This window comes from Rosa chinensis, chromosome 3, assembly GCF_002994745.2.
Source record: "Rosa chinensis cultivar Old Blush chromosome 3, RchiOBHm-V2, whole genome shotgun sequence".
Lineage (NCBI taxonomy): Eukaryota > Viridiplantae > Streptophyta > Magnoliopsida > Rosales > Rosaceae > Rosa > Rosa chinensis.
Genome location: NC_037090.1, coordinates 5,223,648 through 5,293,716, shown reverse-complemented (window position 1 = coordinate 5,293,716; position 70,069 = coordinate 5,223,648). Strand labels below are relative to the sequence as shown.

The following is a 70,069-nucleotide window of genomic DNA, read 5'->3' as shown; positions in this document are numbered from 1 at the left end:
CTAAATTTTGGGTTACGTGTCGGCTCTGGTGTTGATGGATCGATCATGGAACAACGAGGAGAATATCACCAGGAGATTGAAACCCTTCCACTATTCCCCATGCATGGTGAGGACATCTTTGGCAACATGAAGACTACTTCCGAGGGAGGTAGCGACTATGGCGGTGGCTCTCACCTTTCCCTTGAGCTCAGCCTCAACTCCTACAGAGATGCAGACATGGCTTAGTATAGAGTATTATTATTATTATTATTATATTTTTTTAAATTTTTTTTTTTTGTAAATAGCTGAATTTAATAAGACTGAATGAATGCAATTTTTTTATATATTTTTATATATAAAGGACTCAAAAATAAAAGACAAATATAAATATATATTGGACTCAAAATGAAAGAAAAAAATATAAATCTCTTCCCCCACACTTAAATATTGCATTATCTTCAATGTAATCAATTAAAAGCATGCAATGAAATAAGTAAGCATATAGGGATGAAATTTACGAAAATAACAACTAAAACAAATAAGCAAAAACGAAAAATAAAAGATAAGGATAAAGAAAGCAAATCTGATTTGCATGGGTTGCCTCCCAATTAGCGCTTGTATTTTACGTCTTGCAGCCAGACGGTACCTACATTAAATAAAGTTAGTAACTATAATTAACAAAGAAATACAAAATAAAAACAAGTATAACTATTAATTACAAACTACAAGTATAAACAAGTATATTGTACACAAGACACAAGTTAAGTACTCAAGTGAGTCTAAAACGTGAAAAGTATTTTTACAAGTATTAAAGTGTGAAACAACAAAATAATTTACACGTATAGAGTATTCACAAGTATTTCTTTTATTATAAACATTATTGATATCGAATCAAATTCCAAGCGGTAAATCAAGTGGACGTGCGGCCCAAGTATAGTCGCCTAGACACAAACTCCCTTTCAAATCGTTTGGGCAACCTTACTGAAATGGCCAGGTGGGGGAGGACGAACACGAGAGGAAAAATCCATTTTGGCATGAGCTACTCCCACATTGTGGTTTATGCCCATTTGCAAGCACTTCTGGATTCAAAAACCCGTCATGAACGTTGTCCCCTTCCTAGACACCATTCCACATAGGCTATGCTTACTAAGATGAAAAAGTTCATAAGTGTGAAGACAGTTCAACAAGTGTTAATAAAGGCCGCCCTCAACCTTAAGGGACCTGAGCTAGGTACCAATAAGGGGTTTAGGCCAATATTAACAAAAGAGACTTCACCTATTTCTCTCAATTTATAACCTACAATTAAAATTCGTGTTCAATAATATAAATAATAATTAAACTAAGTTTTAAACAAGTTTTAAACAACAAATATATACAATAAATGACACAATTTAGCAAGTGATTTTTCATTCCCCGGCAACAGCGCCAAAAATTGATGTCGCTCTTGGCAAGCGCATAATTTAACCCTGAAATATCGTTAGTAGTATAAGCAAATAGGGATCGTTCTATTCCGGGGATTGAGGGTACACCTGTCATTGTGAAACAAATAAACAATTAAAATTAAAACAAAGTATAATATTCACAAATATATTCACAACTATAAACATTATTTACGAAAAAAGGGGGGATTTTGTTTTTGGTTTTTTCGAAAATAAAACTAAGTTAACAAAATAATTAAAATGCAAAAACATAAAAATACAAATGGAGTGAGAGAACAAAGATCAAAACCACATCCATATGCAAGAAATCCAATTACAATTCCTATAGTTGATTTTAAATGTCAGGAGAGAGGAGTTGATCATGTGAAACATTCGAAAGCAAATGATTTCCCATATTTTACTTTTCAATGCTAATTAACCTAAGCGAAAGCACCTAGATTAATCCTATTAAACATGCAATCAAGCCCTAGAAAGCTAGTCAATCATGACATGTTCAACGCATTAGACATAGAGAAAGGCTATCAACTCAAGTGTACAACTTAGTATGAATAAGTTCACCTAATTGCAATCCTCTTCAATTGAATTCGATTTTTGTCCAAAACCTTTACTACTTTGATTCAAGTTTACACAAAACAAAAAGTCGATTTCATGTTCTTAAACCTAGCACCAATTACATGCAAATCCTATAAGTGTCGACCCAAATAAGATAAACATATAAAAGTTTTCTATCAAGCAAATTCAATCGAACAAACTCACATAAGCAACTTAGAATCATAATTATAGAATTCGAAAACTTTATTTAAACATAGAAATTGGGCTTAAACTTTACCCTAAACATTATTGTTAACTAGAAACAAGTTCATACGAAATCAAACAAGGAAACCAAAAAGGTTACAAGGAAAAGGAACGAATTACACCGTGAGTGGAGATGGAGATGGAGAGCTAGATGGTTGAATCTTGAATCTTGGAAGCAAGCCTTCAAGGTGGATGATGGAGGATATGATCTTCACCGCTCCTTCTTCTTCTTCCTCTCCTTGCTTGAAAACGCAGAACTTTGCAACTAGATAATGGAGAAGGAAAATGGAAAGGAAATGGAGAGACAAAGAAGATGAAATGGATGAAGGAATTGGTGACTAAGGAAAATGGAGAGGAAATGGTGAGACAAGAAGATGAAATGGATGAAGGAATGTGTTATGAAATGGTGAATTGGTCTCTATTTATAGGCTTCCAAGCAACACTATTTGGCCTTTAAACAAATCATAATGGGTTAGGTTTGAGCACTTAAACACTTGGTGGATTTGTTAGGTGAGAGCACTTAAACACTTAGTGGATTTGTTAGGTGAGATCACTTTCTCTTCCTTTATTCCTTTAATTTTTATCTCCACTAAGAACTCAGTTTTAGCCTTTGACTTCTTCATATGAAATGTTCCACTATGAGTGTAGATCATTGTGGTAAAATTTCAGAATGTATTGCCATGTGGTTGGGCCGGAAATGCTTCTGGACCTCTTACAAGTCCAGTTTTCCGGTTTTGCTTCTGTAGAAAATTGGGCTGATTGTTTGAAGGCCTTCCACTCATAGTTTGCCCTGGCACTCTTCATAAGAAATGTTCCTTTGGGTGTCTAGAATGGATCTGGAAGGTTTCAGCTCATTTGAAGTTCATTTGGTCAGGCGGCCGCTCATTCTTGTTGGCTTGGCTTGGTTTCTCCTAGCCGGAGTAGGAATGTGTGTAAAATTGATCTTTTAGTACATTTCCATTTTTCTCCATCATTTCCAGGTAATTATGGACCTAACGCTCATTTCACCTTCATCTACTCCAATGTACCTAAAAATAGAAATTGAATTAAAAATCGATTCAGTTAAGGAATTAACTAAGCAAAATGTGAGGAATTAACTATTAAAATATCACATTAAAATGCTCCTATCAATTGCTCGATGAAGGAACTCGTATGCGTGATCGCCTAAATAGTACTGTGAGTGGACATTTATTTTAAATTAATTGTGCATGCAGTATATTAGCATTTTCCGATTGAGATTTAATTTATAATTTGAATTATTGAGTTTTATGGTTTTATGAGATTTAGTCTATCGAGATTTATTTATGAATTACGAGATTAGTATTGAAATTCATTCCCGAGGGCTTTTAGTAGATTTTTGAGATAGTCATTCATGAGTTATTGAGTTGAGGAATGATTTTCGGGAAGTGACTGATTCAGAAAATATTATGAGAATTTTGGATTTCGAATATCGGTTTTTATGAGGATTCATGAGTACGAATGTTTAATCGAATATTTGAGCATGATTGATTTATAGTGATTTATTGAGCTTTGAGCTCCGTACTTATCAGCTTTGAAGTTAGATTGAGTTTTCTTTCCGAAAGCATTTATTGAATTACAGAGTATTTGATTTTATGCTTTCGAGGATGCTTTCGAGGATTTATTGAGATTTTGAGGTTATTTTTAGTTTCTTGAGGAGGCTATTCAGTTTATTAAGGAGGCCAGTTTTGGCGCATACGTATCTTACCTAGTTGGCAGTCCCTTCTAGGTAATAGTCTGGTTGGCAGTCCCTTCCAGACTACAGCCCGGTTGGCAGTCCCATCCGATGCGTCACCTGGTTGGCAGTCCCTTCCAGATGACATGAGGTAGTTAGTCGGCAGTCCCGTCTACTACCTGTGGTTAGTCGGTAGTCCCGTCTACTACTTGTAGCTAGTTGGCAGTCCCTTCTATCCACCGCCTCCTATTCCGGTTGGCAGTCCCTTCCGATGCGTCATCTGGGTGGCAGTCCCTCCTAGTTGGCATGAGATGACTAGATAGCAGTCCTTTCTAGTCATCAAACGAGCCTCATGAAAATGATGTTTTTATAAGGATTGAGGATGATTAAGAGTGTTTTCAAGATTGTTACTACATGCGAGATTTTAGAGAATAACTTGGGAAAGCATTAAGTTTTAATAATACATTTGAAAATACTTATTTTTCGTCCACTCACTCTAACGGATTTTAAATGTTTTTCCCTGGGCCCTTCGGTTTTAAATGCCCAGTTTGCAGGCCAGTTTAGCTTGAGGTCGAGCGTACTTGGGGTTGAGGCATAGCTGTCATAGGTTCCGCATTATAAAAGTATTGGTCGTTTATCTTGTATTCTACCTTCTTGTACGCCTAAGAAATAGATTGCTCTGATAACTCTTGAGATTATTATTCTTAAGTATCAGAATTGTTTGTGAAATGGGAGATGTTGTGATATAGGGAGCAGGGTGGCTCCAGGAGAATAAGGATGGATGATTTAGAAGTGTAAATGTTTTTCTACATGTTTTGGGTTGTCCATTTTTAGGGGAAGTTCTGTCAAATTTTTGGTAGAATTTCTTCTAAGGTGGGCCCCGCAGGGCCTATTCGGATTTCAGGGTGAAATCCGGGGCGGGTCCTGTCAGATTGACCCAGACAAGGACTGAATCAATCCAAAATACTAACCCTAAATTCGAGGGATGAAGAATGTGTAAAGCAATTGCTAAAATTCTTTTTTCCCAATGAACTCTTTGATTTTTTTTTTTTTGGGTGAAGTTGAAATCTCAAATTAGGAGCTGAAAACATGTAAACCACAGATAATTCTTTACTGAAAAAGGAATCCCAGATTATTTTCCTCAAAACAAAGAGAATTGAATGATCTCAAATTTTCTTCCTATCCCCTTTATTTGTCAAGTCAAGTTATAATAAACCTTTTGCAATTCGATGTTACAAATAGTGGGATCGAATTTCTTCCATGCAATTTTGGTTTGTAAGAGCAAAGAACATAAGGAAAAGAAGAACTGGAGAGAGGACGGGAAGGAAAAGAAAGCTGCAGACGAAAAGGACACGTGAGGAGTGGTAGGAGTGGCAGAGTAACTGTGGACCATTGGATTAAACAATAACACGTGTCTTCATCTGATTAAAAGGTCAGCAAGCTCAGGTGAAAACTTTGCTCAGGAGAGGATCCTTTCCCATCCATTTTATGCTGAAATATCTATTTTACTCTCAATTACTTTTTTTCTTTTAATTTTTTTTTATATCTTTCACTCTTTTTCTTTTTTTCTTTTTCCTTTTGACCTCTTCTTCTTCCATGGATCCGCAAGACCCAATGCCCCTGAAAACCCACTTCGTCTCCTCCACCGATTCTCCTGAGTTCACTCACCTAACCACCTTCTTGACTCGCTCCACCATCATTGCCCTCGATGCTGAGTGGAATCCCCTCCGCTCCCACCACCCCACTTACCCAACCGTCCCTCTCCTCCAACTTGCCTGCCAACTCGGCCCTGAACTAGCCGGTGACTCGGTCGTCGTCTTCTTCCTGTTCGACTGGACCCTCATCCAGATCAACTCGCACCTCCAATTCCTTCGACCGGTCCTTCTCCGAAGATCGCGACCCTATCTTCGAAGCCCTGAAAGCTCAAGACTTTGAGATGATCTTAAGCAGCTCAGCCGGGTTCTCCATCAATTTCGAAGCTTTGAACTTGGATTCCATGTACGATGGTGGTGGGCCCATTGATTCCTCCTCCAAGGTCACCGATTCTGGCCCGGCGTTGCATGGCTAAAGAGCTCTACTGCAAACCATAATTTCTCCTCGACAGTGACGTCGCCGCTACCGCAGACAAGTGATAGTAGTGGGTTTGATGACCTTCTCGGTGGGTTTGGCAAGGCTGAGCCGGCGTCGTCGAAAAGCTCTAGCAAGGGTGTGCCGGCGGCTTTCGATGATTTGTCAACTGGGTTTGGAGCTAGTAGCAGCCCCCAATATGAAAGGTATTGTTGCTTTCTCTCATTGCTATATTTGTTGGTTGAATTGGATTCCTTTACATGATGAATTTTCAGTTTTGGGCAGTACTAGTGTGGAGGTTGAATTGATGGTTAGTTATGTGAATGTTGCACTATATATTGTGCATCAATTTTCATGGGCTACGTGTTGATGAATATTATAGGAACATGAGTTTTGACTGATACTGTTTTGCTGTGATAATCTTGTTATTCATTGCTAGAGATTCTCAATTCTTCCTCAATTTAATGCTGAAGCAGATTATGTACCTGGATCGAAACGACTGGGATGACGTCGCCGCCACTCTCACCGCCCAATTCCCCCTCGTCTCGCCATCCAAGACCGCCAGGGAGAAGAAGATAGAGATGATGGAGATGGGTTTGTTTTTGGAAAAAGATGATGGAGATGAACAGATGAGAGAGAACCTGGAAGAAGAAGACGTAAAAACAAAAAACAGAAGAAAAAAAATTAATTTAAAAAAAAAAAAAGATAAATTTCAGTTTTGTACCCTGTGATTTGGGGGTAACATCATGTCAGTCCCTGCTCTTTCAATTTGATCAGCAACACCCATGTGCTTTCAATTTCAATCAGCCGTGCCCAAATTTTACTGTTTCGTCCAATTTAAACGTTAACTTTGACTGGATTGACAAAGTAAAATTTGGGCACGGCTAATTGAAATTGAAAGCACAGGGGTGTGCTTATCAAATTGAAAGAGCAGGGACTGACATGATGTTACCCCCAAACCACAGGGTACTAAACTGAAATTAATCTAAAAAAAAAAAAAAGAGTAAGGGAGGGTATAATAAACTTTTTAGGGGGGGAACCACCTCCACGTCAGCAAGATAACAGAGTCTCTGACTGATGCTTGACAGTAGGGACCAATTAGGAGGAAATTGGGAGTTCATAGACTTTTTAAGTGAAATTCGAAGGTCAGGGACTGAAACGATGGTACCCTATAAGTATAGGGAGTAAGCAGTATTTAATTGTAAACAAAATAACTCAAATCTTTGAAATAAGTAAAAGTAAATCGACAATCAATTCATCACTTACAATTATGTTACTTGATCGAGAGTATATAATTTAGTGTAATAATGATGAATTTTGCTTGGTTCATTTTAACTTGTACAGTCAAACACTTGACCCATGACATGGATGAGAAGAATTAGTTTTACCTTTTTAGGGCATGCCCGTAGTCTTTCTTTGGACTAGTTTTGTGAGCAGGAGAGAAATTGCAGTTTAGAAGTTGAAAGCTAAAAGAACATTCGAAAGGAATAAGTAAAATCCCCTTAATTACTTGACTGCTCAATCAGCACCTGCACATGTTTTGTTTGCATGTTATCTGAAAATTCATCAGATATTATTGGCCTTGTCGAGTTTGCATGAGAGGAACAGAGGAAGGAACCCCCAAAATCTCCTGCTTTTTTTAATAACTACAGATACGGGGAAAGGTAGTTAGAGGACTAATTTTTAACTAACTAGATTAAGGAATTTTGGTTCTGTTTGTGGAATATAGTTAAATCAAACTCTTTGGCTAAAGTATTTTCCTACTTTCTACCGAGACTCTCACTCTCTAAACTGTAGAGAGAGAAAGTAATTCTAATTTCAGCTCTTTGGACTAGTTTGGGACAGCTTAATTGATCCCCATTTAAAAAAAAAAAAAAAATTCCCAGTTTGAGTTGTGTACTCCGACCTTGGCTATGTAGGATTAGTTTTTCTTTCCTTCTTCTGGGCTTTAATGCCTCCTTTTAACCCAAAAAAAAAAAAAAATTCCCAGTTTGAGTTGTGTACTCCTCTACCTGGTTGGTTATTGGTTTTTATTGGTTAGAGCAACTCCAACAGCTTCCCTATAATTTTTATATTATAGAGAAGCAAAAGTCAAACCTTTAGCCTATTTTTCTTCTCCAACTCCAACAGATTCCCTAGTTTACAGTAATCTATAAAATCTCCATATTCTTCTTTAAAATTTTGGAGTTTGCTGTAAATATAGGGAATTTGGTTTTCTCTCTCCTCTCTTTCTCTAAAATAGAGATAGTTATAGGGAATCTGTTGGAGCAAAACAGTCTCATTTTTCCCTAAAGTAGAGAAAAATCAAAATATAGGGAATCTGTTGGAGTTGCTCTTAGAGTAAAGAAAAGGGTACAATTTATGAAATAATAAAGCATGAAACTTTTTGAACCTAGGTTACTTAATTTGGTCTCAATGGATTGTAGAGAAGAACTTTCCAATTAGGAGGCATTCAGAATAAAAATTGAGCATTATTAACTGTTAAGATTAGTGGTTCAGTTTTTTTCTGAAGAAATTTTTTTGGCTATAATTAATTTGCCAAAGTTTGTCACAAAGCAAGAGTACCATCTTTGAATGAATACTTATAATACAGGGCTTCATAATTCAGAAACCACCAGCTTCATTATATTCTAGTTTACAACTATACAACTTGAAAATTTTTGATGAATAGAATAAATTGATGGAATTATCAATGATATCAATATTACTTACACGTTACATCTATATATACCCTAAAATATCCTAAAAGGGATATGTGGTTAGGGTGGAATTAAAAGTTCTCTTTATGGAAATCAAACTTGGTCTCAGTTTTTCTGGAAAAGTCTTGAGCTAGCCTCTTTAACTCCCCAACTAATCCATGTGCACCACAATAAAACACTCCTGCATCAAAATCAAAAGTACAAGAAGTAACAACTCAGTGTACATCACACTGATCATAAAAGAAAAAAGGGTACTTCTCTGACACACAATCAATTGCGTCATTAAGTCTAGTCTTTTTTAGAGAATTTGTTGACTTTTATTTTTTACACGTAACTTTTAATCTAACCGTATCTTATAAAACCTAAATTGTACGAGTAAAATGTGCATTTCATAACTATATATATATATGTCATGTGGAATCAACAATTATCATTCGCCTTATAAAATAAAGCAAGTAAAAACAAAGATCGTAGAGAAACTACATATTGCGGGTTTAAATACCTCAAACATAGGAGCTTAGGGTATGCAGTAGTACTTACCAACTTTTTGATCAGGGTGCTTAACTGCCACATGCTTAAAAACATTACGCCAATTCGGTCTAGCAAAATGCGTCTTCACCCTCGTTCCTGAAACTACATCCACACCATTCTTGGCATGGTTTATAGACTGAAGCATAGTAATCAAAGCTGATCTAGCATCTCCTTCTTCATAAACACTGGTGCAGTAGTTGTGCAGCTCAATCACGCCGTCGAGGTCATTTTCTGCGACCTCATTCATCACACCCCTAAACCACTCAAACGAGCCTTGCTCTCTTGTGATCCAGTAGAAATAAGCTCGTTTTGTTGCAAAAGGAGACTTTCTCTTAACACCATTTTCCACCAACATTTGAGCTTCTAGTTCTTTTTGTCGCTTAATGTTGTTAAGCACATCTTTGAGTATGCTTATTAATGGAGTTGCTCCAATTCCAAGTCCAACAAGTAGAAGAACTTCGTAGTTTTTGTAGTCTTGTGCCGGTGCACCATATGGACCATCAATAAGAAGTCTTGGCATCCTGCTCATATATGCAAAGATTAGTTTCAACAACGAAAATTAGGGTTTTGTCAGTGGATGATTGTTACCTGTTGATTTGGGTGAAATTTCGCCCTGATAGACACATTCACATTCTCGTGGGCAACTGTACTTAACATGCATTTGGGTACTTGAATTTAAGTGCTACTGATAATTTTACCTGGGTTGGATATTGGATTGTTCAATATCAGCTCTTAGAAGGCCACTGTGTTCAATAGGAGGACGTTGGCAAACCTGCAGCGTTCATTATAAACCAAAACTAATTGAGGCTCAAATGCTCAAGATATTGATCAATACGATTATACAAATTAAATGAATTTAATTACCTGAGAGAAAATGTATTTGAGCTGAGATGTCCAATCACCCAATGTGCGAATATGAACGCTTAGATAGTCGTCTCCGGGAGCTGAAGTAATTGAGAATGGATGCCTATAAGACATGTTAATCGTTATAATTAAGATGATAACAAAACAGAAGTCTAAAATGATTGCACTTTAAGCAATTGACAAATCAAATACTTTTAGTTGTGATGGTACAAAATACTAATGATCAAAGTACCATTGAAACGGGGAAATAGCAGAACAATTTATGTAAATGTACTGTCCACTGATATATTTTAATCTGTGTGGTTTAGACATATGGAGTGCCAATACGTTTCCCGGGTAAACAGCAACCTGATATTATTGAAATTCAAAGAAAATAATTTCAATTACTATTTCACTTTTTGATAAAGCATATAATGGATTAGGTATTGCTGAAAAATAAATTAAACAACTTTCGAAACAGTAACTATACCTTTAAGATCTTCACTGATTCATATCCAGACCTAAAAGCCCGAAGCAAACGCTCACATGCATACATTATTACTGGGAAAGCCAAATACATCCATGTCTGCACTGACCATTAATTCATGAAAACGAGTAAGTCAAAAGTGATAAGGCAAGTAACAAAAGGCTTTGCCATTTATAAATTTTGCTTCACTGGAATAGTACAATAATTTGAAGGAGCACTTACTGTTTTCTTGTCCCAGTTCTTGGAGAGGTAGAGAAAGTATCCATGGATAATAAAGAGGATGTACACAATGGTAAAGAGGTGATGGGAGTACCAAAACGCATTGAACCCAGTAAGTTTCTTTAGGGTTTTAGGAAGGTTTCTAAGTCGATTGCGACGAAACCAAGGTTGAGCCAGTGTGTATGCAACTAGCATTAGTGCCACCATAACCACCCCGGTCCAGCCCTCGGTTCCCTTCACAAACCACCAGTAGTCCTTGGGTCGTTTTTGGCCAAAAAATGGCTTCATCTTGTCGTATTGATCATCGGTAGAGTGTAGTAGTTTAGGGAAGTCGCATGTAAGATGGGAACCGGCATGGAGACCAACCCCAACTGCAATTCCAAACGCGATCACCTAATGCACAATGTGATTAGCAAATACATTTAATAGATGCGAAGAATGCTATTTTTTTTTTGGGCTTCGGTTTGATTGTTCATAAAATATATATATATATATATATATATATATATATATATTTGGAGAAAGATTGTTGATAAAAATGATGAAATGTGGAGATCGATGTGGTTTTAAACCACTTTTCTTCACTTCAAAATAATTCCCCTAACGTTTATAATCATTTTCATGTTCTAATTTAACCATATAACTTTTTAATTGTTTCAAAGTTTTTATAACTTGATAAAAGAACATATGTGTTAGTCTAAATGGTAGATTCGACAATACATGTTTTGATCACATATGCAGAAAAATCTTTAGAGCAAGAAAAAGAAAGAAAAGAGTAGGAAACAATAGCCTAACACAAGTTTAGCACCTTACCTTATGAAAATTGATATTGTCATCAAATGGAACTACCCCTCCTAACTTGGTCTTGCTTCTTAGCCAAGTAATTGTATTTCTACATACTGGTAGAAGAATCAGGGCCATGTTAAACTTCAGGGTCTCAGCTCCACCTTTGGCAATGCATACACAATTGCCCATTACATGGAATACCTCCCTATGTCTATACTGAATGAATTTCCAAGCAAAGAGGCCCATGCAGATCAAAAGCCATAGCACAATGACCCAAATCCGCCTCCAATTATCCTCAACAAAGTAGGACAGCCGCCGGTACCACCGCCTTATAGGGTTGTGCTCTTTGGTCGGAACCAGCTTTTCACTTAGCAACCGGCTCTGAATGTGGCTGTCTGTTTCCAGGTTCGAAGATTGGGTTGGGCCCGAAAGAAGTAGCATTTCCAAGTTGTACAACTGCCGTCCAGGCCCAAATTTGGTAAAATTTTATTAAAATACCCAAAAATTGAAGATCATAAGAGAGGGAAAAATGTAAACTAACATCAATATATCCAAGGTTGTCTTGATCAAGCTCTTCCATAATCAATGCTGCATATTCCTCAGCTTGTTCTAGAATTTTCGACAGCTTATTAGCAGAGGCACTTAAGGTAATAATCTGCACAGTTAAATGAATACATATATAATTGATGTAACTTTGTTTCCCATTACAAAATTTAACCATTTTACTTTCCGAAGAATTAGTTAACTCACCTCTTTCACCTCTTCTTCAGAGATTCGACCATCTGCATTTTTATCTACCCTGTTACATATTCACCATGCATTGTACGTGTCATGCTAGAAACAAATGGAAAAAAAAAAACCAAAAAAAGGAGAAACCTAAGTTTCTAGTCAAGATTTAACTATACAATATATATATAATATGAGTCAGAGAGATGTGAGGACATAAATTCATCCAAGACTTATCCAAAAAAATAAATTCATCCAAGACCAACTATATGATTCGCTCTGTTACTATAGAGAACTTCCAACTACTGTTTAAAAAAAAAAATCAAGAACTTCCAAATAGTTTTGGCTTATCAGTGTGTATGTCGTTATTCAATTATATACTTTTGGGAATAGTATGATTACAAAAGCATATTATATATGCCAGATGCGCTGCACATGAAGTAGCAAGTAGGCACTCAATAATTCATCTCATAGTGATGTAGATCAGAGGAAAATCCAGATCAAATTGATTAAAATAAACCATAGGAAAGAATGATCTCACATGTCAAAGAAGGTTTGAAGCCTGGCATTGAAGCTGTGATCTGAAATTTGTTCCCAAAATTCTCTCAACTCTTCCTTGGTCACACAACACGATGTTATTCCTCTCCGACGAGCTAATGCATCGAATACTTCGCAAGCAAACTCACTTGACTCTTTCATCCCTAATCATAAAAACCACAAAAAAAGTCATTAATCTGTTACTCATTCATATATATATATATATATATATATATATATAGAGCTTCTACTCAGGGATCTCTTTTTTTGGTCTTTTATAGGGATAGGCATTAGTCCAACTTTTAGATCATATTTTCACATCTTAACCGTTCAGTTTTTAGGTCCTAATGTATAGATCAATGTTGCAAATTTTCAGCCAAATTGGTGATCATTAAGGCATCCAAACTGCAATTTACATGAACGGACAGAATCTGTCGAACAGGAACCGTTCGTGTTTATAATGGTAAATTGCAGTTTTGGATGCCTTAACGATTATCAAATTGGCTGAAAATTTGCAGAAGTGATCTATACATTAGGACCTAAAAACTGAACGATTAAAATGTGAAAATATGATCGAAAAGTTGGTCTAATGCCTATCCCTATCAAAGACCAAAAAAAGGGACCCCTCACTAGAAGCGTCCTGATATATATATATATATAGCGAAACATATTGTTTGACAAGAAAACATTTCCGACTAATTTATCACGCACCTATGCATTGACCGAAGACCGATTTTGGAAGAGTTCCATCGACGGCCAATTCATAAAACCTTATTTCGATCTCTGGCCAACCTTCACTGCACACATTTTTGGTCATGAGTTTGAGTCCCTTAAGGGCACGAGCAACACCGGGCTTGGTCGGCCTGTCGCCCTTCTTGAAGCTCAATGAAGATTTCATGCGCTTCAGTTCATGCGAGACTTTCTTGAGTTTAAAAGAGAGTTGAGAAGCAAGAGATGGTCTTCTCTCTAGCCTTGCTGACGTCGACTCAGGTTCAGCTCCTCTGATGTTCCGAAGCACAAAGGTATCGTCGTCGCAAACATCCAGTGTCACTTCCACATAGCACTGATCGTCTTCTTTGAACCTTGCGCTTCTGTTGCTGTTGCTCCTCATCTTGCTGCTGGTCACTAGCGGGCCGCTGTGCCCGACCCGTTTGCTCTCTTTCTCCGGCAGCGGGTTTTCTGCTTCAATCTCCATTGCTATTTGGAATAATCAGTATTCTCAAAGCAATGAAATGTACGTGCATGATTGTTTGGACTGAAAATTTGTGAGGGGAGCATGAGAGGGTTTATAGTGAGAGGGTGGATGAAACAGTGGATATTGGAGAAGTCAAAGAGAAAAACCAAGGGGCGGATGGTGGTTGATCATGGTGGAAGAAAACTATGTATATACATATAACATATGGGAGTGGTTAGGATTCAATTACAATGTTTCTTAAACATATGGCACCAAACCGAAAAACGTCAAGGCCAGAATGTGAGAATGGAAGATGAGACTTTAAACCCTAAATTTGAAGAAATAAATAAAAATAAAAAACTATATTGCAAATTCTGAATATTTAATGGTAATTGATTAATTAGTTCGTAGAGGCCGGTCAACCTCAAACAGCTTTTTTTGGCTGTTGGTACGAAGTGATTAATGCTAATCTGAAATATTGTTAACGCATTTGATTACGATTGTATAAAGAATTAAAGATCGAAATCAATGGTGTCAATGAGATAAGGTCAGTTTTAGTGCTACTATATATGTATGAAGATATGGTTTGACATCCCTTCTAATAATATGGACTTGGCCAGCTACATTTGTCAATTTTTGTTATCAAAGGGTCCTTATGGATTTGGACGATTTTTCTGTTAGATTTAGAGTAGAATAGAGACTTAGTGTGGCTAAGTAAGAATATCAATGCATAAGTGTTTGAACCAAATCACCACAGGTGGTCGAGTTGGTAAGAGCCTTCAAGTGTGGAACCCCCCACACCTGAGTTCGAATCGCACTAACGCTTGTTGGAGTTAAATTCCAATATATTCTTGGTGGCCAGGGGGGAGGAAGCATTTTGACATGATCCCCCGGCACGGATTAGTCTCTAGGCCTAGGAAGTTTTAGAGAAACTGTGTGATCTCGATAAAAAAAAAATTGTTTGAACCATATTGAACAAATAATAGTGTGTTACATGTAATTACTTTATTTTTTTATTGGAATAAAAGTCTCTTAAATTACAGAGATGGGAAACTATATCAAATCTCTTGACAACATCAACAGAAACGGAAACTAGGAAGACCCATTTTGGTCCTGATTATAAAAACTATGAATGATAGGTGAAGCCAAATTCCACCAAACTAAACTTGAGGAAATTGTTCTAAAATTTGATAATGCATCGGCGGCTTGATTCCCTTCACGAAATATATGAGTAGAACGAAATTGCATTTGAGGTTTCTCAATAAACAATTATCCCATTCTGCATGAAGTTGCCAAGGTCCAAGATGAGGAGATTGAAGAAAATTGAAAACAATTGTTGAGTCCACTTCCAACCATACGGATTTCCAACCTCGAACCCATGCTAATTCTATGCTTTAATAACCGCAATGACCTCCGCTACAACTGAACTAGCCATATCTAAATTGGAGCAAAACAACACCTTTATAGTCCCGAAACAAACCACCATAATCTGCTTTCCCCAAGTCACTTTTACATGCTCCATCTGTGTTTGATGACAACTGAAATTCATATCGAAAATACAATTTGAATAGCAATCGCGCACTTTGTACCAACTGAAACTCAGTTCAAAAATACAAATTTGGACCATATTCTTGTACGGTCTTGCATCACTCTCCTACAAACTTTTACAATTCCATAATTTTAGATCATTAATTTGAAAATTATATAGTGAAGTAGTGGTGGATGTGTCTTGCTTCATGTCAAATCGTATGGTCAAACACTCGACCCCACGACGAAGAAAAAATTGACCTATGTTTGGCTCTAAAACCAGTCTGGTTGCAAACAGTAGTCTCTTTTGAGCGTGCGCAGGCGTGCCAGCACCGTGGGGTGCAGTCGTCGGGGAGTCCCTTGACCTGACTTCTTGATCAAACGTTGTGGACGAGGAGAGCACCAACCTCGTCACAAGGTTCTTTTCTATGAGTTTCGGAAAAGGACTTCTTGCCTTATGGGTAAGGACTTGTGGTGTGATCTCTTCGCGTCACCAAATTGATACTTAACGTTGTAGGTTAAGCAGAGAAATCATTGGGAAGTTTGGAGAAAGCACGGGTTTGCTAAAACATATCTTTAGCTTCATTGCGTTGCGAGGGTGTTACCCTTGCTTCACTGGGTTGCAAGTAGGTTTGCTCCGGAGAGGTTTTGATAATCTGTGCGATTAGTTGATTGAAGATGTTGTTTCTTTTCGTCCTTGAAACCTGGTATTTATACCCTAGGGTTTCGACTGTTCCTTACCATAGAAGGATTATTGATTGAAGTTTCCTATTCAATCTCCGCTACCTAATTCCAATAAGGGCTCGTTTTCCTTATGGATCTCAGAATGGATGAAGCTGTAACTCAAACCCAAATAGACTTAATTTTGGGCCGCAGGTATCGGCCCGCTACGCTAAATCCCTTAAAAGGATCTTACCAAAATACTTTTGGGCTCAAACAACCTCCTAATTAAATTATGGTCTTCGACAGTCATATTGGACACACTGACCTATCACTCACTCCACTTTTGGCTGATCTTTCTCTTTGAGTTTCTCCAAGCAAATACATGAAAATTCAGGAACCTCGGCAACCCATGCTAATCGGCAGCCAGTAGCCACTTATGTAGCAGTGTGTGTTTTCTGCTATTCTTATTTATATATTAGTGCTTTGTGAGAAAAGAAAAAAATTGTAGGTACATACTTGAGTAATTCCCGGCCAATTTTGACTATCAATTATAGTGGGAGTAAAAGTGGTGATCGAAGAAGATATATAGTAGTGCCAGCTGCAGAATCAACTAACCACGCCAGTAGAAGGATGCGCAGCCTCTCTGTTTCGAGGAAAACCAGTCAAATTCTGCGGCAAGTAGCTAGGTAGTCTTTGTTGGACTTATCCGTGCAAATCTTGTCCAAAAGCAGGACATGATTACATATAATATGAATCTAACAAGAAGTAAAAGCTGCATAATTATATAGGTGCATGCGTGGTCTGAAAATCATCGGAGAGATTATGTAAGATGCCCGTCGAGTTTGACGTGTATATATGTGCGTATATATAAAAAGGGAGGGAGCTTATCACCTTTTATATATATATATATATATAGTTATAAAATATTGACTTACGTTGTAGAGAGTAAGGAATGTATAAAAAGAGATGAGAGGAAAGTAGAGAACTGTATTATTCAGTCTTAGAGGCCTCCCTTATATAGAGGTAGGGTTTACATGATAAGTGTTTAAACTATTGAGATATTACATGTAGGTCCCTAACTAGTAACATGGACAACCACATAAGAAATAATATTTAGAACACTCCCCCTTGGATGTCCACCAATTGATGATGACATTGGACGCGCATATTGTTGCCTCGTTAAAAAACATTGCCAGGTAACTGATAGGAGCATTTTAATGCGGTATTTTAATAGTTAATTCCTCACATTTTGCTTAGTTAATTCCTTAACGAATCGATTTTTAACTCAATTTCTATTTTTTAGGTACATTGGAGTAGATGAAGAAGAAATGAGTGTTACGTCCATAATTACCTAGAAATGATGGAGAAGAATGAAAATGCACTAAAAAGTCAACCTTGAATATTTTCTTACTCCGGCTAGGAGAATCAGAGCCAAGCAAGGAAGAAGGAGCGGCCACCTGACCAAATGAACTCGAAAAGAGCTGAAACTCTCCAGATCTATTCTAGACACCCAAAGGATCATTTCTTATGAAGAGTGCCAGAGAAAAATATGAGTGGAAGGCCTTCAAACAATCAGCCCAATTTTCTACAGAAGCAAAACCGGAAAACTGGACCTGTAAGAGGTCCAGCAGCATTTCCGGCCCAACCACATGGAATAAAGCTCTGAAAATTTGTGAGGATTATATACACTCATAGTGGAACATTTTTTATGAAGAAGTCGAAGGCTCATTCTGAAGTTTTGATGGAGAAATAATTGAAGGAATAAAGGGGAAGAAACTGACCTGAAAACAGCTCAACACCACATATTCATGTTTCCCACCCATATGAAGAAAACATTTCTTTTTCCTTTGATACAATTTTTCTACCCTAAAAGATCATCATCACTTCCACATTTCTTCACCTTCATGCTTTGCTTTCATCATTACCTCATCTTTTACATATTTTACAAACCACTCTCATACTCCACTTTCATTATTTTTCTTCATCTCATCATTTCACTCTTCTTTTTCTTCCCTATTTAAACACCTTCTCCTCTCACTCTCAATCACCAATTTCTGAATCCATAACACAAATTCCTTCATCCATTTCATCTCCTTGTCTCTCCATTTCCTCTCCATATTTCTTTTCCATTCTCTAGTTTTCTTGTTCTTCATTTTCAAGCCAAGAGAAAGAGAAGCCATGCAATACATCAATTTCCCAACCGCCATCCACCCTTGTGTCGTCCCTAGAAGATTGCTTGCTTTCAAGGATCTTCAAGTTCTTCGTCTCAAGGCTTTATCATTCATCTTTCAAGGTGTATTATATCCTTTCTCTTGTTTTCTTTGTTTGATTTTGTAAAACTATGAATTCTAGTTAACAAATAATGTTAAGGGCAAAGTTTAAAGCCCGTTTATATGTTTTGAGATAAAGTTGTGATTTCTATATGTTGATTTTTATGTTGCTTATGTGGGTTTGTTTAATTAAATTTGCATGATAGAAAACTTTTGTATTTTAATCTTATGTGGTTGCAAACACTTAGGGTTTTGATATAATTGGTGCTAGGTTTAAGAACATGAAATCGACTTTTCGTTTTGTGTAAACTTGAATCAAAGTAGTAAAGGTTTTGTGCAAAGACCGAATTTAATTAAAGAGGATTGCAATTAGGTGGACTTTTCCATACTAAGTTGTACACTTGAGTTGATAGCCTTTCTCTATGTCTAATGCGTTGAACATGTCATGATTGACTAGCTTTCTAGGGCTTGATTGCATGTTTGATAGGATTAATCTAGGTGCTTTCGCTTAGGTTAATTAGCATTGAAAAGTAAAATATGGGAAATCATTTGCTTTCGAATGTTTCACATGATCAACTCCTCTCTCATGACATTTAAAATCAACTATAGGAATTGTAATTGGATTTCTTGCATATGGATGTGGTTTTGATCTTTGTTCCTTGCGTTCCACCCTTGTATATATGATTTTACATTTTCTTTATTTTATTTATTTTAATTTTAATTTTAAGAATCCTAATCCCCCCCTTATTTGTGTTTACTTGTATATATTTATTCTTTATTTTATTTTTGTAAATAATACTTTATTATTTTAATTCTTTATTTGTTTATACAATTGTATATATTTATATTCTTTATTTTATTTTTGTAAATAATACTTTTCTTTATTTGTTACACAATTACAGGTGTACCCTCAATCCCCGGAATAGAACGATCCCTATATTCTTATACTACTAATGATATTTCAGGGTTAAATTATGCGCTTCCCAAAAACGCATCAGTAACAAAAACCCAGTGGGATAAAAATAACCTTGGTCGAAGGACAAAAAGAGCACAACGCGCATATGTCCTAGGTAACATGTTTCTTGATGCTCCCCCTTATTGAAATCTCCCCCTGATCTTTGGATGCGTCGCTTGATAGCTTCGAGAGTCGTCTCAATCCGATCCCTTCCACTAACTTCTAGAAAGTACACTTAGGTAGAGATTTGGTGAATAAATCAGTCAAGTTTTCATTGGATCGAATTTGCTTCACTGCAATTTCTGGATTCTTTTGAAGCTCATGAGTGTGAAAGAACTTTGGTGCGATATGCTTAGTCTTGTCACCTTTGATGAATCCTTCTTTAATCTGAGCAATACAAGCAGCATTGTCTTCATACATGACTGTTGGTTTGTCAGTTACTGAAGGTAAATCACTAGTGCTTCGAATGCGGCGAATCATGGATCTTAACCAAAAACATTCTCGACCAACCTCATAAATGCAATTATTTCTGAATGATTAGAGGAAGTTGCCACGAGTGTTTGCTTAGATGATCGCCATGAAATTGTGGTGTCTCCACAAGTAAAATTAAACATATCATGTTTAAGAGCGACCTCTATGCGGATCAGAGAGATATCATGCTTCAGCACATCCAACAATTGTGGGATTATCAACAGATTTATTTGTATAGAATAAACCCATATCTGTTGTACCACAAAGGTAGCGTAAAATGTATTTTACGCCTTTCCAATGGCGTGATGTTGGAGCAGAGCTATATCTTGCCAACACACTAACTGCCAGATATCCATATAGTGAGCTTCTCCGCTTTGAAATTAATGTGTGAAGTTCAAGTATTGGGTCACTTTTCGGTCGCATATCCACATCTCGACCATTCAGTTTTTAGGTACTACTGTATAGATCATCTCTGCAAATTTTCAGCCAGAATGATGATCGTTAAGGCATTGATAACTGCCTTAAAGCTAGTACGGTTCAAGTTGACAGATTCAATCCGTCCATTGATTTAAGCGAGTTAGGTACCTTAACGATCATCAATTTGGCTGAAAATTTGCAGAGATGATATATACAGTAGTACCTAAAAACTGAACGGTCGAGATGTGGATATGCGACCGAAAAGTGACCCAAAACTCGAACTTCACACATTAATTTCAAAGCGGAGCTCCGCTCTGGATAGGTTCTGTATATATATATACACACACACACACAACCTTGCTCAGGTGCGTAGTGGCTGAGCCACAATTTGATCTCAAGTGGGGCACTCGGATATTTTGAAAAAAAAAAAAAACATTTGAAACATAAATTATATACCAAAATTTTAATAAACATTAAAATATTAGAATAAGATTCTAGAAAAATTATTTTTTTTAAATTACATATTTTATTAATCAAATCTTTTTAAATTTTAGAAAACTTTTCATGATGGGATATAAATTATCTTTGACTTTTAAAATTAAAAAGAAGTATAGCGTTACGTACAAACAAATAAAAATTATGAAATAATAAACAAAAATGTTCCAGACCAAAAAAAAAAAAAGCACTCAAAACAATCAATGTTGACAATAGGATTCAAACTTGGGACCAACCATATAAATAATCAAGTCTAACCACTGCGCCAGATAGGCTGGTAGTAACATAACAAAACTCTTACCTACTTATAGGATTGTTAAGTGCTGAAATTTTAAAAAAATATATGAAAAACCTAGTGGGGCACGGGACCCACTAGGCCTTAACGTGGCTCCGCACCTAAGTAAAACGTACGGATTTCCCATTTTTTACCCATTTTTGAATCATATTTTCACATCTTAACCATTCAGTTTTTAGATCCTAATGTGTAGATCATCTCTACAAAATTTCAGCCAATTTGATGATCGTTAAGGCATCCAAAACTGCAATTTACACGAACAAACCAAATCTGTCGAACCGGAACCGTTCGTGTTTATAATGGTAAATTGCAGTTTTGGATGACTTAACGATCATCAAATTGGCTGAAATTTTGCATAAGTGATCTAAACGTTAGGATCTAAAAACTGAACGGTTAAGATGTGAAAATATGATCGGAAAGTGGGGAAAAACTGGAAATCCGCACCTTTTGCTTAGGTGTGGATATCCGCAGCCAAGAAAGGTTGTGTGTGTGTGTGTGTGTGTGTGTATATATATATATATCATTTTTTTCAACTTTAGGGTTTGGGGTCCGAAATCATAATATTTCTCCCATTTGTCATTTTTGTACTAATTCTCCAGAAACTGTTGACCATCTTTTTATGTAGTGTCATTTCTCTCAGTAGGTTTGGACTTTGGCTTATTCTTCTAATCCTCGTCAATGGAATGACTCTTTTATTTATTCTTCTAATCCTCGTCAATGGAATGACTCTTTTATTTCTTGGTTTGATCATATTAATAATGCAGGTTCATCTTCTGATTCTCTTGCTCAAGTGCTTCTTATCTCTTGGTCCATTTGGCTTTCTAGGAATCAGTTAATCTTTCATCAGCACTTAGTTCCTTCCCCTAATAAAACCTTATTTGTGGTTGTTATGATGGGAACTAATTATTGTCAGGCTAACCCTAAGAATAGTCAACCTAAGTTGTCAAAATATTTTCAGGTGAAATGGTAACCTCCTAATTCAATGCAAGTGAAATTAAATTTTGATGGTTCTGTTAGGAATGGTTCAGCTACTATTGGTTTTGTTATTCAAAATTCTGATGGAAATCCTTTGGTTTCATCTAACAGAAGATTAGGTCATTCTAGTGTTCTCATTGCAGAGGTAACTGCTCTCATAGATGGTTTACATACTGCCTTACTTCATCATTATCCTGATATCTCTGTTGAGGGGGATTCGAAGTTCCTGATCGACTACATTCAAGGCAAAACTGTTGTTCCTTGGAGAATTAAAGTCCTGGTTCAAGATATTAAGCATCTAGTCCAGCAGTTTAATTCAATTTTGTTCCGGCATATATACTGAGAAGCCAACTTGTTGCTGATCATCTACCATCCTTAGCTCATCAATTTCAGAATCCATCTGTTTGGTTCTTTTGCCTTCCCCTTTATGTGTCCCCAGCGTTTCATTTGGATCACCTAGAATGAGGAGTTAGTCGTGGTTTGGTGTTTTAGTTTTTCTGTTGTGTTTTTGTGTCATAAAAAAAAAAAAAACAACTGCGGGCCAAATCTATGACATGGATGCGACCACTGAGTGACATATTATTGCATACAAGCTAGACTAAAGACGTACTAGCTCCCATCATAGCATAGGGCTGGCACATAACATTTTGTTATCATTGAGATCCTTGAGGCGGCAAAAAATGCTACGGTAAAATTCAATTTATGCTGCAACCTAGATTAACCAAGCCGGCCTCTTGCTGCTATATAAAGGCAGCCTAGCTTACAGCCCCAAATAATTCATACTGTTGTCTGAAATTCCAAAACAAAGGGACCCCAGAAATTTTGGGTACTTATGGGATACGTGCATGGGCTGAGGTACGGTCTCTTTGGGAATGGTATCGAGTTAGAGAGTCTCATAACGGACGGACGGTCTTCTCGACGATGTATTGATATTTATAATGACTTTTAATTTGCTATTAAAGTCATGAAGCTAACAGTAGTACGCACTTTCATATTTGAAGATAAAGTTTCAATAAAATCCCCACGTCTCATCAAATTCATCAGGAAAAAAAAAAGTATATTTGAAAATAAGGACTAGTTTGATTCTTAGTTGAAGCTCTAACTTTTACACTAGAAAAAAATGAAGTGGTACAAATATTAGATTTGAGATCTTAGATCACCATATCTCTACCACTGTAAAGTGAGACCCTCTTTTAGTCTTTTTTATCTCAAAAAAAAAAAAATTAGTTTAAAATCATCAAATAATACAACAAAGCAAACATACAAAAAACATAGCAAGTCTAAAAAAAACTACACACTTCTACAATAATCACAGTTGCTCATTCATCACATAGTAGATACAGTTTTGTCAAGGTGGTAGCAGTTACCCGTATGTTTCAGCCCTACAATACAACCTCAAACTTTCAAAGCATAATTGCTAAACACATCAAGTAGCTCAGAAACTGATGCAAATATATATCTTAATAGTTCATAAAGAATTTTTTTTCTCACCACGCGCAAAGCGCGAGACATGATGCTAGTATGACACTATTCGTATGATGGACTGTTTTAATTTAAATTTTCAATTTTTTTGCAAAGAAGAAATTAATAATCAGTATTAATTAAGCCAATAAGGCTTATAGTTAAATTTTCAAAAACCCACAATTTACCCTTCTTTGATAATAGTTTAAAAATTTATAATTTAACACATGAAGGATAAAATAGTAAATATAATAGCAAATTGAATTGAAGAAATTACAAAAAAAAAAAAAGATCTTAGACGTTTTGTTGTTTTGTTAACTGCAATAGCGGTTTTTTTTTTGGAGTTGGCAGTGTAAATAAAAAAATTACTTATTAAACAAAAAGTTAACTTTTTTTTTTTTTAAGAAAGAAAAAGTTATTCATAATTTCCTAAAAAATAAACATTTTTTTTAGAGAAATTACTAAAACAAACTCTTTTTTTATAAATAAAATATTATAGACACAAAATGTATATAGGCTATAATAGTAACTTGATAAGTATAAAAAACAGAAAATGAAAAGAAAAAATAAAAAAAACACAACGTGAGAGGCTGGGAGCAGTTCTTTCCCAACTGCATTAGAACTGCAATTGCAATTTGAAAAGAGTATTCTTATTTGAAAAAAAAAATCAGAATAATATTACATAAATATATAACAAAAAGTAAAAGCAAATTGACACACGCGTTAGCGTGTGTTAAGAGGCTAGTAATAATAATAATAATAATAATAAATTATGTGGCAGGTTTCGAATGAACACCGGCCCATCCAAGTTTAATTCTATATAGCAATATAATCCCTCTAGGGTTTGAGTCGGCATGTCCTCTACACCTGCGAGGAAATGCTGACATGTCATATTCCCATAGGCTCATTGACGTGTCAAATTGGATGTTTCAATGACGTGGCGCAGTCCAATTGGATGGATCACTGTCTGCAAAAGATTTTTATAAAGCCACCAGCATTTTTTTTTTTTGAAGGGTACCATCAATTAACAAGGCACATGGCACAGCCCAATACAGACGAAGTCTGCAAAGCCTGATTCACATGGTCGTTGCCAAAACAAGCGATCGAGATTAGAGAAATCAAAAGAAAAGAAAGAACATCCGAAGACAGAAAGCAAAAAAAAAATAATAAGAAAAAAATGGAGGCCAAGAATTTCATAAAAATCGGAAAAAATGGAGGTGAAGAAGACCAAAGCGCGCGGTGTCATCGATATTTCTGCTCGTCTTTGTTTCAGGTATTACTAAATTAAGTTCAAATTTGCTGAAATTTAATCTTTTACATATCAATTTCATGTTAAGTAAACTGAAGGTTTTATTTTTTTGGCTAGACTTCTTGTGTGGGATGGCATTAGCTGCAAAGGGTTCATCTAATCCTTGGCCAGTGATCGGAATCAGCCTCGGAACCACCTATTCATGTGTGGGTGTGTACATAAACGGCCAAGGCGATAGAATCACACCCTCTTGGGTTGCATTCACTGACACCGAGCTTCTAGTGGGAGATGCAGAAAGAATAAAGCGCATATTAACCCAGAACGTACCCTTTTTGATATCCAGCGGCTCATAGGGAGAGAGTAAGCTAATTTTTCTTCATCATATTGGATGTGTTTTTGTATATATTTATGGGAAAAATTCACCAACGGTGTCTGGACACTTAAGGGACTTTCAGAATGATACCTGAACTTACAAAGTTATCAATGTGATACCTGAACTCATTTTTTCGTATCAATGTCGTACCTATGACCAATTTCCGTAACGGCTCCGTGACGGAAATTGGCTGAGCCGTTACGGAAATTGGCCGTAGGTATCACATTGATACCAAAAAATGAGTCCAGGTATCACATTGATAACTTTGTAAGTTCAGGTATCATTCTGAAAGTCCCTTAAGTGTCCAGACACCATTGGTGAATTTTTTCCAATTTTGCACGTGAGTCACTTAATGAAGACAAAATGATCGATTTACCCTCAAATTCTTTCTTTCTTTTCTTTTATTTTTTTCTTTATTCTTCTTTCTTTCTTTCTTTCTTTCTTTCTTTCTTCTTCTTCTTTTCTGGTTTCTTCTTCCCCTGATTTGAATCATCAAGATTCAAATCATCTTGCTTGTCCGATTCCCACCGCCGCTGCGTCTCAATCCACCTTCATGCACCACCGATGTTTCTGGTTCCCCCAACTTCAAATCCTATAGCAAATTGAAATTGTGCATTGAGGCTTCACCGCACATTCCGAGTTCATCCCCGCCGCCGTCGCCAATGACTTGACCACAACAACCTCCACCACCGCACAACAACGTCATCCTCCGCTACTTCTCGATTGGGTTTGGGGATAAGGACTGCTTCTTCCTCCACCGCTAGCAAAATCGTGGAGGCTCAAGGCCACATTCTAAGGGCCACCGGCCGGAAGGATAGCCACAGCAAGGTTTGCACCACCAAAGGCCCCAGGGATCGCAGTATCAGGCTCGTCGCCCACACCGCCATTCAATTCTACGACATGTAGGACCGACTTGGATACGACCAGCCTAGCAAGGTCGTCGATTAGCCGCGCAGGACACGCAGAACGTGAGCCCTAATTTCTCGATGGTGGAGGCTCCGAGTCCTTTGTTTACTAATCGGCGAGGCACAATGGTGGGTAGCAGCGGAGTGGCGAAGCTGGTGAATAAGAACAGCTCGAATTTTCTGCAGGTGAGGATGGTGTTGAGGCCGAAGTTGTTAATCTTTGTCTGCCTAAAATTGCCTCTGATCGAAGTTGTGCTAGAGGCTGAAGTTGTCGGCTAAACCGATGAAGTTGCAGGTGAGGATGGTGTGAAGGTGGTGTTGCATGTCGGGAAGAAGGAGAGGATGGAGGGGTGTGATTGGAGCTGTGATTTGAGAGTGCAGGGCTGGTGGGGTCTGAGTTTCTGATCAATGGTGTATAAAAGGGGGTCAGAGGAGAGAACGAGAGTGGTGGTGGTCAAGTCATTGGTGGCGGCGGCGGGGATGAACTCGGAGTGAACGGTGAACCCTCAATCCACAATTTCAATTTGCTATAGGATTTGAAGTTGGGGGAACCAGAAACATCTGTGGTGCATGAAGGTGGATTGAGACGCAGCGGCGGTGTTTGATCGGCGATCGGCGGTGGGAATCGGACGAGCAAGATGATTTGAATCTTGATGATTCAAATCAGGGGAAGAAGAAACCAGAAAAGAAGAAGAAGAAGAAGAAAGAAAGAAAGAAAGAAAGAAAGAAAGAAAGAAGAATAAAGAAAAAAAGAAAAGAAAAGAAAGAAAGAATTTGAGGGTAAATCGGTCATTTTGTCTTCATTAAGTGACTCACGTGCAAAATTGGGAAAAATTCACCAACGGTGTCTGGACACTTAGGGACTTTCAGAATGATACCTGAACTTACAAAGTTATCAATGTGATACCTGGACTCATTTTTTCGTATCAATGTGATACCTACGGCCAATTTCCGTCACGGAGCTGTTACGGAAATTGGTCATAGGTACGATGTTGATAAGAAAAAATGAGTCCAGGTATCACATTGATAACTTTGTAAGTTCAGGTATCATTCTGAAAGTCCCCTAAGTGTCCAGACACCGTTGGTGAATTTTTCCCTATATTTATACATGTCATCTTTACCATTTTTAGGGTTTAATGAATGGTTACAAATTTTACTCAATTGAAGACTTTATTTATCTCATAGAATACTCTTTTAGTTATTCATAAGTCATGAGTTGTGTAAAAGTACAAAAGCAAGACCGAAAAGTGCGTTGAAAATTGCATTTAGTTTGGATTGTAAACTGAAGTTGAATTTTTGCATGGTTTGGTTTTGTGGCAGATTTAATGATATGGAGGTTCAAAGGGAGATTAAGTTGTTGCCTTATAAGGTTGTGAACATAGATGGGAAGCCTTATATTCAGGTGAAGTTTAGAGGTGAAACCAAGGTGTTTAGCCCTGAGGAAATCAGTGCTATGATATTGACTAAGATGAAGGAAACAGCTGAGGCTAGCTTATTTGGGGAAGAAGATCAAAGACGCTCTCATAACTGTTCCAGGCGTAATGTCTGATTATTTCCGTCTCCTATATATTTACAAAATATGTAGTCATACTTTAGTGGTTTAATGAGTTTGTTTTGCTTCTTGGAGCTTATTTCAATGATTCACAAAGGCAGGCTACTAAGGATGCAGGCAAAATTGCCGGGCTCAATGTGGTTCAAGTAATTAATGAGCCCAAGGCCGCGGCCATTGCCTATGGTCTTGACAAGAATTAGGAGGAGAAGAACATATATATTGGCGGTGGTACATTTGATGTTAGCATCTTGACCATTGATGATGGTGTGATCGAGGTGATCTCTACGAGTGGAGACACTCATTTGGGAGGAGAGGATTTCAACCACAGAGTAATGGAGTATCTTATTAAGTTGATCAAGAAGCAGTACAACAGAGACATTAGCAAGGACAACAAGGCTATCTGGAAGCTTCACAAGGAATGCGAGAGGGCCAAGAGAGCCTTGTATTTCCCGCACCAGTTTTCTGTGGGGATTGAGTCTCCTTTCGATGGTATAGATTTCTCGGAATCCTTGACAAGGGAGAGGTTTGAGGAATTGAACATGGACTTGTTCAACAAGACCATGAGGATAGTGGAAAAGACTCTGCAAGATACAGGATTGAAGAAAAAGGATATTCATGAGATTGTGCTTGTTGGAGGGAGCACTAAAATTCCGAAGGTGAAGCAGTTGTTGATGGACTTGTTTAATGGGAAGGAACCAATGAAGGGACTTAATCCTGATGAGGTTGCGGCCTATGGTGCTTCAATTCATGGTGGAGTCCTCAGCGGAGAAGCTGATTATGATACTCATGTATACTGCGATTGTCATAAATACTTAAAAACTGTAGTTAGTTGAATAACTTGAAGAAGAACTTAAAACTTCTCTTGTCCCAGTTCTTGGTGTTCTCTGAGCTATCCTCTGTACGGGGTGGTGGAATTACCAATAGGTAGTGAACCTGGTGATTTTCTTTAGGCTTTAGGGTTTGAATGCGACAGATCAGAACCAATTGCGTATGCCACAAGGTTTTGATTGCAAGGTTGTGGGAATACGTATGCCACGAGCATAGCGCAGTTTAGCACCACCATAACTATAAACTACCATGGAAAAAAATTAATGAATTATTGGTAGCTGCTGCTTCCGTACTTTAGAGGTTAGTATTGGATACTCTTATGTTCATCCATTTGTTTTCCTACACTCTACACTACATACGTACTTTAGAGGTTAATTAGTATTGGATACTCTATGTTCATCCATTTGTTTTGTTCCTACCATACGTACATACTGTTGAAGGAAAATCAAGTTTAGTGTGCCTTATCAAACTAGGAATAGGAATAGGAGAGAAAGTTCTAGATTTTCCAATCCTACACGGATTGGTATTCCTTGTAACATTAGAACTAGCACTTTGTAATCCCTATATATAGGGCTCCTATTCTCAATAATAAGAACACATCTCTCTTATCAATCTCTCTCAAATACATTATACTTAAACACGTTATCAGCACGACTCTAACCACAAAACAGAAAACCAAAACTCATTCACAAAGCAGCCCCTAGCCCGAGCTAGCCGAGCCTTCGCTGCAGCCCGAGCGCCCGTGTGCTTGCAACCTTGCACAGCAGCCCCTGCTGCCCCCTTCCTGCAGCCCTGCGTTCCAGCCTGCTGCCACCGAAGCATCCCTGCTGCGCAAACAAACCAACGCACACCCACTACATCTTTTTTCCGTTCCTGTGCACATCCGTCTTCTTGCAAGCCTCGAAACGTCTAGTTCGGAAGCTCAGATCGAAAAACTTTCTTCATCAAAGTTGTTCGTCTCTGTCTCTTCCATCTAACCTCAGAATTTCAGCCTTATCGGAGTCATATTGAGATCTGTACACCAATCGAGGTACAAGCTGTTCAGAACAGAATCTGCTCCGAATTTTCACCAAGTAAGTATTCAAAAGAGTAAGTTTTAAAGTTCCTAAAATTTGAAATTTGAATATTTCTTCTTTTTCTCGGGGACTTAAAAACCTCCCTTCTTCTTCATCCCACCTTTCTTATAACGTGGGTTCGATCTTGAAAAGCGGAATCGTGGGGATTCACGCAATTAACGAACTAAGAGCGTTCGTAAGACATCGGACTAAGAGCGTCCGTAAGCATCGATTTAACGAACTAAGAGAGTTCGTATGCTACGGACTAAGAGCGTTCGTGAGCATCTATTTTGACCATACAAACATCATTGTTTCGGTCTAATCCAATTATTCTTGGAAATAGATTTCTTGGTAGCATAGCTCGGAAATCTTATTTATATTAGTTTTCGTGGAAGCATTGACTCCGAAACTAACTTGTTCTTGTTTCATCTTTCAGGATGTCAAACATGAACAAACTCGATTTTGTTCCATTGGATTATGCAGGCAAAATGTACTTATTTTGGGTCACTGATGTCGAGACCCACCTTATTGCCCGGGATTTATTGCATACTATCCAAGAGCTTTGTCCTATAGAAACAGCTCCAGACCCTCAAACTGAGAAAGATAATTCCAAGGCACTTGCCTTCATGAAACGTCACATGGATAGTGACCTACAGTTTGAGTTCATAAATGAGGATAGCGCCATAAAGCTTTGGCATGCGCTTCGCGAACGATATGGCAATGTTCGTGACTCCATACTTCCGAATACAGAAGCAGAATGGAAAGATCTTCGCTTCTCTGAATTTGACACTGTCATGCAATTTTATTCGGAAGCTCTCAGCATCAGAGCAATGATGCGTCTCTGTGGAAAAACAATCACAGAAGGCCAATTGATTGAGAAAACCCTCAATACCTTCCCCGTCTATGCTATGAGGTCCTCTGACTTATTCCGGACTCATGTAAATGCAAGACGGATCACAAGTTTCCAACAGCTTATTGAAGCTATGGCCACTGCTAAAAGACATGGCAATGAACTTGTGTAAAGAAGATTTGATAGGCTTCAAGATAACTATCAAGAGCATCGTCCTATGACTAGAGAAAGTCGCCATCGACGTCATGATCCATACGATCGAAATGCTCAAGAAGGTAATCGCTCAAGGCGACAATCCCACGACCGTAGGAGGCGTGATTTTGAGGGAAATAGGGTTGGAAACCATGGAGCCAACGTTGGCCATGGGCACCACTTTCCAACGCCACCAGTCCTAAGGACTATGCATATTGCGCCAATGCGCCTCAATCAAGGGAGAATCCTCTTTATGGTGTCTATTTCTGATATGGAACGTCTGATCAATGGACCTGAATTTGCAATGTACCTACGGAGGTAGTCGCATCATGGTGATCAAGACTTCGAGTTCACAAAGACTTTAAATCTGGCGATGAAGACAAAATGCCGCAGATTTTTATTTATAGTCTTTTATTTTTCCAAGAAATATGTAATGGCTATTATGCCTTAAATCAATAAAATGACTTATTGTATTAACTCTTTCCCTCTAGGCGTACTCAAGAGTACTTGTGATGTCTAGGCAAGGTTTGATCTGAGAGAACGGTTTTAAAAGTGAGCAACGCTCCACCAAAATCTCGCCTTACCTTACCTGGTCACAACTAAATTGAAATTACCGAAAGGATTGAGTGACTACGATTTATCTACGGTTTGATTTTTATATTGGATTAGATTTTGGTCAAGAAACTTTGATGTAATCATTGGCTATTATTAATAAAGTATCGATTTATTTTATCTCATGTCATGGACATACTTCTCGAACTTTATTACTTACAAGATGTAAGAGCCAATGGTTTTCATGCGGAAACGCATTGTGAGAATGGACAAGAGTTCCTTTGCATCACCTCTAATGACTACAGAAATAACCGAGTATTAGAGAAACTTATGTGTCGCTCTAGTGGGTTGTATGCAACCACTATTCGAGTCATTGAATCCAACCATGTCATGAGAGATGATTTATGGGATTCCGACACATATAGGCTTTGGCACGACCGTTTGGGACACCCAGGTAGTGACATGATGATCCGTATATTAAAGACTTCACACGGACATCCCTTTTTCAGAACGAAAAGAAGTAAAACTCGGTTTTTGGACACCGAATGAGCCCCTGCGCCTCACGGCGCCGTTCACCCCCAAATCCGGCCATCCTTGGCCGGCGCCGCCTTCCCCCTGCGGCCTCAGGGTGGCATTGACGCCACCAAGGCTCCTTTGTCTCCAACTTTTACTTCTAAAGTCACTTGTGCCTTTGTGGCTCAACCAAAATCCTCATTGGTTGTTTATAAAGCCCATCATTCGTTCTGCAAAGCCTGCTCTTTAGCAAAGTTAGGATCGAGACCATCCTATGCAAAGGACACCAAAGAAAATATACCATTCTTGCAAAGAATCCAAGGTGATATTTGTGGACCTATTCAACCATCATGCGGACCATTTCGATATTTTATGGTATTGGTTGATGCATCGACACGCTGGTCACGTGTCATGTTATTGTCCACAAGGAACGCTGCATTTGCTAAACTCCTAGCACAAATAATTAAGTTAAGGGCTCACCACCCTGATCATCCTATTAAGTCTATAAGATTAGACAATGCTGGAGAGTTTACATCAAAGACTTTTGATGATTATTGCATGTCCATTGGGATTGATGTTGAACATCATGTTCCTCATGTTCACACCCAAAATGGTCTCGCAGAAGCCGCCATTAAACGACTACAAATGGTCGCTAGGGCATTGGTAATGCGCACCAATCTCCCTATTTCTGCTTGGGGCTATGCAATATTGCATGCAGCTGTGCTTATTCGTCTGAGGCCCACTGCCACTCAACCCTTTTCTGCGTCCCAGATGGTGACTGGGTATGAGCCTAATGTCTCACACTTACGCATATTTGGGTGTGCAGTTTATGTGCCAATTGCGCCACCACAGCGCACCAAAATGGGTCCTCAAAGACGATTAGGCATTTATGTTGGATATGATTCTCCAACGATTATCCGCTACATAGAACCCTTGACAAGCGATCTCTTTACCGCAAGATTTGCGGATTGTCAGTTCGATGAGACAGTCTTCCCATCGTTAGGGGGAGATAAGAACATCAATGTTCAACAGGAACGACCGGAATTGTCGTGGTCTGTCCCCACTCTGTCTCATCTTGATCCCCGAACCGCACAGTCCGAAATTGAAGTGCGGAGAATTCTCGATCTTCAGAACGTACCAGAATCGATGCCTGATGCGTTTTCTGATATCGCTAAAGTGACGAGATCACACATACCTGCTGCAAACGTGCCTGCAAGGATTGATGTCCCTAAAAGTAGAGGACATGACGCCAACTCAAGAATGCATGAGCATGGCGCCAACGTCCCATCTCTCAATGATGGTGACGTTATGGCTAGGCCCACGGCTCCTGCCAGGAAGCGCGGGAGGCCCATAGGTTCGATGGATTCTCGCCCAAGAAAGAAAGCGAGTTTGGCACAGAATAATCCATTAATCATCGATATGAATAATCCATATCATGAGAATATTCCAGATTATGGTTATGTCAAAGAGACATCATTGGGGGACGCTCCAATGTCAGAACCAACTCCAGAGAATAGAGAGATCTCCATAAATTACACTAGTGTACATGAGATGATGGATAGAAATTCTATGGCAATTGATGATGCATTTGCATATCATATTGCGAAAGGGATTATAGAATATGATGATATCGAACCTCGCTCTGTTGAAGAATGTCAACGAAGAGCAGATTGGCCTAAATGGAAAGATGCGATCCAGGTTGAATTGGATTCACTAACAAAGAGACAGGTATTTGGGCCTGTAACGCAGACACCCCCAAGTGTAAAGCCTGTTGGCCATAAATGGGTCTTTGTTAGAAAGCGTAATGAGAAAAATGAGGTGGTAAGATATAAAGCCCGCCTTGTGGCGCAAGGTTTCTCACAACGCCCTGGAATCGACTACGAGGAGACATATTCTCCCGTAATGGACGTTATAACGTTCCGCTACCTTGTCAGTTTGGTAGTTTCCGAAAAACTTGACATGCAGCTTATGGATGTGGTTACAGCATATCTCTATGGGGATCTAGATTCAGAGATATATATGAAGGTTCCAGATGGACTTCAATTACCCAAATCAAGTGGCTCTAAACCACGGAGCGCGTTTTCAATAAGATTAAAACGCTCACTATATGGATTAAAACAATCTGGACGGATGTGGTATAACCGTCTAAGTGACTACTTGATTGGGAAGGGATATATTAACAATGAAATATGCCCATGCGTGTTCATTAAAAGAACAAGTTCCGGATTTGCAATCGTAGCAGTTTATGTCGATGACATGAACCTAATTGGAACTCTAGATGAGTTAAAGGAAACTGCTAATTACTTGAAATCCGAATTTGAGATGAAAGATCTTGGGAAGACACGGTTTTGTCTCGGTTTAGAACTCGAGCACCGTAGTGATGGGATTTTGATCCATCAGTCTGCATATACTCAGAAAATCCTAAGGCGCTTTAATGAAGATAAAGCAAAGCCTGTGAGTACTCCCATGATCGATCGTAGTCTTGAGCCCGGAAAAGATCCGTTTCGTCTAAAGGATGAGGACGAAGAAGCATTAGAGGCCGAAGTGCCCTATTTAAGTGCAATAGGCGCATTATTGTACTTAGCTCAAGACCGGATATCTCATTCGCAGTGAACTTGTTAGCTCGACATAGCTCTGCGCCAACACGCCGCCATTGGATTGGTGAAAAGACAGTCTTTCGATACCCAGGAGGTACGATTGATATGGGCCTATTTTATCCCTACAGAGAGAAAAGGAATGACGGAAGAATGGGATCGGACCCCATTAGGCATGAAGCCGCCGTCCACCACAACATAGTGGCCGGCCATGTTGCTGCCAACGCCGCCACCACCATCAAGGGTGGCCGGCCTCACCCTATCCCCCCTCCATCAAAACGACAATGATGTCTTGATGGGTTTTGCTGATGCAGGGTACCTCTCTGACCCTCACAAAGGTCGCTCCCAAACGGGTTATGTCTTTACCATGGGAAGCATCGCGATATCTTGGAGGTCTACAAAACAGACCCTTGTTGCTACTTCCTCGAATCATGCAGAGATTATTGCTCTACATGAAGCCGTACGTGAATGTATATGGCTAAGGTCTATAATTAGACATATTCAAGGAAGTTGTGGTTTGAAGTCTACCACAGATGAACCTACATGCATTTATGAGGATAATGCAGCTTGTATTGAACAAATGAAGTTAGGTTTCATCAAGGGCGACAACACCAAGCATATATCGCCCAAGTTCTTTTATAATCAGCAACAACAATCACTTCTAAAGATTGAAGTGAAACAAATCCGATCAAAGGATAATGTAGCGGACTTATTCACTAAGTCGTTACCTAAATCCACCTTCGAGAAACATGTGAAGAGCATCGGATTGAGGAAGTTATCCGAACTCCCACGATTGTAGCAATCAGGGGGAGATATCGACATCAGGGGGAGTTATGATGTCTACATGTTCGATCTCGAAGAGTGAAGGACGTGTTGTGCTCTTTTTGTCCTTCGACCAGGATTATTTTTTGTCCCACAGGGTTTTTGTTACCTGGCAAGGTTTTTAACGAGGCAACGGATGAAGCGTCACCACCAAGTTTGAGCGGCACAAGGGGGAGTGTTGAAGGAAAATCAAGTTTAGTATGCCTTATCAAACTAGGAATAGGAATAGGAGAGAAGGTTCTAGATTTCTCAATCCTACACGGATTGGTATTCCTTGTAACATTAGAACTAGCACTTTGTAATCCCTATATATAGGGCTCCTATTCTCAATAATAAGAACACATCTCTCTTATCAATCTCTCTCAAATACATTATACTTAAACACATACTTTATAGTTGAATTTTTACGAAAGTTATAATTTTGGAATGAGATGTAATAAACAAAATAACTCCAATTTTTGAAATAGGTAGACTGACGCGCAATTCATCATTTTTTTTTGGAGAGAATTGTCAACTCATTGCATTGATCAGCAAAATTACACATCATGACTCATTCCTGTGGGACTGTCAAAAGAGTCACTACCTAAGTAATTCAACATTTTTAAAGATCATGAAGCCATGCCAAAATCTAACCTCGAACCTCCTAGAGAATCAAAAGGCCAAGACATCTTAGTTATTTTTGGCGACAAAACTCAGAGAGAAGCTACGAGTTCATTCTTCATAGGAGAATGAATTCTTACATAAAAGTAATTAGAATTAAAATAAACTAGCCCAGCAGTCCAACTACTCCATATTCCAGACAAAGGCCCAAAAGACAGGGAAACCCTAGCACTAGGCCCAGAAGTCAAAGCCTAAATGGACTTGCTAAGGCCACCCAAACCCATGGACACCTAAACCCAACAAGGCGGAGTACCAGTCCACCTCCATTCGACGGCGCCAGCCGAGGAAGACTTCCACCACTGCTCACCGCCATCGTTGCCGCTCCCAACAGCTGCCAGCTTTACTCCGGCATAGAACGGTGGAGCCATTGCTAGCCCAGCGCCGCATCATCATCTATGTCACCATTCGCCGGCAGCACCCAGCCACTCAGCACAGCACGAACACACGAGGAAGATAGCCACTCGGCTCTCCAGTACTGAGCGACCTCGCGACCAGCACCACTCACCGGATCCATTCCTGTCCAGCCATCCTCAATCCCGAATGACCCAGATCCCTCATATCCGCCGTGAGAAACTCCTTGCAACACAGACTCACCACCACCCCTAAATTTGAGATGCCGACTACGAGGAACTCCACAGCCCTCAATCTCCCAACGACCAGACGAGAGAGAAATTTCATCTCCTCCAGCCCAATTTGCAGAGCCGCCGCCATAAGACCACGGCCTCCACCTATCTCTCTGTGAGAGTAACCTAAGCATTGTTTCCCTACTAACCACGCAATTCATCACTTACAATTATGTTATTTGATCGAGAGTATATAGTTTAGTGTAATTATGATGAATTTCACTTGGTTCATTTTAACTCGTATAGTCAAACACTTGACGCCGTGACATGGATGAGGAGAATTAGGTTTTAGCCTTCTAGGGTACGCACGTAGTCTTTCTTTGGACTAGTTTTGTGAGCAGGAGAGAAATTACGTACGGTTTAGAAGTTTAAAGCTAGAAGAACATTCCAAAGGAATAAGTAAAAGCCCCTTAATTACTTGGCTGTTCAATCAGCACCTGCACATGTTTTGTTTGTTATCTGAAAATTCATCAGATACTACTGGCCTTGTCGAGTTTGTACGTATAGATCATCAGCTTATGTAATGTATTGTATGATGTATTTTCCACTTGAGAATTTAGGGTTAGAATTAGTTTTTATATCTGAACTCACCGATTGTGGACTTGAAACTTCCATTTCCTTTTCATTTCAACAGTAATATGTACATCGTACGTTTCTTTTCTGAGAATGGAAGTTAGTGATAAAATCTCATAATATTATTCCGGAATGAATGATATCTATGACCGTCATTTTTATTTAATCTTAAAGAGAGAAAACTCAAAAGGACTAGGTTTTGAGGTGCTGAAGTGATATAATTAATTCATCGTTGCGCAGTACTTTATTATAGAAATCTTAGATCACCATTATTCCAATGATATTGAAGGACAAAATTTTAATTTATGTTCGGTGTTTGAATGAACACCCCATTTGAGCAATATTATTGTATCCACTTTCTCAGTTATTTAATTGGGGAACACCTTTTAGCATAATGGAGCCGTATATCTTGTTTGGCTCGAGAGGAATTAGACACACTATCGGAAAATCATGGTAGAATGGAATACACATAATTTGCCCCCCCCCAAAAAAAAAAAAGAACGGAATATAGGTAAAAGTGACGCAAAAATTCCGGGAAGAACAGCATTCGTACTTTTAATCAAGTGAAAAATATGTATCATGTTAGATAAAATTATAGTAATGTGAAAAGGAGATGAGGAGAAGTATGTATACAACTATATTAGTTAGCATATTGAGATTTAAAAATGCACTTAGAAATGTGGAACTTTGTGTTTAGGTCTCGAGTTTTTTCTTTCACTTACTAATTATTTTAGACCACAAGTTCAATAGTAGTTTGATCTTATTCTTCATTTTCAAGGAACCCAACTATGTTCTTAACAATCAACTCAAAATCTCGGCTGCCCTAGCTTTCTAATCAGGGAAGGGAAAGGAATGAGCTTCGGATCTCAGTAATTTCGATGTCAAAGCCATAGTAACGTAGTAAAAGAAATGTAACCGTATCTCACGCCAATTGATTGAAATCTAAGCAACTGTGTGTATTTGTATATTGTCGGTTTGAGACTGTAGTATCTTTCTCTCTATGTCTAGGTGAGGGGACAACACATGAAACCAACTTTAATCCCACCGAAGTTTGGATATTAGTCCAAAGAGAACAGCATCTGAAACACTAAAAATCATCCCCTAAAAGCCTATGAAAGAGACGAGCAATCCCTAATCACTTTTAGCCTTCTCGCCTTCTCTAAAATATTGCATCTCCAAGATCTTAACCTTTTTGCACATCTTGATGTTTTGCTCCTTGGCTTGTGTTGTAAGAAGCCCACATGGGGAAAGTGATGGACCCCTTGGTCCATTCTTATATAATAATTAGGGTTGGAGAGAACTGGTACCATCAACCTCTATATGAATTGGACAAGGTAACCAGAATGGGGACCCATCAAACCCTTGTTTTGGTTTTCATGACCGTTTTAGCTGCAAATCCCATTACCCATTTGATAGGTAAGGGTCTCTGCTGTGATCATCAACTCTAAAGTGCTGACTAAATCTGAATCAAAATGATGAACTAATGAATAAAAGTGCTCTACTTTTCTCTTAAAGATATGGCCTTTATATAAGATAAAAGAGTCATAAGACCAATGAATCGAGTCAAATTAGGTTTTAGAAGATCTTCATAAGATGTGTATTGATAGTGTTTTGCAGAGGTATTTATGGAGGTGAGAGGAAAAGAAGGCCCAGTGCAACTACAACTGCTGCCTTGCTCAGGGGTTTCTTGGAGTAGCATTAAAGGCTCTCTGGTCTTGAACTTCATTGTACACCACCTATATGACAAAACTTTCCAAAGAACATTTGTTCAGAGAAACAAAAAGGAAGGACATGATTTATATGCTTTGATGATTTTTGTTTGAGAGAGACAAGAAAAGAAATGGGTTATCATAGTTCTGTGATTTTCCACATGATGGAAATCTTCATCATGTTTCTTCTCTTTTCATTACTCAATACCACCCACATTTTCACTGTTGGGGCTTTATCAGATGCAGAGGGCTTTAATGTTCATGGCCTACAGGTGCTGCATCATTCAGTGGAGGACAATGTTGAAGGCACTCAGAGCCTGCAGATTGAGAAGGTCTCTGGAGAAGATGAGAATGAAGAGAATAAGATTTCAGTGGTGGAAAAGTTCAGGGCTTTGCTTGGATTGAGGAGCTTACACAAGAGGACACCATCAAATGGTGACAGTGAATATGTGTCTCCATCTCCTTCTCCTTCACCCTTCAGTGAAGCTGAGGCTCCAAGTCCGGCTCCTGCTCCTGCTCCGGTGCTGCACATCCGTCCACATTCACATCATCCACACCGGTTGCGCTCAATCTCTCCTCCTCGAAAAATTGTTAGAGAGGATGATAAAGGCAGAACCAGAAAGATACTTATAGCTGTCCTTGTTTCAGCTGGAGCTGCTACTTTGATTAGTGTGCTTGGCCTCATATGGGGTTGCAGGAAGTACGAAGAGCACAAGAAGAAACCCACAAGAGTGATCTCACTTTACGGTGAAAAGGGAGGAGGAACAAGCGGTGGATCAAAGCATGTTGGTTCTCAAATACCAGCAAGCAAGGTGAGCTTAAACCCTGGCACTCATGATCTTATTTATGTTGATTCATTAGGCATTGAAGATGTAGAGCAACAACAACAACAACAGCCCTCTTGTCTTAAGCAAACTTGTGGAACTTTAAATGCCTCACCAAATCATTACACACAAAGATGCACATTGAATGAGATGGAAGAGGAAGAATCTAATCAAGAAATGGCGAAACCAGATTTTGACAATGTTAGTAGTTCTTCCACTAGGGAAATTACCTCTGTTCATGAGGATAATGCAGACTCAGTCAAGTATGAGTCTGACTGTGCTAATTCCTCAACTAGGGTTAAAGTTGTTCCCATTGATGCTTATTCTTCTGATGAGGAATCTTTCCATTCTTTTGGAGATTCCAATTCATCAAGTATCCGCCTTTCAAATGCTTCAGCGGGTAGTCTAGGCGACAACACAGCAGCAAATATGTCTACAAATGTGTCAAACAGAGAGGTTTGTTTATCACCCTCTTTTATGAACTCACCAAACCTATCAGCAACCCCAAACCAAACTTCTATTCCATCTCTGACTGCACCATCTTCTTCCAATAATGCAAAGAATTTCACAACTCCTCCTCCAACACCACCCCCTCCTCCACCTCCACCCATACACTTTCCTCCTTTCAGTCCTTCTCTTAGTTCAACTAGAATTACATCTAAAGCCTCAAGTTCTTCTACATTGAAAAATCTGTCACCTCCTAGAAAATCAGATTCTTCTTGTGAATCAAACCAAATCTCAGAAGGTGGCCTTTCCTTTTCGCCTCTAAAGTCCTCAATACCTTCTCCAACTTCGCCTTCTATTCCTCCACCGCCTTGCCCACCTCCCTTTTTGAAAGCAACTAACAGCTCTGCCAAAGGTCCACCTCCTCCACCACTCCCTCCACTCACACCATTGGGAAAAGATGGAACACCGTTGCCAAAACTGAAGCCACTACACTGGGACAAAGTTAGAGCTGCACCTGACCATTCTATGGTATGGGACAAACTGAGATCAAGCTCATTTGAGTAAGTGACATGATCATTATTGGTTATTATTATTTTGCATTCTCTGTCTATTTTGATATGAGTAAATTATGCATCTTGAAAACAGGTTTGATGAGGATATGATTGAATCTCTTTTCGGATACAATCTACAAAACACAATGAAGAATGATGAAGGAAAAAGCAAGACACCTTCTCCGAGCAAGCATGTGCTTGAGCCAAAGAGACTACAGAACATAACCATACTTTCAAAAGCCCTGAATGCTACTACAGAGCAAGTATGTGAAGCACTAGTACAAGGTATGTAACTCCTAAAGCTATTAGACTTCGATAACTAATCAACATCAAGGGGTTGGACTAAATTGATATAATAATCTGTTTCTTAACAATTTGTTCTGTAAACCATAACCATTTAAACATGCACACTTGTATATATGAAAACAGGAAGTGGATTGTGTTTACAACAACTTGAAGCACTTGCGAAGATGGAGCCAACCAGTGAAGAAGTGGCTAAGCTTTCTGGCTATAAAGGAGATATCAAGGAACTGGGATCAGTTGAGAAGTTTGTTAAGGCAGTGCTTAACGTTCCTTTCGCCTTTCAGCGAGTTGAAGCCATGCTTTACAGAGAAACTTTTGAAGATGAGGTGGTTCATCTTAGGAACTCGTTTTCAGTCCTAGAGGTAACAAAACCAAAATGACCAAAACACATTACACAGATTATGAACACAAACTAATATTCTTCTTTCCATCTCAATTTTACTATAGGAGGCCTGCAAGGAACTCAGATCAAGCAGGCTGTTCTTGAAGTTACTTGAAGCCGTGTTGAAAACAGGCAACCGGATGAATGTGGGAACTATCAGAGGAGGTGCTAGAGCATTCAAGCTAGATGCGCTTCTCAAACTTGCTGATGTGAAAGGAACTGATGGAAAGACTACCTTGTTACACTTTGTGGTGCAAGAAATAATAAGGGCTGAAGGGATCAGAGTTTCGGATAGCATAATGGGTAGGATCAGCCAGAAAAACAAAATCAAGACAGTTGAAGAGAAGGAAGAAGATTATAGAAGAATGGGGCTAGACCTCGTCTCTGGTCTCAGCACTGAACTCTACAATGCAAAGAAGACGGCTACATTGGATTTGGATGTTCTTGCAAGTGGTGTGTCAAACCTATCTGATGGAATGACCAAACTGAAGCATTTGATAAATGAAGAATTGGCCATGGAAGAGAAAAGTGGGAACTTGGTGAGTTCCATGAAGTCTTTCATAAGCTATGCAGAGAAGAGTTTAAAAGAGTTGCAGGGTGATGAGAATAGAGTGCTGTCACATGTGAAGGAGATTACCGAGTACTTTCATGGAAATGTGAGCAAAGAAGAAGCAAACCCACTTAGAATTTTTGTGATTGTTAGAGACTTTTTGGGAATGTTAGACCATGTCTGTAAAGAGCTCAGAAGCTCAAAAGCCAGCCGCTCTCCAAATCCTCTTGCTCCATTCAGATAGATTGTAGATATAAGAGTGCTTTGTGTGTTCATAATTAAGATGCATTGTACCTTTTTTTGACAAGACATTGTTCCTTACATCAAGCAGAATATGTGACCCTGATTATGAATTTTGGTGTAGAATTTGGGAACATTCGAATTAATTACTTGACCCTTAAGCATATGCTGGATTGAATTGATTGCACTTCATATAGTATTCATCATGTAAATGTCTAGAATACTCTTGAAAAGTTGTCGTGACTCAATTAGGATGGACAAAAAGAACACTTAGATCATAATATGTTAGACCAAACCACATAAAAAATAGATATAATTACAGTTTACCCCCATGAGGTTTGGGGGTGTCATCATTTCACCCTCTCTACTTTTAATTTTGACTTTTTATCTCCTAAACTTTCCAATTTCAATCAGCCGTGTCCAATTTCTTATATTCCGTCCAAATTGGAAGTTAAGTCTGACCCTTGAGGGTTAAAATGATCATTTCAACATAAAAAAATAATAAATAATAAAAATAAAATAATTTTTTTTTTCTTTCTGTTTTTTTGTTTTTTTTTTTGGTCTTCAACCTATACACCACAAGTTATAATAGGTTTATAAAAACAAAAAAAATACTCTATGTGGTTGAAAGCCGTTTGTTGGTCTACGAAATTTGTGATATATCTCCAATAAAGTGAAGAATTTTAGGATATATCCCTAATAAAGTGAAGAAATATTTGTAAAAAATAATTTTACACTTTATCTGTAAATAAATATCTGTATATCCCCAATAAAGTGAAGAAATATCTGTGTAAAATCATTTTTGGTCTACATATTTGTGATATATCTCCAATAAATTGAAGAATTTTAGGATATATCCGCAATAAAGTGAAGACATATCTGTGTAAAATCATTTTTTACAGATATTTATTTACAGATAAAGTGTAAAATTATTTTTTACAGATATTTCTTCACTTTATTAGGGATATATCCTAAATTCTTCACTTTATCAGAAATATAATATCGTAGACCAACGAGCGGCTTTCAACCACCTAGAGTATTTTTTTTGTTTTTATAAACCTATTATCACTTGTGGTGTATAGGTTGAAGACTAAAAATTTAAAAAAAAAACAGAAAAAAAAATTATAATTTGTTTTATTTTATTTTTATTTTTTAATTATTTTTTATTATGTTGAAATGACCATTTGAACCCTCAAGGGTCAGACTTAACGTCCAATTTGGACGGAATAGGAGAAATTGGATACGGCTGATTGAAATTGGAAAGTTTAGGGGGTAAAAAGTCAAAATTAAAAGTAGAAGAGGTGAAATGATAACACCCTCAAACGTCAAACCTCAGGGGGGTAAACTGTATAACTCAATCAGACAACTTATAATCTTAATTACTGCTGCAAAATAATTAAGCTGCAGGTTTTAAAGTGGAAGGCAGATAAAGTTTCAAGAACCATTTGAATAAAAAAAGTATCGAAAAAGTTTGGATTTTATAGCACTTGCAATCTAAATTTACAACAACGAGTTGGTAAATTTTGACACTATTACATAAATATTAAATAAGAATTATCAAGACTTATGATTTAGAAATTGATCACTGATCAGTAATTCATATACAATATCAGTTTAAGTCTTGTATTAATAGATTTTAACAATCTATATATAATGATATTCATAAAATTTAGAACAATTACTAAACTTTAATCTAGGTCTCTAAACTGAAATCCTTTGTTTTTGAGAAAATCCAATTCGAGAAACTCTAAAGACTTTTTTTTTTTTTTTTTTGAGAGAAAGAAACTCTAAAAACATTTAAGACCAAAAGAGAAAAGAAAAAGGGCAAAAAAAAAAAAAACAACCTCTAAAAGTGAAATGACAAAAATAGCCTTGTTGTTACACGTATGGCCTTTACGCGCCTTTTCTCCCTCGACGATTCAAGAAACCTCCGGATTCCAAAAGAACCCACGCGGCCAATTCCCATTGGCCACTTGACATGTTAAACATGAAAAGGGTCCAACAATCAATTGCGCAACTTTCTGACCTGGCGCCCACTGATTGGACAGAACACATAAACCCAACTAGAACAAGAGCAACTAGTCGAAAACACTAGAACAAGAACAAAGCCTTTATAAAGCAACTCTGCATCGCCACCTCCTTCACCAACTTCAACATTCACAGACACCATCAGAGAAGAAAGCCCAGAACTACAGAAGATGAAGAACACCAGAGCATTGTCGTTGACGTTTTTGCTTCTCTTTCTTTCAGGTATGAAATATGTTACAAGCTTTGTTTGTTCTACCAAATATGATGTCACGTTCAAGTAAAGTTTTTGCTGATAAATTTGTTGGTTTTTTTTTTGTTAGAATTCTTGTGTGGAATAGCATTGGCGGCAGAAAGTTCATCGAAGCCGGAGACCGTGATCGGAATCGATCTCGGAACCACGTATTCTTGTGTGGGGGTGTACAGGAATGGCAATGTAGATATCATAGTAAACGACCAGGGCAATAGGATCACACCCTCTTGGGTTGCATTCACGGACACCGAGCGGTTGATCGGAGAGGCGGCAAAGAATCAAGCCCCTCAGAACTCGGAACGTACAATTTTCGATGTCAAGCGGCTCATAGGGAGAAGGTAAGCGAAGTTAATGTAATTTGTTTGGATAGTTTCATCGATCAAGTTCAGATTGTAAACTTATAAATTTGAATTTGAATCTTGTGTTTGGTATAGGTTTAATGATCCAGAGGTTCAGAGAGACATTAAGTTTTTGCCTTATAAGGTTGTGAATAGGGACGGGAAGCCTTATATTCAGGTCAAGGTTAAAGGTGAGGACAAGGTGTTTAGCCCTGAGGAAATCAGTGCTATGATACTGAGTAAGATGAAGGAAACAGCTGAGGCTTATTTGGGGAAGAAGATCACAAGGGCTGTCGTAACAGTTCCAGGTAATGTCTGAGTTTTCTCTCTTAAAGAAGTCCGATTTTGTCATCAACTTAATGGTTCAGTACCCATAGGTTGAATGATTGTGGATCAAAATTATGGTTTGATGGTTTAATGAGTTTGTTTTGATTGCTTCTTGTAGCTTATTTCAATGATGCACAGAGGCAGGCTACCAAGGATGCAGGCATCATTTCCGGGCTCATAGTTGAGCGAATAATCAATGAGCCCACGGCCGCAGCCATCGCGTATGGTCTAGACAAAAAGGGGGAGAAGAACATATTGGTTTATGATCTTGGTGGTGGTACATTTGATGTAAGCATCTTGAGCATTGATAATGGTGTATTCGAGGTGAGGTCTACGAGTGGAGACACTCATTTGGGAGGAGAGGATTTCGACCACAGAGTGATGGACTATTTCATCAAGTTGATCAAGAAGAAGTACAACAAAGACATTAGCAAGGACAACAAGGCTATAGGGAAGCTTCGCAAGGAATGCGAGAGGGCTAAGAGGGCCTTGAGTAGCCAGCACCAGGTTCGAGTGGAGATTGAGTCACTTTTTGATGGCATTGATTTCTCGGAGCCATTGACAAGGGCGAGGTTTGAGGAGTTGAACATAGACTTGTTCAAGAAGACCATGGGCCCAGTCAAACAGGCTCTGCAAGATGCAGGGTTGAAGAAAACAGATATTGATGAGATTGTGCTTGTTGGAGGGAGCACTCGTATTCCGAAGGTGCAGCAGCTGTTGAAGGACTTCTTTGATGGGAAAGAACTGAACAAGGGTGTCAATCCTGATGAGGCTGTGGCCTATGGTGCGGCAGTTCAAGGTGGAGTCCTCAGCGGAGAAGGCGAGGAGGGTATCAAAGGTAATACATGACTTTACATCATATGGTGATTGTTATTGGAGCTGTTGCATAGTACTCATACTAAAAGATTTACTTTTCTGTTTGTTTCAGACCTTCTCTTGATTGAAGCTGCTCCTTTGAGTCTTGGAATCGAAACAGCTGGTGGTGTGATGACAAAATTGATTCCAAGGGGCACCACTATTCCAACCAAGAAGTCACAAATCTTCACCACTTATCAAGATCAGCAAACCACAGTGTCAATCAAGGTATATAATAGCGTGCAATGAACAAGTGTGCAGTTTTTCTGATTGGAATTTCTCTACTAATTTACTAATCTTGGTAATTTATCAGGTTTTTGAAGGTGAAAGAAGCTTAACAAAGGATTGTCATGAGCTCGGAAAATTTGATCTAACTGGCATTCCACCTGCTCCAAGGTACGTAATTAGAAACTGACAAGAGTTCTATAGAATGTCTCCTAATTGGTTTGGGAAATGTTTATTGAACATCGCTATAACATCTCTGCAGGGGAGTGCCACAAATTGAAGTGACGTTTGAGCTTGATGCGAATGGAATCCTACAAGTGAAAGCAGAGGACAAGGCTGCAAAGAAGTCTCAATCCATTACGATTACTAATGACAAGGGGCGCCTCAGCCAGGAAGAGATAGAGAGGATGGTGAAGGAAGCCGAGGAGTTTGCTGAAGAGGATAAGAAATTGAGAGAAAAGATAGATGCTAGGAACAAGCTTGAGACCTACATATACAATATGAGGAGTACTATCGGTGATAAGGATAAGCTGGCAGATAAGATTGACTCGGATGACAAGGAGAACATCGAAAACACACTGAAGGAGGCTCTGGAATGGTTGGATGATAACCAAAACGCAGAAAAAGATGATTTTGATGAGAAGCTGAAGGAGGTAGAAGCAGTGTGCAATCCAGTCATAAAGCAGGTCTATGAGAAGAGTGGTGGAAGTTCTGCTGGTTCGCAGGAGGACGAAGATGAACCAAATGATGAGTTGTAGAATTAGAAAGTAGGGGAGATTATCAATTCAAGGGCTTGAGTTTTTCTTTTGTTCAGTAGTTGTTAGACTAAACTTCTCAGTATGCTCGATATTCTCGATTCATGTATGAATTTTCTAGGTTAAAAAGAAACTAGAGTGATTTCATTTGGTAAAGAATGACTGTATTTGAAATGTGATGAAATACTTGGACCTTTAATCCTACAAGTTACAAAAAGGTATTTACTAAAATAAAGACAAATCATTAGGACACAATGTCTACTTATAGAGACACGAGATTATAAATATCTTTCCTTATATGAATGACAATTTTCTATAAGTATAGTGTTGTATATAGCTATTGTATTGATGAGAGATTTATAACACGTTGTCATCGTATATTATGAAGATCTTAAAGACACATTGCTAAAAGCAAAATCTCAAAAGTAAAGTGTCATTATAAGCCTATTGCTTATCAAATCCTTCAAGGATTCAAATGCAAGTCCATGAATGGTTGAAAGAGCCTGAAGCTCACTTATGGAATCAAAGAGTCTAAAAACTAGTTCATATGTACTTATTTCGTTATAGTCAACGTGATCTAAATTGCCTTGATAAGTACTATGACAAGACTACGGAATCGAATTCGAGTTATGATTATAGTTTTGCAACATATTCTAACTTTCGCAAAGTTTTGAATTACTTAGAGCTCATATGAGACATATCAATACATAAAAATATTGATATGTACTGCTAGGTATGCCATGATGATTTTTCAATGTTTTAAACTATACAAAGTTAAATGTGTCAATTTCTTAATATTGTCTAGCTTTGTTAGTATTGCTTTAACTTTGCAGGTATGAAAATTTGTGATGAGCCCCTATATGCAAAGCACACATGTTCTCACCTCAGTGATAGACACATCAAACCACTATACATGGTACATGTAGCTTATCACATACATAATTGAGGCTTGCAACAATCAGGGGGAGCATCTAGAAGTATGCTACCTAGGACATAGGAGCGTTGTGCTCTTTTTGTTCTTAGACGAAGGTTATTTTTGTCCCACTGAGTTTTTGTTACCTGACAAGGTTTTTAACGAGTAAACAATAAGCGCGTCCAATATCATAATTCATTAGTAGACATTCAAGGGAGAGTGTTGTAAATATTACTATCTATGTGGCTATCCAAGTAAATACTCATTAGTTATGTAAACCCTAGCTCTATATAAATAAAAGGAAGCAAATGAGATTGAATCAAAACCCTTCTACTTCCTACCAACTATACTTTCTCTATCTTCTCCCCACTTTATAACAAATATGAATTTTTTCCTGATCGGCAACTCCACTTTTGGTGAATCGGAGGGAAGCATCTCCCTCTAGGACTAGAAGTAGAGTCCTGGTGTCATTGGGGAAGCTGGAGAAATTGAAGGTCAAAGGAGTTGCGAACAAGTCAAGTCTACTCCAAAAACCATTTCCAGATTTCCGGCAAGCTTGTAAGCAAATTTCCAGATTTCGCTATAGCCGATTGAAAACCCATCGCTGTGTCCGAGCCCATACAAATCCCTGTTCTCAATTCAAGCCTCAAGGTTCAATAGTGCTTCAATCTTACAATTAAGCAATGGAAGCTGGTTTCTCTGCTTGAATGCAACTCGCTTCTTTTGAAGTGGTTCAAGTTTCCATAGCTGGGTTATTTCCCCGTTTCAATTGTATTGAAGTACTTGGAGCTCTCAAACTTCAGCTAGACCGGGAACGGAGAGCTAGCAGTGTTGATACTGGTAAGTAATGTAATGAAGTTTCCTTTTCTGATTTGGTACACACTGTTGTGTATGTACTGATGTGACCATGATATAAATGATTGAATCTTTGTGAATGTGAATGAGTGGTTTTTCTAATTAAGCTATTCAAGTTCACCAATTAAGGAGTGTATGAAAGGAGAAGTAATTCGTTATTTAGTCATCCCTAGCTCAAGGTTACCCACATGTGGTTATCTACATGACAACAATAAAAACCATGCAGCTACTGATTCTGGTTTATGCATACATGGCAGGTTATTGTTGCTATCTTTATCTTGTGGGTTCTCATTGGACCAGGGGTCTGAAGTTCAGTTCATCAGTGAAAGGGTACAGGTATGTTGGGTTGAATTGTGATAAGTTTGAAAGTTGCATTCGTTGTTGAGTTGTTGTAGTTTCTATATAAATTTCCGTAAAGCTACTTGTTTTGTTTCCAAAACTTGCGTAGCTCTATTGGTGGTCATTGTCATTAAAATACTAAACAGAGTGTTCAGTTATAATATAACTTTCATACTTGATTATTAGTCAATTGTTTGCTGACTATTGGCTGCCGATTGTATAACTTTAAGGCATTTATATGTTTTTGTAATGGTTATGCAGTTGCTGTTGTTTTGAGCTTTTGATAGTAAAGGTGAAGCCGTAAGAAGCACACTTTTTGATTGTTATAATGGCTTCATCATCGTATCGGTTTGGGTAAGTAAGAGAATTCATATGTATTGAATTTAAATATTGTAATTTTAACTAGATGAATTCTGTATTAGCTTGCAATGAACCATGACTACCATGACTATTATAATTGTTGATCATAAGAATGATTTTGATTTTGCTGTTTGCTAGTATTGAACTTCAACAAGTTGAGCAAAGTATGATTGACCAAGAGGTGTTGAAGGAGTGCGTCGATGGAGTTGGAAACCGGACACCTGAGGTAGAAGCCCCTACCCATCATTCTCCCACCTTGATCCAGCTTTTCCCCAATTTGTCCTATCGGCTGGTGAGTTTCTGTTTAAGTTTCTTAATTAATGTTTGATTAGTTGAAAGTGATGTTACAATCATGTGTTCTCAGATTACTTCACTAATTCAGTTGTATATCTTATTATTACATGTACTTCAGCCACGCCAGGGAGTGCCAAATGGTCGTCTAATCCGCATTCAATTGTGGCCTCCTCCTCCGCCCCGTGATGATTATAGGGCTACTGTGAGGTATATAGAATACACAATAAGTCAACTTAAGAATGGAATCGTTTCACAACAAATGGTAGATTCGGCTAAGGAAACGGTACGCCGCCTTAGATCGAAAGGATATTCCAACTTAAATGAGGATGAAGCAATCACTCTAAAGGACAGCATTCACTTCCTTGGTAGGCTAGAAAGCACCCCCTCTTCCTTTAGGAGGAGGTTTCTTAAATTTGCTGAAGACATTCCAAGCCGTGTCCGCTGCCTCCGTCAAATGCAGGAAGCATTGATTGATCAGCCAAATCTTGTAGAGCAAGAGAGACAATGCATAGCCAAAATTCAGAACAGAATGCAAGCCCGCGCTCTAAGAAACCAACAGTTTGATGAGGAAGAAGCGACGGTCACTTGTGAGAGGGCTAAGAGAGAAGAGGAGAAAGAGGTTCTAATCACCAGATTGGAGGACATTCGCCGCAATTTGTCCTATCGGCTGGTGAGTTTCTGTTTAAGTTTCTTAATTAATGTTTGATTAGTTAAAAGTGATGTTACAATCATGTGTTCTCAGATTACTTCACTAATTCAGTTGTATATCTTATTATTACATGTACTTCAGCCACGCCAGGGAGTTCCAAATGGTCGTCTAATCCGCATTCAATTGTGGCCTCCTCCTCCGCCCCGTGATGATTATAGGGCTACTGTGAGGTATATAGAATACACAATAAGTCAACTTAAGAATGGAATCGTTTCACAACAAATGGTAGATTCGGCTAAGGAAACGGTACGCCGCCTTAGATCGAAAGGATATTCCAACTTAGATGAGGATGAAGCAATCACTCTAAAGGACAGCATTCACTTCCTTGGTAGGCTAGAAAGCACCCCCTCTTCCTTTAGGGAGAGGTTTCTTAAACTTGCTGAAGACATTCCAAGCGGTGTCTGCTGCCTCCGTCAAATGCAGGAAACATTGATTGATCAGCCAAATCTTGTAGAGCAAGAGAGACAATGCATAGCCGAAATTCAGAACAGAATGCAAGCCCACGCTCTAAGAAATCAACAGTTTGATGAGGAAGAAGTGACGGTCACTTGTGAGAGGGCTAAGAGAGAAGAGGAGAAAGAGGTTCTAATCACCAGATTGGAGGACATTCGCCGCATTGTGACTGAAACTTCCACAGCCTTGTCTTATATAGATGGTGGGAGGATCTGAATTAAAGTATGACCATTTTGCTGCAAATTGACTTTTTAGTCTTGTATTGGATTGTTGGGAGGATATGGTTCCCCTTTTTACTGATCTTTCTAACATTTGGATTGTAATGTTTGGCCGAGTTTGTCTACTGTTTTCTGAGAAAGAAATGCATATAAGATCACAAACTGGTCTTATTCGCTGTATGTTTTTGCACAACTATGATATAATGTAGTAACATTTATTGTTTGAGAGGTTCTAAGCAGTATAAACGAGTATATAAAACTACTACATACGAACAGTTGCAGGGATTCTCACGAATCACTTTCATTGTTTCAGATTTTCAGTTGTACATCAGTACTAAAATTGAAAGAATTTTGAAGTGAACTGGAATTTTTTGAGATACATGTCAACTCAATGCATTGAAAAGAGCCATTATCGAAGCAATTCAAAAATTTTTTTTTTTTAAAGATGATAAAGTTCAGGTAAAAGCTACCTTGCAGACCCAAAAGGGTGGAAAACCCTAGATGATTTGAAGCTGATGTTGCTCATCTCCAAAGTCATGGGTCAGCTTATCTTAGTTTGTCTTTTTTTTCTTTTTCTTTCAACTAGATGCATCTGTGTTTTGTTCTTTATTTAGCAAGCTTTATGTGGTAGTTTGATGGTTGGAATTTGATTTGGTTTTCATTACCTTGTTATTGTTTTGGTGATTGCTTTTCCATTGCCTTTTTTCTGGGTGTTGGATTCCTAATCAAATCTATAACCCCAAAGCTTATCCTCCACCCACAATGTTATTGCCAGAACCACTGGGTGTGGGTTAATACAGAGGCAAAATGAGAAGGGAAATGAGGTATCATCTGAGTATAGGTTCAAGCAAACCAAGTGCCATGGCCATTTACTAAAAGCAACTCCAATCCACCCCTCAATGGCCAAATCAATTGAAATGGATAGGGATTAAAATTTCAAAAGGTATGGAGGAAAGTAAACTTTTCAAGAGAATGGATTAAAAAAGAAGTTGCAATAAAAGGTTATTCAGACCAAGCAAAAAGCTTGATAAACTAAGCTGCTTCAAATTTTTTGCTTTAAACTTCTCGTATCACAATGAGAATATTTGTTCCTATTCTTCAATTCAATGGAAAAATGATTGGGGAAGAAACATAAAAGCCCTTGAATATAACTGCTTAACTTAATAATATGCTGTCCAAATACAATCACAGAAAGGCAAATAGGTGTCTGCTCCTCTTTTCTTTTTGGTGGCAATTACATGTCTTGTGTGGTGTTGTTTTTGATAAAAAAATATCAAAACACATTGCTCATAAAGGCTAAATAATTACATGATCTTCAATAAAATCCCATGTAAGCAAACTTTTAAGATGCTTTTGTTATCCCGCAACAATTAGAAGTAAACAATAAAGTCATTCATATATTCAGGTGCTTGAAAATTCTAGTATTTGGAAGGGAAGCTGCTACAGAAGCAAAATACAAAAGGAAAGAGTGGTATTGAGGCTCTTGAAAAGTAGCTACAACCTTGTGGGTGAGTTTATAATTCTGTTCCTTTTGTTATCATCCACCTCGGTTGCTGCAGCTTCTTTATCTCTAGCTACGGCTTCTCTCTTTATTTTCCTAGACTCCAGTTCCATGGCTTTTGTCAATGCACCAACCTTTTTCATCAACATTTGGAAAAGTCATATTATGCATTCGTAAATTTAGAAAGACAGAGACATGTAGCATCTGCGTATTAATAGAGTAGCAGCAGAACTTTGTTTCTGCATGACTGAAAGATGCTTCAACACCGAATCACAGCATTGCTCAATCCAGGCTGGGGACTGACAGCATTGAGCCAACTATAATTAATATTTCAGAAAGAGTGTAATGCAATCTATTGCCTTGCAAGAGATATTCTCTACTTCCAATTTCCAAGTATAAACACCAGAAAACCTTTGAATATGTAAATCAGTACTTTTGGCAAAGTTCTATAGGCATGGAGCATGTATCTGAAGCTTCATTTCACTAATGAGAATTTTTTAAGGTTTAAATCATGATCCCCATTAAAAACGTATCACTTGCCAATAATACAAAGTAAGAAGACAAATTGTACACTTTATTATAAAGGAGAAAGTTAGAAGGAGCCAAAAGAGGTAGAGGTAAAAGAAACTGTACCCTGTCCCAGCAAAGAAAGCTAAAGGAATCATGAGCTCCCAACCATTAATAGTCATGCTGCAAAAATTAAACCCAATTACCGAACACGGTAGAGGCAAGACTGCCGAAATTTCAGATAGACTTGTACTTGGAAATTAATCACATACCAAACTGATAAGGCATCCTCAGCATCACTCAAGTACCCCAGTCATCAATATTGGGATTACCATTTGTCCATTTCTCCAAGCTGCATTAAATATTAAGCAACAACCTATTGAAGATCAATATAACCCAGAAATTAAAAAACATCTATGTAGAGAGAAGAAAAATAAACATACCAGAGCATAACACCTGAAGCAGAAGAGCGTTTGATGAATTGCAAAGCCCAGAGAAGACTTCCACATCTTTGGCTATAGACCAAATATACAGCACCGTCGGCAGATCCAGCAGGAACATAATTGTCGTCTGGACTGATACAGGATAGGCTCCAATTAGATGCTACTCTGTTTCCGGTGGCTCTCAATGTGCCAGAAACTCCTGGGAATCTCATATCGAAAAGGTGATGCACATTGTCCCTCCCACCGGTCAATACCATGTTGCCACTCTGTGGCAAAGATATAGATGTGACGGCATTTGAGTGTACAGCCACTTCATTGAGTAGCTTTCCTTTTTGAATATCCCACAGCCGAAGATTTCCGTCAACATGACTAGAGCATATGGTCTGTCCGTCCATGCTGAAGCAGAAAGCACTGCAGTGTTTGGGGAAGATTATTGTGTTGGTGCAGTAACCTTTCTGCAAATCTCAAACTTTAATAGTACAATCATAGGCTGCACTCACAATGCGACAACTTGAGAACTTACATCTACAGCATACAATTTATCCATGTGGCCAGTGAGAATATAGCACACTCTCCCCAAGTTAGCATCCCAGACATACAACTTGTTCGAACTGCTTGCTGCAATAATAGATCTATTATCATAGGTAATGGTAATGTCAAGAACAGAACCAATGCAACCATGAAGCATATTATTCAAATCCACTGTGCTTGTATCCCACATTTATATTGTCCCATCATGTCCGCCAAAAAATCAATTTGCCTGTATTGTACTCGAATAATATGGAAGCACAGCCACTGCCATGGGCATTGATCTTGTTCTTGCATGTGGAGGGATTGGTTGACTCCACTAAGTACTCAGCACCTTCTTCACTTTGGCGGAACACACCATCTACTTGCTACCTGTTAAGTTTTTGCAAACCGCTGATCCGCTCAAGCATATCTTCATATAGTGCATTTGCCTAAATGAAGTAAGATAGCATGAGTTAGCCTCATAAAAGCTATTTAAAAGAGGCAAGAAAATCATAATGAATTGACTTTCAAGAACGAAAGAACTTCGACCCTCTTTGTACATACTCACAGACCATAGACAGTAAAAACAAAGTAGTCCTACAACTTAGATGACTTAGCTAATTAATAAAATGATCTGTGGCAATTACATATTCTTTTTGGAGACTTTGTGTCAAATAATTAGAAATACTGGCGAAAGAAGGGTCAAGCCCATGCCTACAAAGTAATGCACTGTTAATCATTTGCAATGCTAGAATATATAAACACCATTGATAGTGGCAAGAATATGTAAGCAATTAAGCATAAATTGGCATAGTCATCCAATACAAAAATAAGCAGGTATCAAGAACCATCAACCTTAAAGCAGCAATCATCTACTTCTATTAAACACACAATTTTAGGATAAATTTCAGCCTGATATTCATTTTATATCAGGCTCCACACACCTCAACTGCATAGGCAGATGCACACTACTTATGAAGTATTCATATGATCTGCCTCGTATTCCCACAACTCTAACTGAAGTATGAATACACAGGGAAATTTGGGAAAGGAAGTTTAGAAAAAATTCAACCCATGTTGTCAAAAACTTCAAAAAAAAAAAAAAAATATTCATTTGTTATATTGCCTCATTTTCTACTTATACTTGAAATTGTTGTCAGACCCAAATTTTTTCTTTCAGAAAATGTAATGTTTATGAATTATTGTTAAAACTTAGAACTAATCATCATAAGTTAATGCATAACTAACTTACAGCGGGTGCTAGGAAAACTCCAAAAAGGATGATTCCCGCAATAAGAGAAAAACAAACAGCATAATACTGCTTAAGGTTTGCTGAAGCCTGCAAAAAATGAAATTCACCATGTGATTAACACTTTGCAGATAACCTTTTGTCCTTGACCGTTTCTTTCCCAATGTACTAAAATCTTTATTGATCATAGAAACACAATAGTTCAGAGAGGAAACTCACCAAGGGAGGCAACAATGGAATGAATAATGGAAAGTTTAAAAGTTCATTTTCTTGCTCTTTGGTTAACATCCCGAGCTCTGCATTTTAATCCTCTGTTGTATCCTCAGCCTGTGAACCTAGAGAAACTGAAGTTCATTTAGTTGAAAACCAAAAATAGATTTCTGACCATAAGAGAACTACAAAAGAGAAGCTAATTGTAACTGTAGGCAAAGTGATAGTATACTTATACTCAGATTGTGGTACAACTTGCCCACCTCTTCCATATGCAAGAAAATTTTGTTGCAACGATTATCCAGAATCTCGTGTTATTCCATTTTGGCAAAGTCTTGCACTGTTTCAGGGTCCTCTATAATACAGAATCTGCATTTTCATATTGAAGCACCAAACTATAAGCCACAAATTTATCTCTCACATCATTGCTAAGGCGAATTGACACCAACAACCAACCGTGCATCCATCAACAACTAATATTCAAAATCCATAAATCCTAAACCCTAAACTCAATCAGCAAGATATTCAGAATTTGTGGTAAGTGTCAATGTAGTTGAGCAATACATCTCAGTATTACAGACTGAAGGCTGTTTGTTCACTGAATATAGAAAGATAACCCTCTATTTCCTTCAATTAGTTTATTTTATTATCATCTGGAATCTACCAATACCACACCATTCAAATTTCCTTTGGACTTGACTATCCTAGATGAAATTTTATTAGCAGTTCAGTAGGTATTGCAGCCCCCACAATGTCTCATGTACCATCTTTTGTAAATCATATTACATATATAAGCCCCACGAACCTCAAATATATAAAACCTGTAGTCCATACTATCCATAAACTTTATTTTGATAGTAATATCCCTTCTACCACTCCCGTCACTCTTTCTCATATGAGTAAGCAAGCATTGCTCTCTAAATTATGACAAACCTACACTCCTACAGACTATTTCCTCAAAAGTAGCTCCTGCGCATTATGATTCCATCAACCATCACAACCAAATGAGTATCCTCCTTGAAGCTTAATTTTCATCTATATTCTACTGTTCTACAGATAGGATATTTCCTATAAAACATTTCCAGAAATAGACATGCAAAAACTTTCCTAGTTGATTCCGGCAAATTTTTTTAAAATTCTGAAACAGCACTTGTATTATAGTTATCAGCACATTACTACGCGATGCCACTCATATACATGTCATCATTTGGAAAGAGAAGTTCGCTACCAGATTCAAGTGATGTACTCGGGTCAAAACGTTTAATGCGTGCATTTCCATCTTCTTGATTGCAGCGTTCTGCGAGAGAATTACATGGGTGGGATAGGAGAAGAAATAAACTATCACAGACAAATAAAAGCAACCTGGTCTGGTAATAATAGGAGCATAAGTTCCTTAATAGCACAAAAAATCTCAGCAAGTAATATAGAAAATAGTAAAGGAAACAGACCTCGCCTCTCAGCCTGGCATGGTTAACAGCCCCAAAACCATCTTGTCCATTCTTATTAGCCAGACTGAAGTTATCAGTAGCCCTGGAAAGTTCTTCGAAAGAGAACTCCACTGATTTATCCACGGTAATGCCTGTTTAACAATGACTCGAATTTACCTCCTGCTAAACCTCACTCTACTGTCTCCCCAAAGGGAAAAAAAGACGAACTTGAAAGGAACATTTTTCCAGAACCCAGTATCAGGAATCTGAAATAGTTGAAGAAAAACAAACCCAATACCATAAGGAGTCATAAAGTTTAAAAATTTCCAAGATCCAAAGAGACCCATCAGCAAAACCCACCTGAAATTTGATCCCCACTCGAAACCAAAATCCAATTTCAAAACTCGAAGCAGAAACAGACGCAGGGTATTGTTGTAGACGAGGAGAGCCGGAGCCCTGATCTGGCCCAACCAGTGAAACAAGAAATCGACGAGGATGACAAGAGCCCAACAGGCGAAGTGCCAAACAGAAGAAGAAGAAGAAAAACAAGAAGCTAGTTTGACGATTTTGGATTTTATGCAACTTACGTTGAGAACCAAGTTTGCGAGATTCGTGATCACATTAATGTTTTTATGGTGGAACTTATGCTGACCACTGGTCTTCAAGTTGTCCAAACAATAAACATTACCTGTTGAAGTGGGTGAAGCAGTCCAAAAGGAAAGGGAAGGGAAGTAGATCATGCTCCCGAGGCGTTGGGGTGACCATCGGTCTGGAATACTAGATGGTTACTGTTAATATGTTCCTTTTAAGTTGTTCATGATCCTAAAATGTTTCCTGGTCCAACCAGAAATCGATTTATGGGTGACTTGCTTTGTCTACCAACTTGTTCCTAGTCCGACCAGGAATCGTTTATGGGAGACTTCTCCGAGTGTAACCTTATAATCTTTAGATATTTTAGAAAAATCTCGATCTGATCTTGGGAAGATCGAGTTGGGTGGTCTTCAATGTGGCTCTAAGTTGCGACATTAGAGCATATAGGTTTTTGATGTTGTGAAGTTGTACAGACGTTTTTTTTTTTTTTTTTGGGTTATACAGAATATTTCAATCAAGCAAATTACACGCAAACAGTTTTCAGCATAGACCAGAACATTAAAAAAGAAATAATACCGAAGTGAAAAAAAAAAATTAAGGCTAAGACGACGGCAAAAGCACACCAAGAGAGATTAGGAAGTGATTACACTCTTACAAGCTTAACCGGTACAATGTACACCATACAATACCTAGAAGTCCATCACTAGTTCTGTTTTGTACTACATAGTTGAATGTCATCTTCAAGTAAATGATCAGTGACGTAGTAAATGACTTAGATCTAAGCCTTGTCCAGGGCAATGGTATTCACTCTCTTTTTGTGAAATTGGAAACTCCAAAAAGTCATTTATACAGATATACCCACAAAAGAAATTAGGAGCAAATCATATGCACCAACTATGTATATTCAGAAAGGCTCCCAGGTGTCGATTCATTTTTTAGAAGATTCATTTCGAAATTTCTCCATGAGTAACTTCCGGATTTTACTTCTCAGAATCGAAGCCTCTTCAGGTTTGAACCAATGCCGACCAAACTGAGAAATAACAATAGATTAAGCAGGAAGATCAGAGAAAACGCAACATCTGGAACAGATCACTATGTAGCGGAATAGAGTACCACTGCTAAATCTTTCTTCTGCAGCCTTTCAGGGGCCTCTTCAATGAAGCGCTCCATAAAGAGAAGTACAAAGAGACCGCAATCATAGTGATTTTTCTGTTGTGGGACCTGGGAGAAAATGAAAACAGGTAAGTTTGAAACCAAGTAAAGATGCACATTCAAGTCCAACAAGCACATTTTGAGATACCCCAGGACTTCTAAGAGCTTTATGTTCTAAATAAAAGACATTACATGAAATTGGATTTGCAATAGATAGGAGTAAGGTCGAAAAATGTACCTCGAGAACTTTCTCCTCAATATGGTCACAAAGGTATTTCCAATAGCCTGAAATTGGAAGATCTGAAAGACCAGCTTCATGATCCAAATAGCAGCACTCTTCTTTCAAAAAGCTACATACGGTACATATCACATTAGCATTAAACTCATGAATCATAAATTACTGCAACACCTAACAGAATAAGATTGAGATTTAACCATTGCTCAATGAATCAGCAGGGACATCTTAGTCTAACCTTGTAATATTTTGAAAAATTGATCTGCTACAGTGGAGTCCTGACGAATCTAAATGAAGAACAATTGGTTGTGATTCTTCCTTGTCAGGGATACAGATAATGACTAGACTCCAATGAAACCTTGATATGTCAAACACAATAAGTTAACGATGAGTAGTAAATTCAGCCCTGAAAAAAAGGGAAAAAAAAAAAAAAAAAAAAACAAGAAGAAGAAGCTGAAACACCCTGAGAACACAATTTAAATAGTCCACATGTTAACGGAATTTTAACAAGTTGGCACATTTATACATGAGTGTCCTGTAAACCACATACAGTGCATATATAGCAATAGTGATAGACCCATAGAGGTAATGATATGTTTTTATTAAAGAACTTGAATTGATGAATATTGAAATGTTAACCAAGAACTCATCCATAACTCATTTTCATTAGCATTGTCTCATATTAGCTTTGTTTCATGCCTAATTTACCGGTAATCCAGAACTAAAGTCAAGGCTATTATCCTGCCTATCATACAATACTAGCAAATAAAAGATTATTAGTCCTAAACGCAATTACTCATACCAGAAGTGGGGACATAATCCTGTTTAAGTTTCTACCACATTCTTGTGAGAATCAATGCGGATGGTGGCAAGCCAGCAAGACACAACATCTCATTAATCAAACACATTATTCAGGTTACGACTTATGAGCTTTGCAACAAGCACTCTCATCGGCATATCTAAGAGTTTCTATGATCATACGCTATCTTACAAGTTTATACTTTCAAAAGAAACTTACATGTCATTTACAGGAATAAGTATGTATGCCTTCTGTAATAAATGAACACCTTTCCACCACCTTCTAAGCTTGTCAAAAGGGTTTTTCTTGTTGTTCTTCTACATGAGATAAGAAAAACGATATGATAAGTGCCTCAAGCCTAAGAAAATTATAACTGGAGAACAAATATCTAATACAATATGGATCGCCAGTTACTTCTATTTAGATACATAATATACTAACAACCAAATTGAACAAGAATTTATAGAGTTAACAACTAGAGAGATTTTGCAGAAGAGCAGCCACTAAAGAAGACAAGATAAACTATTACTCTATTACCTGTTCTGATACAACATTTCTGAGCTTGTTGTAAAAGAAGGTATTAAAGAAATGAAATGTTGCCCTACTGGAAGATGCTTGTTGATGTAGATATCTGGTGAAAAGACATTAACAAAAGTAAATACTTCAATAAGAATACACAAAAGATATTATCAATTACTCTTTTCTGCAGTTATGCAAATATATCCAATTCAGTACCGTATGTAAAAATTCATAACAGGTGATGTCAAGGGTGTTTGAGGATCAAGGCACTTGATGTGTTTATAACAAATTTCAACGGAATCTGGATCATCCCTGAATAAACAAAATCCCACAAATCATGAGCATTTACTTTTCAATCCATAACAGTCAAGGAGTTTTCACACATCATCTACAAGTTTCTCTTCTAGAGTACTGTATACCTTGATGGATAGTAGATAGACTCTTTCATGCTGAGAAAAGAGATGAAGAGAAACAGGTTATTGGTACAATAGAATGATAAAAGCGGATTATTCAAGCCTGCTAAAGGAGCTGTCCTCATTAGAAGGTACTAGCATTATAATTAGAAATTCCAAAGAAACTGCTACAAAATTTTCCTCAACGAATGCACAGGTAAAGGACAAGCATTACGTTTTGGCAGAGAAGCTTTCCATATTTTCCCAAATGTGAGGATCTGAGTAAGTGGAAGACGCAGGGCTTTGAGAAGGCAACTGTCTTGATGAGTGTAGACCTTTTTGTGCCCCCTTTTGCAAGAATTCTCCTTTGTTTTGTGTATTGCCCAGACCCAAGGATTCTCTACCAAATGCATTGCCCATTATACAATCTGTCTGCTTTATAGATTCAGAACACAGATTGAAATAATCATAATGCAATTTAAAGAGTTCATTCAAACAAGATCATTAAAAAAAATATATATATGAAGCTTATTACATTGTCATCAAATGATTCAAATTTGACCATTGGTGGACGAAAAAGTCTAGCTGCTGTTAGCTTCACCAGAGGTGGTCTACCATCCTTTCTTAATCCCTTGGGAACACCTAGAAGTCAAATTCATGTTTCTTAATAAGGAGTTTTGAAAAATAGATAGTTAGATTAGCAACACCGAAATGCTAACACCATCAAATTCATATAGATATTTTTGACAAAAGAGTACAATGTGGAAAAATGCACCTGTGTTCCCAGAGATTGTAGCTTGATTGGGCCTCTCCAACTCACTGGATTCCTCCTGTTCAATCGATTGGGCAACAAGTTTTAGAGCTCAAGAAAGATTTCAGTTCTGAAATTCACATTTACGGAAAACGGAAACAGTGAAATCGAGGCTGGTACATTACCGGCTCGAAATCGAAGATGCTTGGAGTAGCTCTGGTCTTCGGTAATGGGATAACATGCTTGAAGTATCTCCTGTCGTCGGTGTTCGCACCACTTCCCATTGTTCGGTCGAGACTCGAGAGTTTGTTGGACCGAATTTGGAGATGAAAGTGGCGCGCGTCGAGGTAATGATCCGATTAAACTATATAGTCCAAGTGGGTGTGACAAGAAAATAGAATCCTTAAATCTTATATTAATTTTAAATAACTTTTAATAATTGGTGAGTATGGCAAATAATAAAATTAAAAATCATAGTAAAAATAAAAATAAATAATTTGTCAGACATTTAACTCTTCATATTTGCAATAACCATCGATGGTTTCCAATAACTTCTCACTTTTTTCATTTCTCAAATAATTTCTATTTTTTTAATATAATAATAATGAGAAAACTAATTTTTTAATCAAAAGTACTGTATAGGTGAAGTTTTCTGGTAGAGCCTCCCCACCGTGTGTATGGTAGGGCTTTCCAATAGATTGCATTTGCAGTGGGGTGGGTGGGGGTTTTAAGATATTTTAAGATTAAAAAGGGGTATTTTGGAGAAGTCATTTCTATTCTGTGAGTTTTTATTGGCCAGCCTGAACAAACAGACCAATGGGACCAAAATGTAATTTTTGTTAACTATAGTACTTCAATTTATTAGGCCAGGCGCCAATATCGGCAATTCTCGGGAGACTAGTTGGGAACAAAAATTTAAAGAAGAGATTATTGACACCCGGCTAAGTGGGTTTTATTGTCGGGAGACTAGTTGAGAACAAAACGGAGCACCATATTAAGAAACAACAAGAGGCTTCTAAGGAGCAAGAACACAACTAATTATTACTTTATAATTTGGATTACAAGGTGGTAATGTTCTAGTCAAACAGGAGCTCTTCTAATGAGGATCACTAAAATTATAATTAGTGGAGGACATTTTAATCAATGGTTTGGGAGACCAACTTTTCAATTACATTACAGCAAATCAACTGTTAGATGTGTTACATATACATGAGTAGATCACTTCTGAAAATTTTCTTCTAAATTGCAAATCGTTAATGTATCGAACTACATTAAATCAACAGAATAACCAAATATGTCAAACATGAGCCGTTTATGTTCATAACTGATAAATTACGATTATGAATGTCTTAACGATTTCAATTTGGTTAAAAAATTGTATAAATGATCTACACATAAATATCTAAACATTTATCAATTGATTTGCGGAAATGTTATCGATAAGTAGGTCTCACAGAAAAATCCTCAACTAGTCCTCATTTTAGTGGTCCTCATTAGATGGGATCCCTAGTTAACCCTCCAAATTTGATATTGAAACCTCCATTTTTTTTTAAATTATTATTAGACTTTATCAACCCATATGGAAAGACAAAAGTTGTCGGCTCATGAGCGTTGTGCAAGCTGTGGAGATCAGATGAAGCTGGGCTTTCAGTGTTGGGCTTAAGGCTTCGCAGTTCGGGTCTTGGTCTTCTAAGCACTCATGTGCACCTATGTGTTGCCCAATTTTAAGTTTTATTTTTTAGACTTAGTATATTCACTATGTTATTTTCATAAGGTATGGGCTCGCTTTTAAATAAGTGAATACGGATTATCTAATAAATAGTACTAGCACGCCACGTCACAGTAAGGTTATGAAAATCTAAGCCGCATTGTATTTAACATAGAAAAAGTTTAGAGAAGTTGGATAAATATTTGGGGCCGTGACCACTTACCCAATTTTAGACAAAAAATTGCCCACTTACTCCACCAAGAGTTATTTAACCCCATTTACCCAATCTAGCATCTATGGACAATATTGCCCTCATACTCTCTCTCTCTCTCTCGACTCCCATCAACCTCTCTCCTCCCCTTGCTTCTGGAAAGCCCTCGTTGGAATTCGAATCGGACCCACCGGCCACTGTCGTCGGCGATCTCTGAGTCTGCGACCTCCGCTTCTTCTTCCTCGCCTTCCTCCTACTCCAACTCACTGCTTCTTCCTCTTCACCAACTCGTTCTCCCCAGCCAGATTCCGATTCACCATCTCCATCCTCCGATTCACCTTCACCCTCCAAGATCCGCGACCTCGCCCGCCACGTCAGCGCCAAGGTCTTAGAAGCTAGATCAAAGTCTGGGAGGCTCCGGTGAGGAGGCTGGATCGGAAGCCGGAATGCAGGCGGTTGGGATCGGTGCTGCAGATGACTCCGGTGAAGGGGAGGCGGTGCTGCAGTTACTTATGGGCTGGCGGAGACGAAGGACGATCTGGTGGGTAGGACGTCGGGAATTTTTTTTTTTTTTTTTTTAATTTTGATGGTCTACTGGGGGGCAGTAGACACATTATTGGCCCCCAGTAGACTTTGATACGCGGGACAGGGATCACTATAGTGTGGTGTTTTGATAAGTTACATGTTGTTTTCTGTGTATTAAAGTCAAATTATCTGTGAATCCTACAAAAATGTGCATTTTTTGTGGTCTATTGGGAGGCAGTAGAGACATTGGACTTTGTATTGGGAGGCAGTAATATGATTACTGGAGGGCAGTAATATGATTACAAATTGATCAATTGTTCCTGTAGTGTATTCATTTTGGTTTTTGGAGTTCATACAATTCACTGGACGGCAATAATATGATTTTTGGGAGGCAATAATATAATTACTGGGGGGCAGTAATATGATTACTGGGGGGCAATAATAGCAGGATTCCGGTCACCGATCGCCGGAACCCGGTCACCGTTCTCCAGAGTCCGGTCGCCGGTCGCCGGAGACCGCGCCAGCCACTTGTCACCGGAGCACATCAAGGTGGAGGATGACTTCTCTCTCTAAGTGAGAAAGAAGGAGAGGGCAAAAAAGTCTCAAAAAAAAAGGAAAAAGAATTAATTGGGTAAATGAGAAATAATCCCTTAGAGTGTTTTGGGTAAATGGGGTTAAAAAACAGTTGGTGGAGCAAGTGGGCAATTTTTAGCCTAAAATTGGGTAAATGATCATTTTCCCTAAATATTTTCCTAAATAATACACTACTGTATGACTTTTCATTTTCATTATATTATACTAATTAAAATAATGACCTATAAATAATATCAACCCACCTCAGCTCACCTCAATACACAAACCCCTCTCTCCTAGCAGCTCCACCCCTTCGATGCCGCTAGAGTAACGTCCCTGAGACCGGATCCGTACCCGAGACCAGATCCCGGTGATTTGGACGCTAGAACGACCCCGTCTTTTTCAAAGACAAAGGACTTGGGTCAAGGTATTTAGGGCTTCCTTTCTCTTCTCTTCAAACAAGTAATAGATAGGGAGTTGGGTCTTGGTTCTCAGGTATTATTTCTTGAACCTACCATCTGTTTCTGGTTTCACTTGGTGAGTTTGGGTCTTCAATTTCAGTTTATAGTTATTAATTTTGGTCAATGATGAAGTACCTGAAACAATAACTTGCTGCAATTTTGTGATGCTCATGTATAGCAGTATATATGGGTCTTCTCTAGTGACTCTTTACGATGAACCTCATTTACTCATAACCCATTTCTTAAGTGGTTAGTAGTGACTCTTTATGGGAGTTTTGCAGGAATAATGCTATTTCGTGAAAACATTAGGTGTAGATCAACTGGGGTTACCTGAGTTTCCTGAATAATACAGTAATTTTATGATGATTCAGTAATGATTGCCTATACATGATCTCTCCCATTCCCTGAAACTTGTCCATGATGAACTTTTGCAGTGTGATTGTTTCATGTTTCTGTTGAATCCTGTTAGACTATTTACTTGTTTTTGTCTATTTTGATGTCAAACGAGAATCCACATATCCAGTACGTCAGGTAGATACGAGTTATCTATATGTATTCCTTTAGGTCCCCATTTGGTTCTTGATTTAAACATAAATTCCCAGCACTCTTTTATAAATGAATTCAGAGATGGCCCAAATCATTTATGTTTCTTGTTGGATTTGATGTTTTATGGTTCTTGCAATCAAATTTGATGGAAGCCAGAGGTCAAAAATAAAAGAGTGCCCCTTCCTTAGATTTTTTCATGCTGTTCATTCAGAGTGAGATAGCTATTTGTCAACCACACTTCAAAAGTAAAATAGTATGAGAAGAAAAGTAATATTAGGTGCTATTTTTCATGGGAAATCTCTCTGTAACTATCACATCCGCAATTACCCGCGATCACATCTTTTGGTAACTATTTTTTATTTATTTTTTTATTTTTTATCAAAATTCTTTGCACTATTGGTGCCACCAATTCGTAAACCTATTTGCAGTTCTTGTGATTTCAAGTATTGGGATACTCATGCATGTACATTTCTTGTGGAGCCGCACGGACATACTGCTACCATCTGTAATTCTAGTTATACTTGTAAATACTACTGCGGTTGCTAGACTAGTTACTATGAATCTATTGGATATAGCTTTAGGACACCATTTTGTGGCAAGTTCATTTGGTTTTGTTTGTATGTTATTTGATTCTAAGAAGCCAATTTATAAGTTCCTAATTTCAAGATTTTCATTACTTTTTATAAGCCAATTTACTGTGTTTTTTATTTTATTTTGTTTATTTATTTATTTTTATAATGCAGAGCAATACCTATTACTTTTGAACGCTTTGCGATTGTTATTATAATGGCTTCATCATGGAGGGACCCGTTTAGGTAAGAAAGAGAATTCATCACTTTTGAACTTATATTTTAATTTAACTGTATAAATTCTTGATTAACTTGCTAGCAATTAGTTGACCATGACTATTCTAATTGTCTATCATATCAGTGATTTCGATTTTGATCTCAAGCCCTTATATATGGTTCTCATAATGTTATCATATCCTTTGTTGGAACCAGTTTTGAGAATTACTGCTCTTTTATTGCCAGGACCTTTCTGATTGATCCCAATGACCTTCCTAGCAAGGCATGTGAAGTTCTGTACAAGGCCCATGAAGCAGCCATTAAGGAGTTGAAGCCCGGAAACAAAGCTTGTACTGCTTATGAAGCAGCAGTTTCTGTTGTAAAGAAGGAGGCCCCTGAATTATCATGTAAGATGACAACAAATACTAGACCAGGCATTATCTTTGCACTCCATGAATCTGTTTTGGATCTCAATGGGCAAAATGAGCAACTGGTGAAAGAAGGCGAGGTGTTTAATATGTCCCTCGGTTTTGAGAACCTGCAGTATTCCAAGGGAAAAAGAATCTCTATGTGGCTAGCAGACACTGTTACTGTACAGAGTGTTATTCCTGAGGTTCTGACAGCGAAGTGTTCTAAAACGAATGAGAATATTAAATTACCCTTAGCTGACAATGGAGGAGAAAGGCAGCCAGAGTTCATGATATTTGATGATGATGATGTAGAAACCTGCAAAAAACGGAAAAGAAGAGAGATGGAGGACTTGGAAGAAGCTTATAGTTTACAGACCCAATTGGATGCAAAAGTTAATGATATTGAAGCGCTTAATATCAAGTTGGAAGAGATCAATGCTGGAAGAGAAAAAAATAAAAGTGAGGATCAGGAAGCCTTGACAGCTTTACATGTTCATGAGAAAAATATAAACAACAGATTCAAGAAGATGGAGTTGGCTAGGAAAGCTCAATCAGAATTTAACGAATTGGATGTCCTATTTGATGAATTTGATCACCTGTAATTAGTCTTTACTTGGGGTGGGGATACTGAAGAGAAGAAGAATCGAAGTAGAACAAAGATCCTTGTTATATTCTTTACTTAGGTGGTTTGAGATTAGATTTCGTTTAGTTAAAGTGAGTCTGTTTTGATTGGGTAACTGAGGTAAGTAGTGGCTGGACGTGGTATAGAGTAGTCATGGAGGTGAGGTTGTAGAGTTTGTTGGCTATAGAGACGCGGTTTATTGGCCTTGACAAGACAGATTTACTTGGGCTGTTCTTATTCTTTTTGTTCATTTTTCTTAGTTTTGATGTAGTGACTTCAATAGTTTTGATAATACTTTTGTTATATATCTTTTCTTCTGTGATTTGGCTTTTGAAATTTAGAATTTTGGTTAGCTTCTGAATTAATTGTTTGATGGCATGTTAGTGTACATAATTTGTTTCTGTTCATGTTAGCTATTTTACTGGTTTGATTAGAATGGTGTCGATGTTCTTAGTAGTCAGTAAATCATATTTATGGAAGGTCTTTACATGTTTTAGGGGTTTGGGGAATGTGGTAAAGCCCTGTTGAGATGCCACTCGAAGGAAAGATTTTGGATTTTCGTTAGGAATTCTCTGTTGTGTTGTTCTTGTTATTCATTTAGTTTATTGCTTATCAGGTTTGTTCTCTGCGTAGGGCTTTGTCATGGTTTTCTGTTGGCTGTTATTATTATTGTATCAAAAAGTATGATCAGTCAAGCTGTTATTTCAGGTAACGGCATCACGATTAGTAGTCCTATATTTTGGGTTGCCCCTGCATGGTTGAAGATAGTTTTGAGCACTTGAAATTTTATACGTTTACTGTTTGTGAAATTTTGATTTATTCAGATTTGATATATATGAATGATTTTTGATTTCTCTTGGATCTGTTATACACTATGGTAAGGCTACCAATGTAGATGGAAACTTCCCACCTGCATGGATAGGATATGGCCATATGGGCTTTTCTTTCCTGGTGGTGATCTTTATTTGCCAAAGCATTACTTAAAGGATGAACTTGCTTGGATATTGATGCTGAAAAGTAAATAAGGATCGACATAAAAAAACAGAATAGGTGGATTATCAGGGAAAGAGAATTGAGAATGGAGTCTTAACATTTGAAGGAAGACTTTCTTGGAAGAAGAGAATACTGGCATTTGTTTTTGAGAGCATTAGAATAAAATTGAATTTCGGAACTTTTGGAGATTAGTCTAGGCCAAAGGGTGACAGAGAGCCTAGCACCAAGGATCCCTTTCTCTATATGGTTTTTCATTGATGAAGGATCAGCAGTTGCTCGAGGCAAAAGTGGGAGGACGGCTTTCTGGGGCTGCTGTCGTCATGTAATGTCTTGATCTCTTCTCTTTTTCTGAATTGCCGTTGAATATATAGATTTTCATTTTATTTTTACAGATCATACTATGCACGTTTCAGGATTAACATGAATTGGAAGTGTAGTATATTTCATCAAGACTGCATCCTGCGTCTTTACATTATTTTAAAACGGAAATATATAGTTTACAAGTACTACGTACTTCCCCTCATTTGGCATTCTGCTAAGCTCAAACGTAATTGAGGAGATCTTCCTTCATTGGAATACTTTCTTCGATCGTTGAAATTTCAGTGAATCTTTGTGTCCATTCATGAAGAATATACAACTCTTTTGAATAGGAGTCTTTTTGGGTCTGTGTGTCATTTCTTTACTCAGCTAATTTTCATCAAGTTAAAAAAATACAACTCTTTTGTGTAGGAGTCTTTTTGGGATCTGTGTGTCATTTCTTTTCTCGACTAATTTTCATCAAGTTAAAAGGCTTTTGTTGTTTTGATGGGTTGACTGAAGTGTAAAACCATGGCATCAACTGAAGTTTTTTCTGTTAGGCATTAGTAATATGAAAACTGGTTTCAAAATTTAAACTAGGTTGAGAACCAGCGCGATGCTGCGGGGTAGATTTACTTTAAGCTCTCGTGTTTCGTATGTTTTAAGTTTTTGGTTGATAAATAAAACTAATATGCATGTATTTAAATGAAACGAAAAATTTGCAACATAAGTTAAACGAAATTGTTTAGAAATCAGTTAACATTGTATAAATCTAGTTCTAGGAGTTACATTTTGTATGCAACCATTATACAAACCATTTATATTATAAAAAAATGGTGGATTTCATTTCATTACAAAACATCACTTCATATAAGGGGCCGTGACCACTTACCCAAATATGGCCCAACATTTCCCCAAACGCTCCACCTACTTTTGTTTGTGCCCACTTACCCAAACCACCAGTGACACGATGCTTTTAGACTGCAAAAACAAATAAATTACAAATCATGCCACCAGCCCCTACAAACAACGCGTCTTCATTGACTTTACTTTTTCAGATATATATCTCTCTCTCTCTCTCTCTCTCACACACACACACACACACACACCTCACTCTTAATCTCTGATCAGTGTGCTGGCTCAGTGGTCGTCGTGTCGACCTCAAGGATCCTTCGGTCGAGAAGCTGCACGCGCCGTCGAAATAAGCAGTGAAGCTCCGGTCGAGTTCTTAGGCGGTAAGGCTCTTGGACGACTTCGCAGGCCGACCGGGAATCATCATCGCCGGTGGCTTTGCGCTAGATTCTCCAGCTCCGACGCCAACATCCTCGAGTTTCGTATTCAAATTCTCCTAGCCCTCCACCACCTCAACTAGGTTTGAAGTCGGATCCTCGCCTTTGGAGTTAGCCTGCGCCTTTAAGACCTCCCGTTTGCTTTATATACCGGTGATCTGAAAACAAATTCATGCCCTTGTCGTCAAGGTCGAGCAGATATGTGATGTCTTTGTTGGGTGCAGTGTCTTTGATATGTACTGAAAAACTGGTCTCGGAGATGATGCCCAGAAACTGTTTGATAAAATTCCTGAGAGAAAACTTGCCACTTGGAATACCTTCATGTTGAACGCAGTGCGGGAGGGGAAGCCGAATTCGATTACCTTCTGTGCATTTCTCAATGCTTGTTCGGATACGTCGGCTTTGGAACTTGGGAGACAGCTGCATGGGTTTGTAATGCAATGTGGGTGTGGGAAAGATGTGTGATGTGTCAATGCTCAATGGGCTACTGGGGGCAGTAGACACATTATTGGCCCCCAGTAGACTTTGATATGAGGGACAGGAATCACTATAGTGTGGTGTTTCGCTAAGTTACCTGTTGTTTTCTGTGTATT

The 70,069-nt window shown here is 38.1% G+C and overlaps 6 protein-coding genes and 2 pseudogenes across 13 annotated transcripts; 5 read left to right on the top strand and 3 right to left on the bottom strand.

Moving 5' to 3' along the window:
- Positions 1-8,620: 8,620 nt before the first annotated feature.
- Positions 8,621-14,256, bottom strand: LOC112192168 (respiratory burst oxidase homolog protein B). Its single transcript, XM_024331753.2, has 12 exons — positions 13,513-14,256; positions 12,806-12,965; positions 12,289-12,337; positions 12,080-12,193; positions 11,566-11,994; positions 10,756-11,145; positions 10,537-10,632; positions 10,300-10,415; positions 10,068-10,170; positions 9,902-9,975; positions 9,213-9,724; positions 8,621-8,853 (listed from the first exon to the last, which is right to left on the bottom strand). The coding sequence occupies exons 1-12, from the start codon at positions 13,994-13,996 to the stop codon at positions 8,744-8,746; spliced, it is 2,637 nt and encodes an 878-aa protein (XP_024187521.1). The 5' UTR covers positions 13,997-14,256; the 3' UTR covers positions 8,621-8,743.
- A 10,285-nt stretch (positions 14,257-24,541) lies between these two features.
- Positions 24,542-28,448, top strand: LOC112192171 (annotated as a pseudogene).
- Positions 28,449-38,264: 9,816 nt separating this feature from the next.
- On the top strand, positions 38,265-42,029 carry LOC112192167 (formin-like protein 11). The gene is made up of 4 exons (XM_024331750.2): positions 38,265-40,385; positions 40,471-40,661; positions 40,806-41,041; positions 41,127-42,029. Exons 1-4 carry the CDS (start codon positions 38,686-38,688, stop codon positions 41,853-41,855), a joined length of 2,856 nt encoding a protein of 951 aa, XP_024187518.1. The 5' UTR covers positions 38,265-38,685; the 3' UTR covers positions 41,856-42,029.
- A 1,915-nt stretch (positions 42,030-43,944) lies between these two features.
- On the top strand, positions 43,945-46,788 carry LOC112192170 (luminal-binding protein 5). The gene is made up of 7 exons (XM_024331756.2): positions 43,945-44,101; positions 44,200-44,467; positions 44,564-44,775; positions 44,913-45,632; positions 45,723-45,877; positions 45,963-46,045; positions 46,137-46,788. The coding sequence occupies exons 1-7, from the start codon at positions 44,050-44,052 to the stop codon at positions 46,630-46,632; spliced, it is 1,986 nt and encodes a 661-aa protein (XP_024187524.1). The 5' UTR covers positions 43,945-44,049; the 3' UTR covers positions 46,633-46,788.
- Positions 46,789-47,881: 1,093 nt separating this feature from the next.
- LOC121052218 lies at positions 47,882-50,996 on the top strand. Of its 2 annotated transcripts, XM_040516718.1 has the most exons (7): positions 47,882-48,382; positions 48,655-48,733; positions 48,998-49,090; positions 49,235-49,388; positions 49,509-49,597; positions 49,760-50,060; positions 50,181-50,996. In XM_040516718.1, the coding sequence occupies exons 3-7, from the start codon at positions 49,065-49,067 to the stop codon at positions 50,766-50,768; spliced, it is 1,158 nt and encodes a 385-aa protein (XP_040372652.1). In that variant the 5' UTR covers positions 47,882-48,382; positions 48,655-48,733; positions 48,998-49,064; the 3' UTR covers positions 50,769-50,996. The 2 variants fall into 2 exon arrangements, with proteins under 2 accessions (XP_040372652.1, XP_040372651.1); XM_040516717.1 differs by having other exon boundaries at positions 49,509-50,060.
- A 984-nt stretch (positions 50,997-51,980) lies between these two features.
- Positions 51,981-57,349, bottom strand: LOC112193975 (annotated as a pseudogene).
- Positions 57,350-57,853: 504 nt separating this feature from the next.
- LOC112191711 (ubiquitin-like-specific protease 1D) lies at positions 57,854-61,383 on the bottom strand. Of its 5 annotated transcripts, none has more exons than XM_040517131.1 (12): positions 61,242-61,383; positions 61,081-61,135; positions 60,841-60,947; positions 60,541-60,740; positions 60,333-60,362; positions 60,130-60,225; positions 59,932-60,025; positions 59,614-59,711; positions 58,834-58,953; positions 58,599-58,710; positions 58,322-58,429; positions 57,854-58,238 (listed from the first exon to the last, which is right to left on the bottom strand). In XM_040517131.1, the coding sequence occupies exons 1-12, from the start codon at positions 61,338-61,340 to the stop codon at positions 58,137-58,139; spliced, it is 1,221 nt and encodes a 406-aa protein (XP_040373065.1). In that variant the 5' UTR covers positions 61,341-61,383; the 3' UTR covers positions 57,854-58,136. The 5 variants fall into 5 exon arrangements, with proteins under 5 accessions (XP_040373065.1, XP_024186880.1, XP_040373068.1 ...); XM_024331112.2 differs by having other exon boundaries at positions 60,541-60,737; XM_040517134.1 differs by lacking the exon at positions 61,242-61,383 and having other exon boundaries at positions 60,333-60,429; positions 61,081-61,115.
- Positions 61,384-64,336: 2,953 nt separating this feature from the next.
- On the top strand, positions 64,337-67,262 carry LOC112195012 (FACT complex subunit SPT16). Of its 3 annotated transcripts, none has more exons than XM_024335301.2 (3): positions 64,337-64,610; positions 65,824-65,895; positions 66,112-67,262. In XM_024335301.2, the coding sequence occupies exons 2-3, from the start codon at positions 65,867-65,869 to the stop codon at positions 66,875-66,877; spliced, it is 795 nt and encodes a 264-aa protein (XP_024191069.1). In that variant the 5' UTR covers positions 64,337-64,610; positions 65,824-65,866; the 3' UTR covers positions 66,878-67,262. The 3 variants fall into 3 exon arrangements, with proteins under 3 accessions (XP_024191069.1, XP_024191066.1, XP_024191070.1); XM_024335298.2 differs by having other exon boundaries at positions 64,338-64,568; XM_024335302.2 differs by having other exon boundaries at positions 64,343-64,500.
- Positions 67,263-70,069: the final 2,807 nt, after the last annotated feature.

What these genes read in the sequence shown, in the direction of transcription:
- LOC112192168 (XM_024331753.2), bottom strand. Translation starts at nt 13,996, where the DNA reads ATGGAGATTGAAGCAGAAAACCCGCTGCCGGAGAAAGAGAGCAAACGG. An exon ending in ACAACCTTGGATATATTGAT is followed by an intron (nt 11,995 to 12,079) that starts GTTAGTTTACAT and finishes CCTGGACGGCAG; the next exon opens with TTGTACAACTTGGAAATGCT. An exon ending in GCACCCTGATCAAAAAGTTG is followed by an intron (nt 8,854 to 9,212) that starts GTAAGTACTACT and finishes ATTTTGATGCAG; the next exon opens with GAGTGTTTTATTGTGGTGCA.
- LOC112192167 (XM_024331750.2), top strand. Translation starts at nt 38,686, where the DNA reads ATGGGTTATCATAGTTCTGTGATTTTCCACATGATGGAAATCTTCATC. An exon ending in CTGAGATCAAGCTCATTTGA is followed by an intron (nt 40,386 to 40,470) that starts GTAAGTGACATG and finishes TCTTGAAAACAG; the next exon opens with GTTTGATGAGGATATGATTG. An exon ending in ACTCGTTTTCAGTCCTAGAG is followed by an intron (nt 41,042 to 41,126) that starts GTAACAAAACCA and finishes ATTTTACTATAG; the next exon opens with GAGGCCTGCAAGGAACTCAG.
- LOC112192170 (XM_024331756.2), top strand. Translation starts at nt 44,050, where the DNA reads ATGAAGAACACCAGAGCATTGTCGTTGACGTTTTTGCTTCTCTTTCTT. An exon ending in AAACCACAGTGTCAATCAAG is followed by an intron (nt 45,878 to 45,962) that starts GTATATAATAGC and finishes GTAATTTATCAG; the next exon opens with GTTTTTGAAGGTGAAAGAAG. An exon ending in GGCATTCCACCTGCTCCAAG is followed by an intron (nt 46,046 to 46,136) that starts GTACGTAATTAG and finishes ACATCTCTGCAG; the next exon opens with GGGAGTGCCACAAATTGAAG.
- LOC121052218 (XM_040516717.1), top strand. Translation starts at nt 49,065, where the DNA reads ATGGCTTCATCATCGTATCGGTTTGG. An exon ending in CCAATTTGTCCTATCGGCTG is followed by an intron (nt 49,389 to 49,508) that starts GTGAGTTTCTGT and finishes CATGTACTTCAG; the next exon opens with CCACGCCAGGGAGTGCCAAA. An exon ending in GCAATTTGTCCTATCGGCTG is followed by an intron (nt 50,061 to 50,180) that starts GTGAGTTTCTGT and finishes CATGTACTTCAG; the next exon opens with CCACGCCAGGGAGTTCCAAA.
- LOC112191711 (XM_040517131.1), bottom strand. Translation starts at nt 61,340, where the DNA reads ATGGGAAGTGGTGCGAACACCGACGACAGGAGATACTTCAAGCATGTT. An exon ending in GAAATGTTGTATCAGAACAG is followed by an intron (nt 59,712 to 59,931) that starts GTAATAGAGTAA and finishes TATCTCATGTAG; the next exon opens with AAGAACAACAAGAAAAACCC. An exon ending in TTGAGGAGAAAGTTCTCGAG is followed by an intron (nt 58,430 to 58,598) that starts GTACATTTTTCG and finishes ATTTTCTCCCAG; the next exon opens with GTCCCACAACAGAAAAATCA.
- LOC112195012 (XM_024335301.2), top strand. Translation starts at nt 65,867, where the DNA reads ATGGCTTCATCATGGAGGGACCCGTTTAG. An exon ending in TCATGGAGGGACCCGTTTAG is followed by an intron (nt 65,896 to 66,111) that starts GTAAGAAAGAGA and finishes TTTTATTGCCAG; the next exon opens with GACCTTTCTGATTGATCCCA.